Below are 72,089 nucleotides of genomic sequence, written 5' to 3'. Positions count from 1 at the left end.
TGGGCCACAAGGAATCACGCTCCAATAAAAGAGCCTCATACCGGTAATAAGGAACTGGATGCAATATAGACTGGAATGGGGCACTCGCAACTGAATGCCCAGTGGAATTTAAATCAGCTTGTGGGGGTCCTCTGATAGGTGGCCTCATGCCTGGGGGTGGAATAGCCTGCAGTGGTACGGACTGCAACACAGGTGGAGGTAGAATAGCCAACACTGGTGGAACAACAGGACGTGGATCTGAAGATGGTACTCCAACTGAAGGCTCTGAGTGATCAGCTGATACGGGGATGAAAGAGTCAGCCATTGCTGCTATCTGAAATCATATTGTAATATAAGAATCTCGAACCACAACATGAATCATACTAATACCTATTATATCGTATCACTCAACCTCTCGACGTTCTATCTTTCTATTCCTTAGTTCTAATCCTAACCCTCTACCCATTCCCGTCAACCTAGGCTTTTGTCAGTGACTTATAACCTGTAGCTCTGATACCAAACTTGTAGCGCCCTCCAAACCCGGGTCAGAAGTTTGGGGTCCACACACACACACACCTTATTTATATCCTGCTTAACAATAATAAAGATAATAATAATATGCAGTGACCCTACTTACCAACTACCACGGACCGCAACAGGTTAAAGTATGCACACAAGCCAAACACACACTTATATTACAAACCGTTCAAATCCCAACTATCCAAACTCAGAACTGAGTATTAAATATTATTACAAACTTTTACAAACTTAAATTACTCCAAAAGGTGCCTATTAGCTTAACTCGATCAACCTGAACCCCTAGCTCTTACGCTGGACTGGGGATCCTCGTTACCAACTGGTTCCTTCTTAACTGGAAAAGAACATAAACAATATGGCACAAAGAACATAAGCAAGTCACAATGACAAAACTGAGAATAATGATCATCAAATGAAAAGGGTTATGATATCAAGTGAACAACGAATTATGATTTAGAATTGGATATTACATTTTCATTTTAAAAACCAAGGTTAGGCTGCTGACCAGTCACGCACTAACCCCGAGCAAAGCACACAGCACTGCTCCAACTACTGGATCCAAGGCACACATTGGCCTAACTTGACCATTTATATGGTCTGACCACGAATCTGGTCCAAAATTTTATAAAACAATCCAATTCTAACATAACAACAGAATAAACAATTTAAAACAATAAACAGAATCATAAGCAACATTGGATATTTAATAAGGAAATGGTTTCAATCTTTACAAGGGATCAGTATGGCAATTTCAAAGCTTGACTGTTAAGTGATGAAAGAATTGGATAACAAAGGAATCAATGTTTTAGGGTTACAAGGATTTGGTATTCCAAAGCATAAGGTACAATAGGTTGAATATGTAAGTAATCCGGTTCAGTGCTGGGTATTCAGATTGTATGTATTTGTAGAGTAGTAATGTATATTTGTGGTTCGTATCCAGGTGTACAACAATAAATGGTTTAGAAAGAATAAGGTTTACGGCTCAAGATCAATAACTGGAATCAGGGTTTAGGGTTCAAGCTTCAAAGCACTTGCAATATAAAACAGGATTATCAATCAACTACGATATATCTCGAGAAAGTTCAGAACACTTGCCTGGTACTAGCTTGATATACTGTACTATCTTCCAATCACAACCGTCTTACTCCTCGACTATCTGTTTCCCTTTCCTACACCTTGCCTCTTCTGTTCATATATTATAAGCATCTATCAATATTTAACTCATACGATTTTATTCGAAACACACTTCTATCTACCCTTCGTTTCACCCAAATCCAATTAACGGATTGAAAGTTACGCTATAACCAAGTAAACACTGAACATATAGACCGACAGTTAACCAACAAGTCACATATAGCACATAACATGTCAAACAATCAATGATATATCATTTATAAAGAAGTCTCGAGTCATAAACAGGCTTTCGGGTATTTAAAATGATTTTTAAAATATTTTTCGGAATTAAAACGGGTCGTTGGATCAATTTCAAAATAATAAACAGGGTTCGGTTGGCCAAATCTGGCTTCAAAACAATTTTATAATAATTATCGAGCCTTGAAAATAATTTAAAAGAATATTTTAAAGCTCAAAACTATTTTTCGGAATTTTTAAATCATTTTTAAATAATTAAATCTAATTAAAAAATTAATTAAAATCAATTAATAATTAATTAAATCAATTAATCAATTAATTTTCGAATTAATTGACCAATTAATCAATTAAATATTAACTGAAATTAATTAACTAATTAATTCAGATTTATTTTTAAATTAAAAATATTTTTTGGAATTAAAATAATAATTTTTGGAATTTTCAGAAATTAAAAACGGATTTTTATAATTAAAATAAATAGAAAATATGATTTTTAAATAATTTTAAAACAGGAATCCAAAATATGCAAATTCTGGAAAGTTCAGGGACTGAACTTCACCATCTTCAAAAGTACAGGGACTTAACTGCAATTTTGCAGTTTAGTCGCCGGAAAATTTCGGGGATGGCCGGAGAACATGATTCCGGAATCTTCACCCCGCCATCTACTCCAGATATGATCTACACAACACCGGGAACACAACCATGCAATCAAATCACATCAATAACCCCTGACCTGACCGGAAAATGGCCAAGAACATCACCGGTTTCCGGTGAACCGACGAAAACTTCAAAACACAACTCCCTTCGATTCACTAATCCTTTGTTAACGAGCTATATACCAATCGATTGCAAATTTCATAAGGAACACAACCCACTATAATACAACAGCTAATAACCCCTAAATCAAAAAGCCCCAAATTCAATTGAAAACATTCATACGGGTTATAAACCCTAATTTTAAAATTCGAAGATTAAACTCAGTTTTGAACATGTTATTGAACTCCAAATCAGTCATATGGCATATAAAAATCATCAGGAAAACAAGCTCTACGACATGCAATCATCAAATCATTCAAACAATCATCCGAACAAAAATTCATATTTTTAATAAAAATAATTCAAAAATAAATAAATTTCCAGAAAATAAACCTTTGATTCTGCAGTTCTGGAACTTGTATAATCTGATAGTACTCTTCAAAACCTCCGTTTTGGTTACTAGAGCTTCCCGGGCAGATTTCAATAACACCTCCAAATAGTAGTTGGATTCTCAGAAAGGTTTATGAATATAGGTATTTTCTCTGGAAAATTATATAATTACTGTCTGCAAATGATTTTTGATACGGAATAAAATACGATAAAGGCTATTTATAATTACGGAAAATTAGTATCCCGTTGGATCATTCCAGATACAAAATGGTACGTTTATTTATAAAAACTGATCCAAATGGTATCGGTTTTCGGGATAATTATCCAAACCAGTACAATTTGTACTGCGGTCTTGGTCTCAGCGCCTGGTTACACATATTACGAGGTGATAATTGTGATAGTTTAATAAAAGATCCCGTTTATCAAAAATACGAGTTTTATTGATTTACTGAAACGAATAATGTATCAAAAATGTTGCGCCGGGACTCGCGTAGGACAATCGTACGCCGAATCGAAAAAGTCGAAACATGGAAAATGCTCGGAATATTGCAATTAGGTTAGGAAGGAGTTTTCGGAAGAGTTTCGGGTTATAAAAACGTAACAACGGATGACGTCGGTTGGTTCCCGATTGTATAGATCGACCCAATGAGGGCCGAGATTGGTGAAAACAAGAAGGACCCAAGATAAGAGACGTCCTAAGAATGATCGAGAGTCAGCCGTGACAATGTTCACATCTAAAGACTAAGGCAATGACTTATGGAAAAATGGTGATTTTTTTTCTCACCAGGACTTAAGAAAAGCATTTTCACATAAGAAGTGATTGAAATGAGGTAGAAAATTTAGTTGGAGGTGGTTAAAATGACATTGATTTTAAGGAAATTTTACTATCAGGAAAGGCCAAAGAGATGGCCGATACTTTAAGTGTAAGAGGACAATTATATGGTTAAAGTCGTGAAGGTTGTATTATGGTTTGGAAGATTGACATTACTTCTGATGAATGTGCAATACCAAACCGTAATAGTAGTTTGGTAAAGGTTTAATTCGTGTAATCGCCATGAGCGGGCTATCTATCTTAGAAGGTACTATCTTGAGATAAGCCAGGACCATGTTACGAAATGACTAAATGAACCTTTGAGATGCATGTCTCCCAATAAAAACATATAGTTAATTATGGTATTAACCTGCTATCGTTGCTTTAATTGAAACACTTCTGCAATTTTATTTGCTTCATATCATATGTATGTCAAGTTCGGGAATGTTCTTCATGAATCATGAATTGTGATTATGTTACTTCCTTAAAAGAATTTGATACGACAAGTATGGACTCCGTATGGTTAGCTATTAAGATTCCAAGGAAAATGAATAACTACAGTAGGTCAACGGTGGACCATAGTAATGCAACATTGATTCTGCGAGTAATGAGCCGATTACAACCGTAAGAGTTGGATTAGAATGGATGTTGAGATTCAGTACCACTAATCGGGTCGTGGTAATGTATAAGTTATTATTGATTGACCAACTAAGCCGAACATTTACCTATGATATAATTATTTCTTCTTATCGATAAAAAGTAGTATTACTATACGAGGAAGGTTTCATGCAAGCATAGAATTCTAGTAACAATGATGTCTAGAATGAAATCCCAGATTCGATTTTCGAAGTCGAGGGAGTTTTAAAGGTGATTGTTTATAAGCTCGCGCAAGAGCATGGGTCCATGGAATGATGGACGGAATAGTAAATATCCAGGCACGTGAATTGCGATGTTATAATACTTGATGTTGATACATATATATATATATGTTTTGTTCTCCTGTGATAAACCTCTATAGTTCAGAGGTAGATTCCAAGCCAGATATTTTGTGGCAGTATTTTTATATATATACAATTCTCTTCAATTCGTTCATTTCTCTCCTTTTCATTTCGTGTAAGCTGAGAAGAACAACCCTTCCAGAAGGGGAGGTATTGTCGAATGACTATCTATCTGTGTGATAGAAGCCTAGTAGGATACCACATGTTGTTTAAATTGCTTGTCAAGTACTAAAGGCTGGCCACCTTCTGTACTAACTATGCAATAGAACAAATATTCATGATCATAGTGATCTCTCAATAAATTCTTTACTTCTATATGATTGATCAAACTTTGGAAGATGGAAGCAGCTAGAGTTAAAGTGGTATTAGTACGGTGGTATTCCGAATCTAACGCGTTCGTGATACTAAGGTTGACGCGGTTATTAAAAGGTTATCGAACGCTAATGAGCAAAAGTGTAACCAGTATAATATTAGGTACGGAAGATATTAACAATTACAAACTATAAAAGAGTGGGTATTGAGAAGCAAAAGTTATAATGCTAGAAGCTATGATGAGAATCTGTGCAATAGACTTGAAAGAATTTGGAATGATCACTTAACGCGGATTGAGTTTTCTTACGATAATATATCTTATGTCAGTATCAAGATGTCGCCTTATGAGATCCGTGAGGGAAGACAATGTCGATCTCCCTTATGATAGGATGGAGTTGGAGAGCGCAAGATGCTCGGACCAGCAGTGGTCCAAAGGACCAAGGATATAATAGATCTAATCAGAGGACGACTGGTAGTAGCCCAAGATGGACATAAGAAGTAAGCTACTTTGACAATGAAAGGACAAAGAGTATGAAGTAGGGAACCTATTATTGTTAAAAGTATTCCCTTGGAGAGAATTGATGAGGTTCGGAAAGGAAGGAAAGCTAAGTCCACGATTTGTTGGACCCTTGGCTATATTAAGATGTATTGGGAAGCTGTCAAGTGAACTGGCCCTACCCCGGAACCTGCAGCAAGTCCATAACATGTTCCACATATCAATATTAAGGAAGGATAATCTGAATGTCAGACATATAAGGGAATACGAGCGCATAAGCATGCAACCAAACTTGACCTATATGGAGCAACCCGTAAGGGTTATGGATTGAAAGGAGCAAGTGCTTAGCAACAGGGTTATCAGGCTAGTTAGGGTTTTTTTGGTAAAACCACAATGTGGAAAGAATTGACTTGAGCTAAAAATGCAATGTTAGAAAAGTATCCCTATTCATTTTCTATCTGATTCCGGGACGGAATCCTTTTAAGGAGGGGAGACTGTAATAACCCCAAATTTTGAAATTTTTGAGACACTGATGAATAGTAACTTTTGCTAATTATGCTGATTAAGGAAATTTTTCATGCCACACTATGTAGGAGTTCTTTTATTGATATTCTGAGATCTTATTAGTACTCCATAAAGTATATGAGTGTATGTAAAGATCGTCAGAATCCAAATACGAACACTTTGATTTTTCCCGAAAATCCACCAGATACCGAAATGATTGAGTATAAGGTAACATGATTAAAAGGATTTTAATTCAAGGATTTTAAGCAATTATCATTAAAGGACTATAAAATATGAAGAGAGGGTTATGGAAGCCCAAGTAATAAGATCCCGGATATGATCCCTCAAACGATCACCGAGAACGAGAGTTAAGCGAATCGTAAAACAAATAAACGACCAAGGATCAAGCTTATACAAGTAACCAAAGGATTAACCATATAATTAATCACTAATCAAAGAGATTAGAGGAGGATGACATCATCAAACCATAAGGGAAGGACATGTGGCAAAGGAATGATGCAAGCAATGACATGAGCAAGTGATGTCATCACTTTATCAAGATATTTGTTCAAAAATCTCCTCCACCAAGCATTTCTTTCTCATTTCCAAAGGAAAACCAAGCAAGAAAAAGCTCTCCCCCATTTTATTCTTCTTCCATTCGGCCTTTTCATAAAAATGGTGAAATAGATTTTCAAAACTCAAGCTCTCGGCCATGGAAAATTGCAAGGTTTATTTCTTTGGATCCTATATTTCATAACTTAGTTATGCTATAAGTTTGGATCCAAGAATCCAAGGTTTACCTAGTTAAACAATTCCTAGAAGTTTAGGGTGAATAGTAACTTTCAAGAACAAATTTTTGATTCTTGATTTTATTTGTAAGGTCAAGGTAGCTTAAGCATAGATCAAGGCTTCCATGGGCATTCCAAGGATCTTTCATGGATTAAAAGCTTCAAGGAAGGTATAACTCTTCATGATCTTAGTATTAAGTTTTGTTTGTTTGGATTTCCTAATGTTTAGATGATGGGTTAGTGTAATGGGTGTGTAATCATGTTTAGAGCTTTGTTTAGTAAGTGGTTTTGTTGATTTTGGAGTTAGGAGTGATACTTGTTGGATTTGAAGTTCTTGGTCACATTTTGACTTGGTTTAGATGAATAAGTTGAGATCTTGAGTTATGGTTGAATGATCTTGTATTGTGGTTGAATGATGGTGGAATGGTGTTGATTGGTGGTGGTTTGATATTGAATTGATTTGGTAAAATTTAGAAATCGCTAAGTTATAGCGGTCGTAATGCCCAATTTTCCTTAGACTCTTTTGTGCATGACTTTTGCACCCGAAACTCACTTCCATGAACTTACCATTACCATGCTTAGAAATTTTATGATTCAAGCTTCATTTTGATATGTCGTTCGCTTAGATCTGATTTACGGTTTAGGAGAAACGACCATTTTAAGTAATGGTGTTTCGCAAACGAACCCCGAAACCTCGAGTAACTTTGAGACCATAGTTGAGACCCGTAAATGAGTAATCGAAACACGAAACAATTATGTAAGGTGGATTAGGCAGTTGGTAAAGTACTTGCAAAAGAGTCGCCTTAAAATTCATAATGGTTAATTTATTAAAATTGGTGGAGCCTAGGGTACACAAATGGTTAACGCAAATCGTTAAGCGTATAAGCGACCGTTAGCGTATGAGTGAGTTTTGACTAGTTTCTTAAGCGATCGTGGTCTAATTCCGGATTATGTTGTTGTTTATAGGTTACCGGACCCACTCTAAGCTTAAGTCTATCCCGGAACACTCAGGCAAGTTTTCTACCCGTTATATTGTTGTTGTGATGTAAATATATTGATGCATTATCTTGAAATAAGTGCATGACTGTTATTAGCAAATCTTGCGATATATTGGAGCATGTTGATATGGTATATATATGCATGTTGTGAAATCTTGATATTCTATTATCAATTCAAATGCTTATAAACTGCATAATACCTATGCTAGAAATAAACAGTAGCGTATACCCTTAGTATAGGGGACGCAAAGGTGAACATTTTTCTAAACCGGGAGTCGATGTTCCCGAGTATAATATATATATATATATAGTTTTCTATAACTACTAATCGAATAAGGTATATTCGATAGTTTTGAATAATAATCAAACTTATTTTCGATTATTCAAATAAAGATCATACTTTCGTATAAGTATATCTTTGTTATTATTATTCGTTTCAAGTATGAGTTTTTAAAACTTCTACTTCATTTATTTTTATAAAGATTATCCTTTATAGGATTATTATTTAAATAATAATATTCAGATATTTTTCCAACATATTGGGACTGATTTATTTTATTGAATCAGCATTACTCCAAACATTCTTAAAAATGTTTTCGAGTCTTCAAAATGATTTTAAAAGTTAGAGCGGATCCCAAAACTCGTTTTCAAATATAAGATCTTCCTTTTGAAGGGGACTTGAATACTCGCTCAAAAATCTGAGGGATCCGGCTATGTGGTGCATTTTATATTCGCAACGAGGTTGCTGTTTTGAGAAAACAATTTGATTACTTGCCCAACATTCGGGAAGTAAGTCCATCTAATTGAGTCGGTATAAGCGACAGGCTGGGGTACGGTCTATGAAGGTGTAAGAGGCTGGGTGACAGTCCATCCACGCGTGAGTGGCCGGGTAACAGTCTAGCGCGAGATCCTAATGCGGCTAGGGTGATGACCGGCGAGGAATTCATCCATCTACAGTAGAAAATGTTACTTATTGGTATCTTTTCCTGATTAGCAAGATATCGGGTTTATGCCAAAATTTTCTTCTTTCTAAATTCATTGGATATTAAAACTCTGTTTATAATTTTCATAACAAAGGTTTTCAAGGAGTGTATGAGATATATATATATAGGTGAATATATATATCGGGACTTAATGAAGTATTTCGTAACTTCGTTCTTTATAATGATATTTTAAAGATTGAATCTATTCAAGTCTTATCTTGTAGTCTCATCTATGTGATGAACTTTTGAAACTGATTATACCTTGAACGGTGGTAGTTCAAGTAGTATTCGGAAAAGATATAAGTATATTGGAGTATCTTGTAACTTCATCTTTTCAACTTATATATGGTTAATGATTATCTTATACATGACAAAGATTTTCAGAAAAATGTTGAGACAAGGTTATATATATGAGATCACCTTGCAACGATATTTTTCTACAGTTATAAAATGGAACTCTATATATATTATGCATGGAAGAGGACTTCCAAGATTTTGAAAAGTATATTTACATATATACTGAATATTTTGCGACTTGGTCGCGTTAAGTTATCAAACTTGGTTCATTTTTACTTGACCAAGACTTTCATCAGTAATATGAGAATACTCATATATTGTAAATTATTATACATATTATTTCGGTGGGCTTGTTGCTCACCCTTACTTTCTTCTTTCATCACACAACAACAGATAGACAAGATGAACAGGACCAAGCTCCTAGTTCGCGAGCGAATAGGAAATGTTCCGCAGTTTCCAGTAGACGTTGATGTCGTTGTAGCTGAGGTAGGAACTACCAATAGGCTAGGCTTTCAACTTTTGATGTACTAGACTTATCTATATTTATGAATTGTAATAATGGCAAAGAATATGTAAATCTATTTAGAAACCCTTTTGAGGTGTAATGACTTATAATTGTGGACTAAAATAACTTGTGTTATTTTTGGATATCCATCTCTGAGACTATAACTTGTGGTGTGTGTGTATATTGTGGCGTCACAGTACGCAGTATTTGTTTGATTATTAAGATTAAGTATTATTAAGAGAAATGGAACTCATGACAACCCGGATCCCCGACCCCGGATTTGGGGGTGTTACAGAACTTGAAGAGAAAGTCTATGTTGAACAGCCACCAGGTTTTGTGGATCCTAAACATCCTGATTATGTTTATAGACTTGACAAATCACTCTATGGACTAAAACTCTATAGATAAAAATTTATTTTATCTGAATCAAGGTAAAGATCTGCTTTTAGTTCATATTTATGTGGATGATATCATTTTTAGATCAACTAATCAAAAACTGTGTGATAAGTTCTCAAAGTTGATGCAATCAAGATATCAAATGAGCATCATGGGAGAGATGAGTTAATTCTTGGGATTGCAAATTAAACAAACTGATAATGGAATCTACTTTAATCTGTCAAAGTATACAAAGAATCTGCTGAAAAGGTTTAATATGCAAGATGGTGCAACAGCAACTACTCCAATGGCAACTGCTACAAAGCTTGATCCTTATGAAGGTACAGCAGTTGATGTCTCAACTTACAAAGGTATGATTGGTTCTCTTTTGTACCTAACAACTAGTAGGCCAGACATTATGTTTGCCACCTTTCTGTGTGCAACATTTCAGGCAAATCCAAGGGAGCCACATCTTATTGCAGTAAAGAGAATTTTCAGATACCTAAAGGGCACTGTATCACTTGGTCTCTAGTATGGAAGGGAAGCTGATTTTGAATTATGTGGTTATTCAGACGCTGACTTTGCTGGCTACAAAATAGACAGGAAGAGTACATCAGGGAGCTGTCAGTTTTTGGGAGGCATATTAGTCTCATGGTTCAGTAAGAAGCAGAAATCTATCTCTACTTCAACTGCTGAAGCTGAATATATTGCAGTTGGGAGTATATTGCAGCTGGGAGTTGCTGTACTCAGTTATTGTGGATGAGAAATCAACTCATGGACTATGGATTATCATTTTCTAAAATTCATATTTATTATGATAATCAAAGTGCTATTGCTATGTAAGGAAACCCAGTGCAACACTCTCTTACTAAACATATTGGCATCAGATATCATTTTATAAGAGAGCATGTCATGGAAGGAACAATTGAACTTCATTTTGTTCCCACTGAGCAGCAGCTGGCTGATATCTTCACGAAGCCATTACATGAAGCAACATTTACAAAGCTTGTCAATGAACTTGATATGGTTAGTTGAGACAGATAAATTCTTTTAAATTTATATTTAATCAAATCCTGATGTATATTGATCAAATCCTGATATGTCCTAATGTTGTTCAAGATATTAAACTGGAAATTTTTGATGTATTTTATTATATGCATGATGAATTAAGTGAATTTATTTGCTAAATGTGCATGCATGAATATATATCATTGTCATCATTGCAATCAGTCTAGGGAGATGTGCCTTAACAAGACATCTTTTGGTTAAATCATTAAGTTAACTCTACACTTACTAATCAATCAGTCTCCTAGTCCCTTGATATTCCCTTGGTTATTTAAACCGTCACTTCTGTTAAGTTCAATCATCTCGTCCAACACACAAAACACTCTCCCCACATGTACTTCTCATATCTCTATCTTCTCAAGCGATGGCGCATTTCAACTGGTTCTACAACCATTACACTAATATTATGACTATCTTTCAGGATGGAATGCAAACTCCGTACCATATCAATGCCATATCAAACGACATCTGGATTTAACTTCCAGAAGTCATCAAAAATGATCTTCTAGGATTCCAAAAAGATCTCCACCTCTACACTCTTCGACAGCAAGAGAGAGTCATTCGTCTTGTTGTTCTCTTTGTTGAAAGCAGGAAGAAGCACTGAACATCCTCCGATTGTTTCTCTTCACCATCAGCTTTGTCAGGCTTTTTAGACCAAGGTTGTTGATGTTCTTCTATTTAGACTAGGACTTTCTTGTAATCATCTTTTGCATGTAATCAAATTTTTTTCATGAAATGTACTTCTTTGATCTTTTAATGAAATTTCTTTTGTTTACAAGATTCATTCTATGATCTTGGCTGTTTATACATGTGAATGTTTTTTTGTAGCATGTTAATCTCAACATCACACTATTAACATATATTTTTATGATTCTTGAGATTAAAATTGTGTTCTTCTGATAAGCTTGAGTGTTTTTGGCAAACACTGATGAATTTGAATCGTCAAATCCTAAAAGATAAGAGGAACCCAATACTGATGACAGGTCAGCTTATTTTAATTTAGAATATTATTGACAAAATGATTTCTGAATTGTTTAATGCAGAAAAAATGATTGTCTTCTTAATTACTGTTTAAAAGTGGATAAACTGTTGAACAAAGTCACACAATGATTTACTACAAGAGCAGTGCATTCTTTGTTGCTGATTCCGTACATAACTCCACTTTCTACTCCAATTTTTCAGTAATTATCCTTTATCAGAAGTGTAATTCACCGAAGCTTCCTTCTCCAAGTGTGTTACATACAATTAAGCTTTGCAAACTTCTTTTTGCACAAGAAATTATGTGACACATATTATCATATACACAGCCTCAATGTTCACATCTAACAAACATCTTTCCTCAAAACCTACAAACATCATGTCATCTTCTGAGATTTCACCCCTCTTTAGTCAAACCACCATTATTCATGGCAATACTTTTGGAACCAACAACTACTTGGCTCCACTCACACATCAACAGTTTCCTCAATTTTTTCATGATATACAGGATTTTTTACTTCAATGTCCAATTGGATATGCTCTTACAAATCCTACTAAGGTATCATACAGGACTGTAATGCAGGTATGGGATAGAGCTCTAGTTAATGCAACAAATACTGGTTTCTCTTTTGAATTTAAGGGACACAGGTATGAGGTGGATGCTGATGTTCTTATTCAAACACTAAGATTGACTGCCTGTGATGGTGCTCCTGACAATTATACAACTGAGCAGCTGTTTGATATGCTCAGAACTCTGAACTACAAAGGTGACATTACAACAATTGGGAAATTGACAAGAACAAAGTTAAAGAGAGAATGGAATTTCTTTTTTGATTGCATCAGCAGATGTTTCTTGATTAAGACAACTAATTTTTATGCTCTTCCCTCCACTTCTCTGAAAATTGGGTATTCTCTTCTCCATTCTGGTAATTTTGACTATAATAACACAATTCTTCAATTCATAATTGCTAGGAGAATAGTTGCATCAGGTGTCATATGGTATACTAGATTTCTTCAACTGATTTTTAATTTTCTATGCCCTAATATTGAATTTGATAATGATGAATTGTTTCCTGTATTTCAAATTTCTGAGAAAGCTATTACAGATCATATCAAAAGAGATGAAAAGAATAAGTTTTCAGGACTTACCTTCCTGCCTCAGGAGGTCAGGCAATTTCTATTGAGAAATAGACCTACTCCTTCACAAGTGCCTGCAAATCCTAATGTTGGCACCTCTATTACAATTCCTGATGCTATGGAACAAGATACTACCCATCTTGTTTCTAACCCAAGCATTCCTTCTACCTAACAGAACTCCACTCCAGTTCCTAAATTAGCCTCCTCTGATGTCTCTCAAAAGACATCAGTTGTAATAAAGAAAAGGCTGGTTAAAAAATCTGTTAAATCTAAACAGAGAGCTCAACAAGCCTCACTGAGTGAGAGTGAGAAGAAAGAAGAATGTTTTCCAGTTCGAAAAAGAAGGCTGATTATGCAAGATGATTATAACTCTGATTATCATATGCCCATTGGGCCAAGAATGAAGACAAAGAAATCAACAGTAGCAATTCCTGATGACTCTGTTGACACAACTGGAACTAAAGAGCCAACTACTGGTGCTGGTGCTCTAATCAAAAAGGTTCAAATGAACAAAGAAACTGCTGAGTTCAAGAACACTTCCAAGAGTATGCAGAAAAGAAAAGCTAAAGATGTGGTTAGGTACATCAGACAGAAGAAAAAGACTCAGTCCTCTACTATGGATGTTAGTCCACAAGAACCTAAGTCTTAAAGGGACTTAGCAACTGAGGAACTGAAAGGAATATGTCCTAAGTCCAATCATGATTGAGGATTTAGGAATAACTTTTTATGTAATCTGTTTTGATTTCATTGATATTAATAAAAGACTTGTTTTGTTTTTATTACGGGCTCTATCTATTTAAGTGTTTAAATAAGATATACCATAGTTTAGAGTAAAACTTTTTATGGATTATGATGAGATCATAATAGTGAGACCTAAAAGATGATAACTCTAAACTTAAATAGTTCCTGGTCATAGGATTACTAACTGGTAATTAATAATCCGCAAAGATCGGTACATACTATGATTGCTTCATTATGAAGGATGTTTGTTCTCATAGACATTTGTGTGGTGACACTATAGCTAGTATGTAGGTGCTTATTATAGAATAAGTTCACTGAACATGACTCGCACAGCTGAACAACTGATAGAGTTCACTCACGTGTCAGCAGTTGTTCACATGGTGATAGTTGTACAAATATCCTTAGACTTGAGGTCATCATAGTCATCTTGTGTACACTGAACTATGCTTTGGTTTAGTTCTTAGTCTCCAGGGACAATTATAAGGGCTCTACTGGGTATAGGAATTTGTGCATGAAGATAGTGTATGATCAATAAAGGATCTACCCCTTCCAGTGAAGGAAGAGAATGTTCAATGCTGATCCACTTATGCTAGTTCAGGAATCTCTGTCCAGAGTGAATGAAATTAGAAAGGAGTTTCTAATTTACATTAAATAGAACTAAGCATAGTGAATAGGAAAGCAAATGATTAAATAAGATAGGCTTGACACAAGTTCCATGCCTTGTATTTAATCGTGACATTGCAGGGTAGAAGGAATTGATTGTACGGTAACTATTCACTGAATAGGTTCTTGGTATTCTAAGCAGTGAATTCGTATTATCCGGATAGTCGCGATATGCTGAGAAGTATCCCTCACGATGTAGAATAAATATGATTAATTGATTAATCATATTTAATAAATTAGAGAATTTATATAAATAATGATAAAATAGTTTTATTATTATTTATTTCTACTACCGGCTTAATATTGAACCTACAGGGTCACACCATAAAAGAGAATGATTTAATGGTGGAGGAATTAATTAATAATGGCTAATAATTATTTATTTATGAAATAAATAATTAATTGGCAAATTTAATAATTGATTAAATAAGATTTAATTGATTATAAATTAATTAAGAAAAGTTCTTAATATTATTAATTAAGAATTTAATTTTTGGAAATTAAATCAAGAGAGATAATTATTTCTAAAGTGTTTAGAAAAAGGATTAATAATTAAAAGATGTTTTAATTATTAATGTGAATAATAAAGGGTTAATAATAATAATATTTTATGGGAAAATTTCAGCTGAAAATTTTGCCTATAAATATACTATCATAAACCCTATTTTTATTCTAACCCAAAATTTTAGAAAAACCTAATTCTCTCCACCTCCTCCTCCTCCTTAGCATCGTTTTCTTGGTGGATACCGGTGGAGTGCTTCACGTTTGAGAAGCAGCTGCTAAGGATCTCCGATCATTGCTTTTGGATCGCTATTAAAGGTTAGTAATCGATTCATATATTTTAATCACGATCTATATGCTTTTATTTGGATTTTATATGTGTAAAAGTGTTTTTGCCATGCTTCCGCTGCGATTAAAATCCAACACTGGTATCAGAGCATAGGTTGTATGCATATAGATCTGTGGTAAAAATTTCAAAATTTTATGTGCTTGTATAAATTAATTATGATTTTTACAAGTTATATTATGGATTAATTATGACTGATGAGAAATCGTTTCTCAGAATAATTTTGAATGTTGATCTGGGTTCTACAAGTGTTGTAGATCGATTCATATATTTTAATCACGATTTATATGCTTTTATTTGGATTTTATATGTGTAAAAGTGTTTTTGCCATGCTTCCACTGTGATTAAAATCCAACAGGAACATCCAGTCCCACAAGAACCATCTTCTCAAAGGGAAGATGAAGACAAAGAGGCTGCACAAATAATTGTTGATTTTGCACAACGTGATATTCTTGTTGATTCTGAACAATTGTTGCAAGAAAAGAAGGCTCATCAGGATGTATTGTCAAAGGTGGATGCAGTTATTAATGATCTTTTTTTAGGAGAGTACACAAGAACCTTCACCAATGATTGCTGAAGCAGCTCAAATTCCTCCGGCCCCACAAGAACCATCAATTCAAAGTACTGATGCTAGTCTAGTGCATTCTCCTGACAAATTAAATCCTGATCCTACAACAAATCCTGATGCTGACCATCTTTCCATTCAAGAAGCTCATACTGATGACTCATTGTTGCTAGCTAGTTTATCAAAGCATCCTGATGTATTATTTGTCCCTCCACTGTCATCACTGCCACTTGAGGACGCACCTTCAGGTACTACTTATTTTCCTCTGTTGTTCTCAATGTTTGTATGTGTTAAGTGGCATTTATGACACTTTATAATGCTCTAATAAGCTTTGAATTGATGCATTTGTACTCAAGTTGTTAAGTATTTTGACGTGTTTTTTAGTGTTTTTGCATTTCAGGCATTATCTAGGTAGTCAGGTGAATTATCATTGTTTTGGTGGTAATTTAGTGTCAAGGTGATGTTGGAATAAAAGCTCGTGGAAAGCCGGATGAATTCTGAAAGAAAAAGAAGAAGTTAAGTTTCGGCACAAGCCCAGTGTGCCCGCGCTAATCAAGCGCGCGGCCACGCCCGAACTTCAGAGAGCCAGCGCGCCCGCGCTGATCAAGCGTGCGGCCGCGCCAGGTCGGGTTTCAAGAATCCCGTTTTGAATAGAAGATTGATTTCTGGACTTCTCTGCTGATTAGGGCTGCTATATCAATAACTTTAGGTCGTTTTTAATAATATATCAAGCCAGAGACTTATCAAGGAGAGCTGTAAGAAGACCGTTTTAGCACGATTCAACAAAGACGAAGAAGATCTTGTTTTTACTTGTGAATCTTTGTTCTAAGTTGTAACTTATATGCTAGTTTTCTTATTTGTGAACCTTACTCTTGTTTCGTACTTGGTTTTATTTATTTGTTATAAAGACTACATTTATTATACCATGCTTTCATCGGAACCCACGTTGATGATGAGTCCGATTATAGGCTAATCGTTATCGTGGGGTTCTAACAGATTTATTTATGGATGTCTTTGGTTAAATTGTTTCAATGCATTAGTAAATGGTGATTGTATGATAACCTAGTATTGGTTGTGCGCATTCGTCTTATGAGCGTCGCGAACTTATAAGATAGTGTGTTAATTCTTAATGAAGCGAAAGTGAATTTAAGGATTTAGAACTTGTCATGCTAGCATAGGTTCATGTATTTGTTATGCATGATTCGTAGGTAATTTTAACTGTGACGCCCTCCAGACCCGGGTCAGAAGTTTGGGGCACACAACACACATACCATAATATATAAACCTGTATATAAAATATTATATGCATTGACCCTTCTTTACACAACCACGGATCGCAACAGGTTAGTATGAAAACAAGCCACAACCTTACTTTTATTACATCGTACCAAATCCCAACTAGTTCAACTTACAATTGATAATGATATCGTTCTTACAAACTTGCATAACTCATCTACAATATAAAGCTCCTTCTAGTTCAGTCCAACTTAACCTGGAATCCTAGCTCGCACATCGAACTGGGAATCCTTGTTACCAACAATTCTCATTTTCACTGTTGAAAACATAAAAAGGTTTGCAAGAGTGAGCTAACTAGCTCAGCAACTCATAATAGCAACAACTGAGGTTAAACAATAATCAATTGATATGATTCAGAAGAATCAAGTTTCTGAATAAGCAATGATTAGAATTGGATATTCACTTTTCATTTTAAAAACCAAGGTTAGGTTGCTGATCAGTCACGCACTAACCCCGAGCAAGGCTACCAACTTTGCTCTATATACTGGATCCAAGGCACGCATTGGCCTACTATGACCACGAATCTGGTCCGACCATGAATCTGGTCCACATTTATAAAACCATCCAATTCTAAAACAATTCAAAATGATAACCAAGTTAAATCAATAAGCTGAATCATAAACAACATTTATCTAGAAGTATAGGGTGATTCACAATACCATGAAGGTATAACAAGGAATTCAAAAAGATTGACTTTCAATCAAGGAAAGAATCAAAAAGTAGAAGACCAAGGGTTCAAGGGTTACAAGGATTGGTCTTCTATTAAACAAGGAATAAGGGTTGGTATGTCAAGCAATTCAATATCAGAAATCATTATGTGGTAGATATGTATTTGTGGAGTAGTATTGTATATTTTTGGCTCGTATCTGAGAATTCAACAATCAGTGGTTTATAAAGAATAAGGCTTATGGATCAAGATCAATAAGAATCAGGGTCCAAGGTTGAATAGTTTAAAGCGCTTGCAATATAAAACAAGAGTTATTTTTAATAATAGCAACGTGTTATGAGAAAGTTTAAAAAAATTGCAATATATCTTGAAGAAAGGTTCAAAAGTACTTGCCTTATCACATATGATTTCCACTTTACTTGTACTCATCTAATAGTTTTACTAATCAACCACTTTCCTTCTCTTTCTATGCATTGCTTCTATTTGCCAATCACTCGCCTTCTCTGTCTACGCTTCAGTTCTATTTACTGATCATTGGCTTTCTTTTCTATGCCTCGTTAACTCTGATAGGCATCATAAGTATCTATCAATATTTAAACTCATATTATTCTAATCGTCACATAGACGTCATAAGCTTTTATCTACCCTTCGTTTCACCCAAATCCGATTTACAGATTGAAAGTTATGACTAAAACAGTCAAACCATAACCACATAGCCATATAACACATCAATCAGTTAACACGAAGCACATAACACGTAAGATATTCGATCAAACTAATTTTTCAAAGAAGATTCGTGGTTAAAATGATCTTCTAGGTATTTATTATGAATTTTTAAACATTTTTCGGGATTAAAACGGGACTTCGAATCATTTTATAATTAAATAATAGAGTTCGAATGCCCGAATCTGACCTTAAAATAATTTTATAATAATTATCGAGCCTTGAAAATAATTTAAAATAATATTTTAAAGCTCGAAACTATTTTTCAAAATTTTTAAATCAAAAATAAATAATTAAATCTAATTATTAAATTAATTAAAATCAATTAATAATTAGTTAGATTAATTAATCAATTAATATTTAATTTATCTATTAATTAAAATAATTAAAAACTAATTAAAATTAACTAATAAAATAAATCAGATTCATTTTCAATTAAATAAATAATTAAAAAGAATTTTCTGAATTTAAAATAAATAAATAAACATTTTTCTGAATTTTGAAATAACAAAATATCATTTTTAAAATATTTTTAAACAAAAATCCATTTTTATAAAATTTTAAAACAACAGTACGGTTTTTTGCAGACTTTGGAAGCGAGGGGGTGCAAACGGTAATTTTACCGTCTTCCCCGTCGTTCCGCCGCTACCGCCGACCAGTCGACATTAACGGCGACTGGAGCTTTTCCGGCCAACTCAAAATCAATTCAAAAACATGCCAGATTAATAGGAATTAATCCCCTTATACCTAGAAACGCATTTGCAGTAACAAAATTAGCAAACAACTCCTGAATCGACCGGATTTTTAATCGAAAAATCCCGCCGCCACTACAATCCATTTTCCGATGAACGCCTTCCAGGAATCCTTCGTTAACCACATATACATCAATCAATTCGGTTTTCAACGATCTACACGTTGGTATAGTCAATTTTAACTAATAACCCCGGAATCAAAAATGCCTAAAATTCAATTAAGAACATTCAAACACATAAACCCTAATTTTTAATTTCGAGAATCAAACTCAATTTTCTATATATTATTAAACTCTATTTTTGACATATAATATACCAAATTGAGCAGAAAAATATTATCTACACGATGGAATCATCAAATCATATCAACAACATCAAGAACAAATTTTCATAATTTAATATTTAATAAATTCGAAATAAAACAATTCAATAAGAAAAATACCTTGGTTTCTACACAAAAATAGATGGTTGATTCAGAAAGGTATTTTCGAGAGTTTGGTTTTGATATATTGCACGCTTGAGTCGGAGTTCGATAACGCCTTCGTTTGTGCGTTTGATTATCAAGAACGCGGTGTTTTTCGGGTTTCTCTGTATATTTTATCGGTTTTAACTGACTGATTATGATTATACGAATAAAATGAAATAATAAAAGGGCTATATATGTTTATGGAATATTGGTTCGTGTTGGATCATTTTGGATCGATAAATTACTTACTTAGCCGCTAAGTAACTGCAAAAATGATCCGATTTGGTACCCGTATTGGATAATTATCCCAACCGGGCTTCTTATAAAACACTTTATACGAACATAACATAATATTATCCCGTCCTTTGGGAATACGGGTTTTGTTGATTCATCGAAATGATTATCGTATCGAATTACATTAACCATCTTACTTGCCCTATGTAATCAAGATAGATAACTTGTGATTAAACCGTTATGTTGTCAAATTCTATAGACATGTAGGATCTCAATATAATTGGTGTCTTTTCAACTTCTATCTCTTTTTTGGATGTCTGGTAGTATGGTATTCGTGCAACGAAAGTTGGCGTTTATCAGTTTCATGTTATCTGATTAGTGTCATCACCTTGCATGCTAAGGTTAAGAACAATAAGGCTATTGAATGAAGTATCTAATGAAGTTAGAATCCCATGTTTGTCATATATAATAATTCAGTCAATCTTATTCTCTTAGTTATAATTATTAGTTTAATTCTTAGTTATAAATAATCTCAAATTGTTATCGTCTTAGCATTGAATAATAACCATACATTGTTGCTTAAGTGCGTGAATTAATTAGTTAACCAAGCCAGTCTCTGTGGGAACGAACTAGAAAAGATTCTATACTACTTATGAACTCGTATACTTGTGTGTATTATTAGCGCGTGTTTAGCGACTAACAGTATGATTATAAATAGTCTCTTAGTTGAGGTTACCTCTATTTATATGACAAGCATACTACTCCTCTCAGCCCTCTCTTATTTCTTTGCAAAATGTGTGACTCTGCTTTTCTGTGAGACTGTGCTTTTCTGTGAGACTGTGTGAAAATTACTATGTGAGAAAATCAAAATTCTGGGTGGCAGTCTCCTGTACTGGCAAAAGGAGAGGTAGTCATGAGAAAAGAATTTTATAAGTTTTTTTTTGCTTATAAACTTTCTTATGTGAGAAACATATTACTATTTGAAGTAATATATTGTGTGAGAAGTGATGAGATCACTTGAAAAGAAAAGAGAGATTTAGGTGGTACATTGTTTTCTATTTCAGGATCTCATCAGAACCAGATAATTATTGCTAAGGATTCTCTTAAAGGCAAAACAATTCTGCCAAGCTCTGCGAATTCTTCTGAGGATCTGTCTTGCTCTGATTCTGATGAAGGCAGTGATTCTGATGATCATGACACTGCTCAGCTGAAAACTGCTATTGATGCATCTAAGAAGTCCAATATTGGTTCTTCTTCACATTTTAATGTTGATCCCTCTTATTACAATGCTGATGCTGAGCATTTTCGAAAGGCTGAATGGGATTTTGCATGGAGAGATGCACATACTTCTATCTCCTCAGCTGTTGGTATGCAACATGTTCACAGGGTATATGATGGACTTCAAAACCCTGACCTCAAATTGCATCTCAAAGCTTCTACCATCTCAGTGAAATGAATTCTCTCTGAACTTGGTGCTATGAAGACAACTCATACCACTTTACAGAACAAAATTTATGCTTTTATGGTTAATCCACTTACTTCAGCAGAACTCGTTAGTGTGAAGAAAGCTGTTAAAGTTGTGGTTCAATCTCAACAAAACATGGATACTCGATTTTCTTCCTTGGAAGATAAAGTGTCTTCAATGGTTGATAAACTGGATGCTATGTTTTCTCTTCTTTCAAATCCTGATGCCAAAAAGGGGGAGAAGATAGCTGTCATAAAATATACACCTGACTCTATTCAGTTGAAAGATAAAAATAGTGATGATGATGGTGATAAGAATCCAGTTGCTAATGTTCAAATTGCTCCTGTTGCTCAGCAACCTCAACATTCTAGAAGCTCTGGTTCTAGACAAGGAAAGTCTACTGGTGCTCATGGAGTTAAGCACAAGACTAATGTTGATGCTCCTGAAACTGGTGATGTTACAATCTCTAACTTAGCAGATGCTAAATGATTATTATTTCCTTACAGACACAAGGAAACAGGTGAAGAGATATTTATGTATTACAAAGATAAGAGGTTTGAGCAAAAGAATGCCAGAAGTGCTCTTGGGTTGATAATTGAAGAATTTCCTGATTTAACAACTGTAGAAGCAGTTATGCAATAGAAGGAGTTATTGGCTCAAATTGAAGCTGAAGCAAACACCTCTAAAGGAAGAGGAAAAAGAGGCAGAAGAACTAAAAGAGCCAGAGGAAGAAGAGGAAGAGGAAGAATCTATAATTCAAGTCGAGGTTCTGCAATTGATTCTGCATTTCTGAATGTTCTATTCAGAGAAGGTTTTGTTCCTGTGCAAGGAAATGATGTAAAAGAAGAAGCTGAGGATACTAAAGATTTGATTGTCCCTAGAAAGAAGAAATCAACCGCTGACATTGCTCAAGTTGAAGTAACTAATGCAGGTGTGTCACTTGAAGCAGACACAAATCTTGAGAAAAAGGTAGATCCTGATGCTGTGAATTTGAAAGATGACTTTGATACTGATGAGAAGAAAATCAAAGAATTAGATGAGTCAATTCTTAATACGACAATTGTCTCTCACGATTCAGAGGCTGATGAAGAGAAAGAACTGACAGAAGAAGAGCTGATCAAGCATGTAATATCTATGTGCAAAGAATTCTGAATTCAAGGAGAGAACTATGGAAGAAATCAAAAGGGAAGATTCATGATTTATCTATGGGGAATGTTTCTCAGCAAGAAGGATAAAAGATGGAAATATATCTATTCATTCAGTTATCCCAGAGGATTCAAGCACATTGAATTTGTGTCAGCAGGACTTAGGGATTTTAATTCAGAACAGGAGGACATTGATAAGTCCATCAAGAAACCTTCTTGGGTGGAACATAATGAAAAGCTAAAGCTTATCAGAACTCATACTAGAGGAGGTATTGGTCATTATGAAATGGAAACTCTGAGATCTAATTTGCTTGACACAGATACTCTGACTGACAATCTTGGAGAGAGAATTACTCCTTCACATCTTGAGAAAGTTGAAGTTGTGAAGATTGTATATAGAAAGATAAATGATAATGATGTCAGAGAGGAGATTTTGTACTTCTTGAGAGATGGTAAGGTGAAAAGCTTTACATTGCAGCAACTCTTGTTGAAGTCTGTGACGGAGTTGAAATATATTCACTATCTTCTCAGAGTTGAGGACAAAGTCACCAGAAAATGGTCTTTTATGATACTTTAGAGTATTAGAAGAAGAGTCACGATCAAAGAAGATAAATACAATGGTGAGTATGTTCCTTTGTACAGAACTTACACTGGTCAAGAAATGAAGATGAAAAAGGGAGCTGCGGTTCTGAAAGATTTTCTCAATAATCCTCAGTTATCTTTCAGTCGTGATCATGAAGATGTCAATTTAAGCTTTATGTTAATTGGTGATCTTGAAATAACTAAGAGTTAAATTTCTAAATTAAGATCATCCATTTATCAGCTTGGGGAAGATACTGAAGAGAAGAACGAGTTGAAGAAAAAGCTTGTCAAAGTCCTTTAAGACAAGGAGGAAGAAAGGTTAAATAAATTTCTGGAAACAACTGTCAGTTATCTTAGGATACTAAAATAAACCTTATTCCTTGTACATTTTGTAACTTAGTTTTGGTATCATTGAGAATGGAATTTATGCTTCATTATAAGCATAAATTGGGGGAGATTGTTACGTGCTGATTCTCAATGATCAGGAGAAACTCAGGATCTGGCTGTTCAGGATGTCATCAGGATTTGATGTGCCATCAGGATTTGATGCCCATCAGTATCTGCAGAAGCATCAGTATTTGACGAACAGCCTGTTGTGAAGATTAGGTATGTTCCTTATTTTGAGGGATGGATATATGTTCGTTCTGAGTGATAGGACTTTGTATATTCAGTTAGAGATATGTATCATTTTCTGTTAGTAATTGATAATGCATATCCTAGACTGATTTGTAGCAGCTGTGTATTATATAAACACAATTTAGATCATCACATAGTGATTAACTCAAGCATTGTATGACCTAGCAGCTCTCAAGAACATCAGTATTTCTTGAGAGAGTTTGTAACAGTTTTTATCAGAAATATAAAGAACTGTTATATTTTTATACTTGTTCGAAACATTTATACAACTGTATCCAACCCCCCTTAAACAATTGTATCTTTACTGGGCAACAATTGTGAGCCATGGAGAACACCAGCTTTTGGACAACACTTAAAATATTGTCATACCATGTCTTCCTGCAGGTGAAGGCCCTCAAAATTGAGTCAAACAGCAAATACCATTCCCTCCTCAAATGTTTTTTGTTCAAGCTTTCCAAGTTGATATTTTCACTGTAGTTGATGAAGTCCATGAGCTCGGCTAGCTCTTCTTGAGTTGGGACCTCCATCAGGTTGTCAATAGGGATGCCCAATGCTAAACTGACACCATTCTACGAAAACTCCACCTATTGTCCTTGAATGGAGCAGTTAACCACCATGGATATAGCTTGATTCTCATGCACTACTGTCCTCATCACAGCTGAGTTCCAGAAATCACTGAGAACATCCAAAATACATAATTGGATTTGCAGTTAGGGCACCTGCAAAGTATGTTTCAGAAAGGAACTTCACAAAGCTCTTGAAGCTATTAGGAGCTTGGTTAACATCTGTAAATGCAAGGTAGTTTGTGCCCTCCTTTGGGATAAAAGCTTTAACTCTATTTGATGCCATTTTAAATGTTTGAATTTGAGTGTGAAAGAGATTTAAGAGATAAAGAGTTTGAAATAAGAGAAAACAGTTTGGATTTGCAGAGATTAGGTCACTTTGAGATCTCGAAGGCGTAAAGAGGTGTATGTCGAGATGTCTGGGTATTTATAATAAAAGATAAATAACTTGTCAAGAATTAGAAATAGACGGTTGGGATTTGCTTATTTAGAAGTCACATGTGAGAATAGATACACATCGATATATCACCTTCCTAACTCTTATTGAGAACTAAAAAGAGAGTTATCGAGATGTCAAATAAATACCCAGTTTGTTCTGAATGGACTAAATTTTTCCAATTTTTATTTGAATAAATCAAAGTAAAAGCAGAATGATTTTACATCAAAAGTATTTCACTAAAATAATTTATTGAATTGAATTATTTCAGTTCCAAGTTATCAGGAAGTTTGAGAATGATACTTATAGAGAAATCTATTGAGAAGTCTCATGTTGACTTATCGAGATCTCTATAATGACCTATCAAGAAGTCATAATGAGGCTTGTCGAGAATTTAATCGAGAAGTCTAGAAAAAGACTTATCGGGAACTCTATTGAGAAGTCTCAAAATGACTTGTCAAGAAGTCAATTAGACTTATCGAGAACTCAGTTCTCTATATACTTTTGTTGCTTTTTGATTCTATCATATGTTCTTTTTACATATTGAAAATGTAAATTAACAGTTAGATAGTTTTTTTAGAATTTGAAAAATGCCAAGCTAAATTTTGAATTTTGAAAAATAAATATACAGAGAATTCTGAAATATTTATAACTCATATTCCAATTAATTTCAGATTAAATCAAATTAATTTTGATTCACTAGAAATTAATCTGTTGCAACATATTAGCTGAGTTCTTGTCTTTAGGATGAAGGATTTAACATTCCAATTTCACCAACAAGTCTAGTGAAAGTTGCTTCATCCAAAGGTTTAGTAAAAATATCAGCTAATTGTTCTTCTGTTGGAACAAAAATAAGCTCAATAGTATCATTTGTAGCATGTTCTCTAATAAAATGGTACCTTACATCAATGTGCTTCATTCTAGAAGGATTAAATGGATTAGCCACATTAGAAATAGCACTAGTATTATCACACATAATTGGAATTTTGTGTAACACTAGGCCACAGTTCATTAGCTGATTTTTAATCCAAATTAGTTGAGCACAACAACTTCCAGCAGTTATGTATTCAGCCTCAGCTGTGGAAGTTGACACAGATTGTTGTTTCTTGCTATACCAGGATACAAGTCTTTGTCCAAGAAATTGACAGCTTTCACTAGTACTCTTCATGTCAACCCTGCATCCAGCAAAATCTGCATATGTGTATCCAACATCTTCAAATCCAGTTCCCTTAGGATACCATAATACCAAGTTTGGAGTCCCTTTTAAGTATCTGAAAATTCTCTACACAACCATCAAATGTGATTCCTTAGGATTGGCTTGAAATCTTGCACACGGACATGTTGCAAACATAATATCTGGTCTACTAGCAGTAAAATACACCAAAGATCCAATCATTCCTCTATAACCTGAAATGTCTACACTTTTTTCCTTTCTTATCTTCATCCAACTTTGTAGCGGTAGACATAGGTGTTAATGCAGGTGAACAATCAACCATTCCAAATTTCTTCAATAAATATTTAACATACTTTGTTTGGCTGATGAAGATTTCATTACTTCTTTGACTGACTTGAAGTCCAAGAAAGTAACTTAATTCTCCCATCATGCTCATTTCATATTCACTCTGCATGAGTTTTGAGAATATTTGACATAAATTTTCATTAGTAGAACCAAAAATGATATCATCCACATATATTTGAACTAGGATCATATCACCACCATGTAGCTTGTATAAGAGGGTCTTATCAATTGTACCTCTAGTGAGTCCATGTTTAAGAAAAAATTCTGACATGACACAAAGCTCTAGATGCTTGCTTTAATCCATAGAGAGCCTTGAGTAATTTGTATACAAAGTCTGGAAATTCTGGATCTTCAAAACCAGGTGGCTGTTGCACATAAACTTCTTCTTCCAACTCACTATTGAGGAATGCACTATTTACATCCATTTGATACACTTTAAAGTTTTATTGTGCAACAAATACAAGAAAGATCCTTATTGCTTCAAGTCTTACAACTGGAGCAAAAGTTTTAATATAATCAATTCCTTCCTCCTGTGAGTAGCCTTTTGCAACCAACCTTGTTTTGTTCCTTATTATAATTCCATTTTCATCCATCTTGTTCCTATATACCCACTTTATTCAAATTATACTTTTGTTCTTTGGTGCAGGAAACAACTTCCAAACTTTATTTCTTTAAAACTGATTTAGCTCTTCTGGCATAGCAGATATCCAGTTAGGATCAAGTAGAGCTTCTTCAGTTTTCTTGGGCTAAATTTGTGAAAGAAAGAATGCATGTAGACATTCATTAGCAGTTCCACTTCTAGTCCTTACACCAGCATTTGGATCATCAATAATTGCTTCTCTTATGTAACTCCTATCCTATATTCTGGTGTGAGTTTGTTGACTTGAATTTTCTGCATTTTTTCACCATTGGCATGACTTGTAGAACTTTCTCCTCTTTCTCCCCCTGAGTTTGTGCTATCAAATTCAGGTGTTTGAGATGAGCTTCCATTCTCATGATTCACTTATTTAGTTGACTCTTCATTCAATCTATTGCTTATGTTGACTTCAGCTTCATCTTCAGAATCACTATCAATGTTGAGATTTTCAAACTTTAGGGCTTCAGCTTCATTTTCATCAAGGCATTCCAAGCCTGGACACTTGTCATCATCAAAAGTTACATCTCTGCTTTCCATAATTTTCTTTTATTCAATCATATAGACTTTGTAGGTAGTTTTCTCCAATGAATATCCTAGAAAAAATTGCTTCAAAAACTTTAGAGTCAAATTTTTCCACATATTCAGAGTTGTCTTTTAGAATATAGCACTTGCTTCCAAACACATGAAGATGCTTCACAATAGGCTTTCTTTTTTATAATATTGAGTATGGTGATTTTCCATTATTTTTGTTTATGAGATATCTGTTTTGAGTATAGCATGCAATGTTTACAGCTTCTTCCCAAAAACTTGTTTGCAGATTGGCATCTTGCAACATTGTTCTGACAGCTTCAACCAAATTTCTGTTCAATCTTTCAAATACCCCATTTTTCTAAGATGTTCTAGCTACTGAGAATTCTTTAACAATGCCCATGTTCTTGCAGAATTCAGTTAATGTTGCATTTCTGAATTCTGTGCAATTGTCACTCCTCAATCTTTTTACATAATTCTGATCTTCAGGCTGCTTCTCAATCTTCTTGATGTGTTCAATGATGATGTGTGGAGTTTCATCCTTAGAATGCATAAACTCTACCCACGTGTACCTTGAGTAGTCATCCACCATCACAAGTGCATATTTTTTTCTTGAAATTGATAAGACATTAACTGGTCCAAACAGGTCCATGTGAATAATTTGCAAGAATGCACTTATAGAATTTATATTTTTGCTTTTGTGACTAGACCTTTTCATTTTGCCTTTTTGACAAGCCTCACAAACTTCATTTTGAGCAAACTCCAGATTTGGCATGTCTTTCACTAACTCCTTTTTCACCAGAGTATTGATAGCTTTGTAATTCTAGTGAGAGAGCTTTTTATGCCACAGCTTGCTTTGCTCAATAGATGCCTTGGTGTAGAAGCAACAAATTCCATCTTTATTTGTTGAGAATTAATCTGCAACAAATAATCTTCTTTTTCCTTCTCCTTTCAAAGCAACTTCACCAGTCTTTTTGCTAATAATTGAGCATTCTCTTTGTCAAATAATACATTGAATCCTCTATCTGTGAATTGACTAGCACTCAGGAGATTCACCTCAAGTTCAGCTACCAGTGCTACATCTTCAATGACAATATTTCCAGAAATCAAATTGCTATATCCCATAATGAATCCTTTGTTATTGTCTCCAAAAGTCACCAATGGGCCAGACATCTCCTCAAATTGTGATAACAGGGCTTTATCACCTGTCATATGCCTGGAACATCCACTGTCTATGATACATATGACCTTCTTCTCTTTTCCCCGCACACAATAACGATTAAGTGTATTTAGCTACCCAAACAGTGTTGGTTACTTTCTTCTTGTTAACAGAATGTGTAGAAGTAGATTTTGATGATTCAGAAAGAATAGTGTTAAAATTTTGCTTTGTAATTTCCTTCTTGGTCGTAGACTCAGTTTTTGCCTCTTTGAGATTCATTCTCAGTCTATAATGACTTGTCATTACTTTCATGTTGGAAGGAATGCAATCAAATTTATCACAGAAGGAATAGGTGTCTTCAGCCTTTGCTTCATTGTATTTACAGGCTCCCACTTTTGGCTCACTAACAGCCTTTTTGCAAATGTGAGTTAGATGACTTGTAGAGACACATTTTTGACATTGCTTTCTGGGAGCATCTACAATATATGCAAAGTTATTGCTCTTGTTCACTCCAATTTTCTCATTCCTATTCTTCTTTTTCTTTCCTAAATTTTTAGTCTTAATTTCCTTGATTGGCTTCTCAGAAACTTAATTTACCATGAGCTTCTTTTCATTTTTAGGAGTTGGAGTTGTTTCTGTGCATTTCTTCTCTTTGTCCTCATCTGCAAGCTATTGCTTGATCACCAACTCTTCTTCACTAAAATTGACATCACATGCCTTGAACAAAGGTGCATCAACTTTTCTTAGCATTGCTGGGACATCTTGATTTGCAATAGCCTTTCCTTTGTCAGTTTCATTTTTCTTGTTGTTGTTCAAGGCATCATAGTCCAAACCAATAACTATGTTATCACATGGTTTTTCCTTCTCATGGTATTGTCCAACCAACTCAGATGCATTCCTGAATGACTTCAATTTCACTTCATTTTTCTCTAGCTTTTCCCTCAACACTGCTTCAATTTCATTAGCACACTTCAGCTTGTTCTTTAGATATTCATTTTCTTGCTTAACAGGCTCAAGCTCAACAAGTTCCAGTTTCAAATCTTGCTTCTCGATCTCAAGCTTCTCATTTATCTTTGACAGCCTTCTCACTTCCTCAGTAGCTGCCACCATGCTTGTGTGTAAATGAAACATCTCTACACTCATCTTTTTAACAGTTTCTTTATATTGGCTTGTATTTAAATTAATGGTAGTTAGAGTTGGTACCTCTGATTTTGATGAGGATGATTCTCCTTGCTCAAGAGCCATTAGAGCATAGTTTCCAAATCATTTATTCTCATCTTCATCATCAGTATCATCCCAACTTTTGCCTTCGACAATGTAAGCTTTTCCAGACTGCTTCTTCAAGAGAGCTTCATCTTTGCCTTCAATTTCAAATAGGCTTATCTTTCTTCACCTTCTTAGGCTTCCTGCACTCAATAGCAAAGTGACCCAACTCATCACAGTTGAAGCACCTTATCTTTGATTTGTCAACAGATCCAGTTTTGTAGCCACCTTTGCTAGCTGAGTTATACTGAGCTTTTGGTTTCAAATTGTTGTTGTTGGAAGAATGTCCCTTGTTCTTAAAAAACCTTGACTTATTGACTCTAATGTTGGAGAATTTTCTAGCCAAGTAAGCCATGGATTGGTCCATCTCATCTAGTTCATCCAAGGTGTAGTATTCATCTTCCTCCAGTTCCAAAACAACTTACTTCTGAGGTCCTTTATTCTTTTGCTCCACATCTTGAATAACTGGAACTTGAGTATCTTGTTCATCTTCACTTGCTTCACTATCATTTACAACTAAGGCACTGAAACCATCAACCACATGTCCATGGTTTGCCTTTAATGAATTTCTTTGCAACATTTCAAGTTCATAAGTTCCCAAGATCCCATATAAAACTTCCAGTGTTATTATGCTCAAATCTCTTCCTTCTCTAATGGATAATATTTTTTGTTCAAGGTGGTCAAGAAGAGCTAGCAAGAACTTCAAGTTAACCTCCTCAGCTTCATGATATTTATAATATAGCTGCAAGTCATTTATCAATTTATTGAACCTCCCAAAAACTTCAATAATTCCTTCTTTAGGCTTTGCCATGAATCCCTCATAATGAGACACCAGTATTCTCCTTTGGTTGGATCTAACTTCCTCTGTAACTTCACACAAAATCTTTATTTTTTCATAGATCTGTTTGGTTGTGTCATAGTTGACAATGTCATGTATGTGTCATAGATATGTTGTTGTACATGACATTATCAAGTGACCCTATCAGAATTAATTGCATGCCACTATCTAGAGAGACTTTCTCCTTCTCAGATTCAGTGTATTTTGAAGGGTCCTTAGGTGCAAAATGAGCTGGGATGACCATCTATCCATCTGTAGATTCATCAACCCTTTTCATGGGGGTGAAAGGGCCATTCTTGAGAATCTGGATATATAATGGATTGGCCATCCTTATGAATAACATCATTTTCTTTTTCCAAAGTGTATAGTTGATTCCATCAAAGGCTGGTATCATGATATTGCGTATCTTTTGTGCACTCATACTTCCAAGATCTTTATCTTTTTTCTTTCAGATTGTGCTATGATACCACTTGTTAGATACTAAGTGTAACACATAGGGGTGGGGGTGAATGTATTTTCTTGATATTTAGCATTTTTCAAACTTGTTTGGATATGGTCAACAAATATAATTTGTAAAGATATTATGTTAGCTGAATAAAGACAACAAGCACAACAAACACAATATTTCAAAACTCACTTAATTTGTATTAATTAAGTTTCTCTTGCTACAAATTCAAGGTTCTTTGAAATACAAGAACTCGGTTTCTTTCTTGAGAGAGTAAAAGGAATTTTTTTGATCCATTTATTACACCTAAAAATAAAGAACCAATGTTTACGTTATAGATTAGTAAACACTGGTTTACACAACATGTAATAAGATGTACTAAACACTTTTCTAAGTAATCCCTGAATCTTTCTATTATAGGCTTAGTAAATCTTTGCACAATCTCGTAAGTCTGTGACTTTCCTTTGTCAGTTAATCTTGGTCCTTGATCTTGCACTCTTCAAGCTGCTTCCGTAGACTTTCCAATCTAAGTGAATAGATCGTTTGTGATTGATAATCTTGAATATTTAACTTGTCTGCATTATTGTATTTGAGCTTCATGTCAAGATCTTCAGTTTTTTCTATAGAGAAATGACATCTCGATAAGTATAATGACTTTTCGAGATCTCTGAATTCTCTATAGGTATAATTGACTTGTCGAGGTCTCTGAGTTCTCTATAAGTGAACTTGAGTTGTCGAGGTCTCTAGATATCTACATGTAGAATTTGACCTGTCGATATCTCTGAGATCTCTATATGCATTTTGACTTGTCGATATTTTTGAGATCTCTAATAAGAAATAGACTTGTCGATATCTCCATTCTTCACATCTTCATTTAACTTGTCGATATCTCCGAGTTCTCTACATGCAAAAATGACTTGTCGATATCTCCAATCTTCACATCTTCATTTGACTTGTCGATATCTCTGAGACTAGTCTATAGGACATTTTGGACTTCTCGATAAGTCATTCTGGAGTTCTCGAATGACTTCTTTATATGACTTGATCTGTTACTTGTCGATATCTTGACTTAGAACATTTTTTATAAAACAGATTTATTCAACTCCAAGCTTCTACACCTTTTCTCTGAGGCATGATCTTGCTTGATCTTCTTCCAGAGTTTATTCTTAGGCTTGAAACTGTTTACAGAAAAATACACCATTCCAATCTTCTAACCATTTTACAGACTCAAGAAATACAATACATAATACAAATCTAGACTAACATACAACTAAATCTCAAGATTGTCAATGTGACTTAGTCTTGTTATTACTTAGGCATGTCTTACACAACACCCTCAACACCATTCGTCTTGTCCAATGTCCTCATTACTCCCATCTTGTTAAAAAATTAATTTTTGTTAAACAATTTACACGTGAAAATCATTGTTTCATAGAATTTGATCCTAATAATTTTCTGTGAAGGATCTACAAACTCGGGCCGAGATACTCTGGAGTGACAGTGAAGGTGATTTATACCCCCTCACAGCCGTCTAATCACTTCCAAGCCTGCCATCTACCTATGTTACCTCTATTGCTGCTTCCTCCACTCTATCTGAAACCAAAGATTAGGCCACCCAGGACATCCTATATTAGAAATGTTAATTTCTAGTAATTATATTCCGTGTAACTCCAGTAAAACCGACCCTCTTTGTCAAGCCTGTCAATTAGGAAAACATTATCGTTTACCATTTTCAATTTTTGATTCTCGTTGTCATGTTCCACTTGAAATTATTCATGTCGATATTTGGACCTCTCCGATAATTCGTCCTTCAGGGTTTAAATATTATTTAATTTTACTTGATGATTTTTTGCACTTTATATAGACTTTTCCTCTTCGACTTAAATTTGATGTTTTTGACATTTTCACAATATTTCACAAAATAATATAACTCAATTCAACCTTAATATCAAACATTTGCAGTGCGATAAACTGATCTCCCATTTGAACCACATGAGGATTCTATATTACCTACTTCGTGCCTCTCTTATCCTTCTAAAGCCCAACCTTTAGGCCCAACTCCTCCCTCGTATCCAACCCAATCTTTACCTTCCATGTCAACAACTTCATATCTTTATCCATCTTTACCTCACTCTAATCCACCTTCGTGCATATTACCTACTACCTCATCCCCATGATCCCCTTTCACCTCCTCTTCCAACTCACTCCATCCACCCTATGACTACACATAGTAAGACGGGTTGCTTAAAACTAAAACTACCTTTATCTCTCAATACCACAAACATTAAATCATCGATATCTCCCATTCCAAAAACCTATCGTCAAGCCTTACAGGTGAAAGGAATATGTCCTAAATCCAATCATGTATTAGGATTTAGGAATAACTTTTATGTAATCTGTTTTGATTTCATTGATATTAATAAAGACTTGTTTTATTTTTATTACGGACTTTATCTATTTAAGTATTTAAATAAGATATACCATAGTTTAGAGTAAAGCTTTTTATGGATTATGATGAGATCATAATAGTGAGACCTAAAAAGATGATAACTCTGAACTTAAATAGTTCCTGGTCATAGGATTACTAACTGGTAATTAATAATCCGCAAAGATCGGTACATACTATGCTTGCTTCATTATGAAGGATGTCTGTTCTCATAGACATTTGTGTGGTGACACTATAGCTAGTATGTAGGTGCTTATTATGGAATAAGTTCACCGAACATGACTCGCACAGCTGAAAAACTGATGGAGTTCACTCACGTGTCAGCAGTTGTTCACTTAGTGATAGTTGTACAAGTATCCTTAGACTTGAGGTCATCATAGTCATCTTGTGTACACTGAACTATGCTTTGGTTTAGTTCTTAGTCTCCAGGGACAATTATTAGGGCTCTTCTGGGTATAGGAATTTGTACACGAAGATAGTGTATGATCAATAAAGGATCTACCCCTTCCAGTGAAGGAAGCGAATGTTCAAAGCTGATCCACTTATGCTAGTTCAAGAATCTCTGGCCAGAGTGAATGAAATTAGAAAGGAGTTTCTAATTTGCATAGAACTACGCATAGTAAATGGTAAGCAAGTGATTGAATTAGATAGGCTTGACACGAGATCCATGCCTTGTATTTAATCGGGACATTGTAGGATAGAAGGAGTTTATTGTACGGTAACTATTCACTGACAGGTTCTTGGTATTCTAAGCAGTGAATTCATATTATTCGGATAGTCGCGATATGTTGAGAAGCATCCCTCACGATGTAGAATAAATGTGATTAATTAATTAATCATATTTAATAAATTAGAGAATTTATATAAATAATGATAAAATAGTTTTATTATTATTTATTTCTACTACCGACTTAATATTGAACCTACAGGGTCACACCATAAAAGAGAATGATTTTATGGTGGAGGAATTAATTAATAATGGCTAATAATTATTTATTTGTGAAATAAATAATTAATTGGCAAATTTAATAATTGATTAAATGAGATTTAATTGATTATAAATTAATTAAGAAAAGTTCTTAATATTATTAATTAAGGATTTAATTTTTGGAAATTAAATCAAGAGAGAGAATTATTTCTAAAGTGTTTAGAAAAAGGATTAATAATTAAAAGGTGTTTTAATTATTAATGAGAATAATAAATGGGATAATAATAATAATATTTATGGGAAAATTTCAGCTGAAAATTTTGCCTATAAATACACTATTATAGACCCTATTTTATTCTAACCCCAGAAACACAAAAGTTTCAGAAAACCAAATTCTCTCCACCTCCTCCTCCTCCTAAAAGTCGTTCTCTTGGTGGATACCGGTGGAGTGCTTCAAACTTGAGGAGCAACTGCTAAGGATCTCTGATCGTTGTCTCCGAATTATTTTTAAAGGTTAGATTCGATCCCTCGAATTTTTATTCATGATTTATATGCTTTTATTTGGATTTTGTATGTGTAAAAGTGTTTTTACCACGCCCCGCTGCGTTTAAAAATCCAACAATGGCATCAGAGCATAGGTTGTATGCATATAGATCTGTGGTAAAAATTTCAGAATTTTATGTGCTTGTATGAATTTATTATGATTTTTACAAGTTATATTATGGATTAATTTTGTCTGATAAGAAATCGTTTCTCAAAATAATTTTGAATGTTGATCTGGGTTCTACAAGTGTTGTAGATCGTCTGGGTATTTTTTTCATAATTTTAGGATGTATAGATTTTTTATTATGAATTTTTGAAGTTCTTACAATTAAATTCGTAATTAAATAATTATATATATATATGAATTGTTTGTATGTATATATTATGTATTTGTACTGCTGCTGTCTTCTGTGTGATGGCACGGGAAGGAAAGAAAAGCAGACAGGGAACAGGTTCTATCAGGTGGCTGCACGGTTTTCGAGGAGAAAAGAAGTCGGCTGCTGAATATTAAAAAAAAATAAAAAAATAATAGGGGTGTAACGCATTCCGGGAATGCGTTACACACCTGTGGCGCATTCACGGAATGCGTTACACCCTTTAATGGCTAAAAAGGGGTGTAACGCATCACCAGAATGCGTTACAGGGCCTGTAACGCGTTCCCGTAATGCGTTACAGCCCTTCTGTTGATTTTAAAATTGATTTTCTGGGAGTTTCGTAACTCCGTTTTGGGCGTGTAATATACCGTTGGATTCGTTTTTCTGAGACGGATCTAATGGAGTGATCAATTTTAGTTTATATAAAAGTTTTGAACTTTTTATATTTCCATGAAGTGTTTTAAAGCTATTTTTGACTGTTTTTAATTGCTTTTAAATGCTTCATGTGATACATAGAGATGTATAATGCTTAGTTCTATGTGCTAGATGATATAACATGCCTACCTTGATGTTTATTCATGTTCATATATGTGATATATGCTTAGTTTATCATGCGATGATAGATTTAGGTGAACTTAAATGAACATAAGGCGTTTGTTAGACAACCTAGTATAGTGAAATTGTTTCATAACCTTAAGAATAATATTATGAATACAATCATGAGATTCTTGTGTTTGTGAAACACGTAATTGAATATGAATTTTCGATATGAGAGAAAGGATGATTCTGTCAACAACAGATTTCTATCTGTAAGAAAGGGTTATTAAGTGACGCCTCTTGACAATGCTCCACCCGATCTGGGAATCGTCTGATTATTGATTATTGATTTGAAATATTTAATTCAAAAGAAAGAATCTCTTTATAATATGATTATGATTGTAACGTATATAATCCCTCTAAAATTAAATAATATCAAGTAGTAATTGGCCAATGACACAACGGGCTTGTGTCGGTCATAGCCTTCCAACATGGTAGAAAGTAGTTCTTATTTTTGAATCATTGTCGTTTCGTGCCACAGCCGAGGGCTTTGATTTCGAAATAAGAAATACTTGTCTATTACATAGAGATGTGTACATTGAATAAGAATCTAAAGGTCGTTACGTGCCACAGCCGTGGGCCTTTGGGGACTGATTCAATAGTACGGAATGTTGGGTTAGACTTGACTTAGAATATTGAGTTTGTCGTGCCACAGCCGTGACTCAATTATTCAAGAGGCTAAAGTTTGATTAGGGAATAACATGAGATGTAATTGACAAGAGTTGTCTGCCTATTGAATATTACATGGCGTTTCGTGCCACAGCCGGGGTTGTGTAATGGAATGTAGGATCCCTATTCCCACTAGCATTATGAATGCTTAATTTTTCACGTAGGGGGTTGAATAAATTAGGAAAACTAGTGGGAGCCACTTATGAATAAAGACCCGATTCATATAGTGTTTTGAAATGAAATCGAATATTTGCTAAGTGTTGTTATGTGTTTATCATTTACAGATTTACTTTGTACGTTATGTCTTCTGCACTATCACTCAGGAGCATACTGGATGCTCACAAATTGACTGGTCCTAATTATGCTGACTGGCTTCGAAACTTGAGAATTGTTCTCAGGATTGAGAAGCTGGAATACGTGATTGACTCACCTAAGCCTACTGAACCTGCTAGCGATGCACATAATGATGAACATGTTGTGTATCGTAAGTGGATAGATGATGCAAATGTTGCTCAGTGCATCATGCTAGCTTCCATGAACATTGAGCTACAGAAGCAACATGAGCATATGGATGCTCACACTATCCTCATGCATCTACAAGAGTTGTATGATGTGGCGGGGAGGACAGCTCGATATGAGATATCGAAGGAGCTGTTCAGTTGTAGGATGTCTGAGGGATCATCTGTGAATGACCATGTACTTAAGATGATCAATTTGATTGAACGTCTTGGACAACTTGGTTTTGCCATGGATGGGGAGCTGAGCCAAGACTTGGTCTTGCAATCGCTTCCGAGTTCGTTCTCGCAGTTTGTTGTGAACTTTCACATGAATAAGTTGGATGTCAGCTTGCCTGAACTCCACAACATGTTGAAGACTGCGGAATCGAATTTTCCCCCTAAGAAGAGTTCTGTTCTTCTAATTGGTGAAGGTTCCAATCCTAAGAAAAGGAAGAGGAACTCTTCCAAGAAGAAGAAAGTAGGTGAGAAAATGCCGGTTCCACCAAAAGCTGAAGACCCCAAGAGCAAAGTTGTTTGCTTTCACTGTAACAAGGTGGGGCACTGGAAGAGGAACTGCAAGGTTTACCTTGCAGAATTGAAGAAGAAGGGTAGTGAGACTACCGCTTCTGATTCAGGTATGTTCATGATAGAAGTGAATATGTCATTTCTACTTGGGTATTAGATACCGCCTGTGGTTCTCATATCTGCAATTTGTTGCAGGGACCAAGGAGAAGTAGGACTCTTGAGGAAGAGGAGGTGATTCTACTGATGGGAAATGGAGCAAGAGTTGCTGTTGTAGATGTAGAATCATTTCATTTACATATGCCTACGGGCAAGACTATTATTTTGAAATAATTGTTATTTTGTTCCCTCGATTGTGAGGAATATTATTCCCATGTTAGACTTGGCTGGATTTTCATTTATTATTGAGAATAATGAATGTTCTATTCTTAGAGATAATATTCTTTATGGACGTGGTACTTTAAATAATGGTCTGTATATATGTGACATAATTTACTTCAGATTGAACAAACTAGTAAAAGAAAAGGGATGATGAAAATCTCAGTTTATAGTGGCATTGCAGTCTCCATTTAGTAGACATGGAGAGAGGGCTGCAAATTTGCTAAGAATGGTACACACAGATGTATGTGCACCAATGTCTAAGCATGCCATAGGTGGATTTTCATACTTCATTACTTTCATAGATGATAGATCTAGATTCGGATATGTGTTTGATGAAACACAAGTCTGAGGCCTTTGAAAAGTTCAAAGAGTAATAAGTATGAAGTGGAGAAACAACCAAACATAGTATCATAACTCTTCGATCAGATCGAGGTGGTAAATACTTTAATGGAGTGTTTCTAGATTATCTCTAAGTAAATGGTATAGTCTCCCACTGGACTCCTCCAGATTGGTATCTGAAAGGAGAAATCGAACTTTGTTAGACATAGTTCGGTCCATGATGAGCTATGCAAATCTTCCAGTATTCCTATGGGGTTATGCATTGGAAACCTCAGCATATTTACTGAAAAGGTGCCTTCCAAAATCTTTTCCTCAAACTTCGTATGAGATATGGAAAGAAAGGAAACTGAGTCTTAAACACGTTAAGATTTGGGGATGTCCAGCTTATGTCAAGAAAGTTGACCCAGATAAGCTGGAATATCGATCCGTAAAATGTAGTATTGTGGTATATCCTAAAGAGACTTTAGGGTATTACTTTTGCACCGATCATCGGGTGTTTGTCTCCAGACATGCTACCTTCTTGGAAAAGGAGTTTATCCTTGAAGGAAACAGTGGGAGCAAAATTGAACTTAATGAAGTTCAAGAAGCACAAACTACTACAGATCGAGTGGAAACACCTGTTCTGACTGAACAACCTTTTGTGGAACAGCCCATTCATAGGTCAGGGAGAGTGTCTCGCCAACCTGAGAGGTAATATGGCCTTGTCATTGAGAATGACAATGAGTTGTCAATCATTTGATGATGACGACCCTGTGACCTATAATGAGGCTATGAGTAGTGTTGACTCAGAGAAATGGTATAGTGCCATGAAATCCAGAATGGAATCTATGTATACGGTATACAAAAGATAGATTATAGCAGATGGCCAGGTGGAGACCTATAAGGTCAGGCTTGTGGCAAAAGAATTCAAACAAAGGCAATGGATTGACTTTGATGAAACCTTTTACCTGTAGCCCTGTTAAAATCAGTTCGGATTTTGCTTGCGATTAATGTGGTTTAAAGCAAGCTTCTCATAGATGGAACATCCGTTTTGATGAGACAATCAAAGAGTTTGATTTTATCAAAAACGTGGATGAACCATGCCTCTACAAAAGGGTTAGTGGGAGCGCGATAACATTTCTTGTATTGTATTGAATTAGAGATGACACACATAACAACATAGCAGACCCACTCACAAAGCTACTTTTTGAAAGTCACTTTGATCGTCATAAAGATGAGATGGGTATTAGATACCAGAGTGAATGGCTTTAGTACAAGTGGGAGATTGAAAGGAATATGTCCTAAGTCCAATCATGTATTAGGATTTAGGAATAACTTTTATGTAATCTGTTTTGATTTCATTGATATTAATAAAGACTTGTTTTGTTTTTATTACGGGCTTTATCTATTTAAGTATTTAAATAAGATATACCATAGTTTAGAGTAAAGCTTTTTATGGATTATAATGAGATCATAATAGTGAGACCTAAAAAGATGATAACTCTGAACTTAAATAGTTCCTGGTCGTAGGATTACTAACTGGTAATTAATAATCCGCAAAGATCGGTACATACTATGCTTGCTTCATTATGAAGGATGTCTGTTCTCATAGACATTTGTGTGGTGACACTATAGCTAGTATGTAGGTGCTTATTATGGAATAAGTTCACTGAACATGACTCGCACAGCTGAACAACTAATGGAGTTCACTCACGTGTCAGCAGTTGTTCACTTAGTGATAGTTGTACAAGTATCCTTAGACTTGAGGTCATCATAGTCATCTTGTGTACACTGAACTATGCTTTGGTTTAGTTCTTAGTCTCCAGGGACAATTATTAGGGCTCTTCTGGGTATAGGAATTTGTACACGAAGATAGTGTATGATCAATAAAGGATCTACCCCTTCCAGTGAAGGAAGCGAATGTTCAAAGCTGATCCACTTATGCTAGTTCAGGAATCTCTGGCCAGAGTGAATGAAATTAGAAAGGAGTTTCTAATTTGCATAGAACTACACATAGTAAATGGTAAGCAAGTGATTGAATTAGATAGGCTTGACACGAGATCCATGCCTTATATTTAATCGGGACATTGTAGGGTAGAAGGAGTTTATTGTACGGTAACTATACACTGACAGGTTCTTGGTATTCTAAGCAGTGAATTCATATTATCCGAATAGTCGCGATATGTTGAGAAGCATCCCTCACGATGTAGAATAAATGTGATTAATTAATTAATCATATTTAATAAATTAGAGAATTTATATAAATAATGATAAAATAGTTTTATTATTATTTATTTCTACTACCGGCTTAATATTGAACCTACAGGGTCACACCATAAAAGAGAATGATTTTATGGTGGAGGAATTAATTAATAATGGCTAATAATTATTTATTTGTGAAATAAATAATTAATTGGCAAATTTAATAATTGATTAAATGAGATTTAATTGATTATAAATTAATTAAGAAAAGTTCTTAATATTATTAATTAAGGATTTAATTTTTGGAAATTAAATCAAGAGAGAGAATTATTTCTAAAGTGTTTAGAAAAAGGATTAATAATTAAAAGGTGTTTTAATTATTAATGAGAATAATAAATGGGATAATAATAATAATATTTATGGGAAAATTTCAGCTGAAAATTTTGCCTATAAATACACTATTATAGACCCTATTTTATTCTAACCCCAGAAACCCAAAAGTTTCAGAAAACCAAATTCTCTCCACCTCCTCCTCCTCCTAAAAGTCGTTCTCTTGGTGGATACCGGTGGAGTGCTTCACACTTGAGGAGCAACTGCTAAGGATCTCTGATCGTTGTCTCCGAATTATTTTTAAAGGTTAGATTCGATCCCTCGAATTTTTATTCATGATTTATATGCTTTTATTTGGATTTTGTATGTGTAAAAGTGTTTTTTCCACGCCCCGCTGCGTTTAAAAATCCAACAACAGGATCCTAACTGGTACTCTGGTATGTTGAAAGAATACAATGCTCTAGTTTAGCATGATACTTGGGACATTGTACCTTGTCTTCCTTCTACCAATGTTGTTAGTGAAAAATGGATCTTTAAGCATAAATTTAAAGCTGACGTTTTATTGGAACGATACAAAGCCCGTTAGGTTGTTCGGGGTTTTACTTAGAGACTTAAAATTGATTTCGACGAGACATTTAGTCCGGTTGTTAAGCCAACCACAATTCGGACAGTCTTCAGTCTTGCATTGTCTTGTTCTTGGCCTATTTATCAACTTGATGTCAAAAATGTATTTCTTCATGGGCTCCTTCATGAAGCTTTGTACTGTGCGCAACCTCTCAGCTTTATTGATCCATCTCATCCTAATGGTGTTTTTCTTCTGAAAAAGGCATTATATGGCCTTAAACAGGCTCTTCGTGCTTGGTATCGACGATTTGTCACTCATCTGACAATCATGGGCTTTATTAGTAGCAGTTCAGACACCACTATGTTTGTGTACCATTAAGGTTCCTCACTCGTGTATCTCCTGTTTTATGTTGATGATATTGTTCTTACTGCTTCTTCTCCTGATATTATGCAGCAAATTATCACACATCTCAGTCGTTCTATGAAAGATCTTGGCGATCTACACTATTTTCTTGGGATTTCCGTTTCCCGCACCCTTGAAGGTTTATTTTTACATCAACGTAACGTTGCCATAGAAATTTTGCGGCGTGCAAATATGGCATCATGTAAGCCTTATAATACTCCTGCTTATAACTCCTGCTAACACTCAGTGTAAACTTTCCCTCGCGTCTGGTCCATGTATTCCCGATCTCACGCTTTATCGCAGCCTTGACGGGGCCTTACAATATCTCACTTTCACCTGTCCAGAATCTCCTATGCGGTTTAACAAACCTATTTGTTCATGCATGACCCAAGATAGTCCCACAAGTCCTCCCTTAAACTCATTTTACGCTACCTCCAAGGCACACTAATTCATGGAATTTATCTTTATGCATCACCAAGCACATCATTGATGGCCTATTCTGACGCTGATTGGGGAGGCTGCCCCGACACACGCCGCTTCACCTCTGGATATTGTGTCTTCCTAGGTCCTAACCTTCCTGGTCTTTAAAACGTCAAACTACAGTCCCGTTCTAGTTCCAAGGCGGAATACCGTGCTATTGCAAATGCAGTTGCAGAAATAACATGGCTCCGCTCCTTATTATCTAAACTACACTGTCCACCTCGCCAAGCTACCCTATCAGCTCCATCTATCTTACTAGTAATCCCATCCAACACCGGCAAACAAAGCATGTTGAGATCGAAATTCACTTTGTTCGTGACAGGGTACAACTTGGTCATGTTTGTGTCTTGCACGTCCTCTCCTCGCAGCAATTTGCTGGCATTTTTGCCAAAGGCCTTCCACCACTCTTCAAAGAATTTGTCTCCGGTCTCAACGTTTGTTCACCTCCCGTATCGACTGCGGGGGCGTATTAGACTATACCAATAATATACATCATGTTTTGTAAATAGTGGGTAGTTTATAATTACATGCCTCTTTCAGTTACAAGCATTTTACATTCATGTATATATATTGTCCACCATCTCAATAGAACCATGACTATTCTGATCAATTAACTCTCACTTAAATTTATTTAATATTTAATTATTTTCGAAACATTTAAGCTGTAAATGTATGAGGTGAACGGACAAATTCGTTGCGCGACTTCGTTAAATTGCAAAATGTAATCGTTTAAATATGTATTTCGTCAAGTCTGCATTCTTTGTTTATGATCATTTGTACTTTATCAGAAATTCAACCATATCAGAAATCAAAAAGTCGAAGGTATTAAAAAACAAACATAATAAAATTGTGTTAATTATCGTTACACATGTCCTTAACAAAATTCGCTTCAGTTGTATTTGATTATATTCTAAATGCAGTTAAAGTTTTTCTTTCTTGACGAAACTGTACCATTTATGTTGCTTAATACTCCCTCAGTTTCACTGAGTTATTTACATTGGGGACGGAGAATCGACACGCATTATAAGGCTCCCGTAAAACATGGTTTCCTAAATAATTTTAAATATTTTTTTCTTTTAAATAAAAATATAATGTTTAAACTTTTGTATAGATAAAGAAAATTCTAAAAATAAATTGTAGAATTATATTTTATAATAACCTTCAAATACGTGTTAAAAATGAGAAAAAAGTACTTAAGGAATCTGATGGGACGAAGAAAGTAAGTAATAGGTTAATAGCCACCCACTACCGAGCATAGGTAATTAGGTATTATTAACCATATCTTTTGTTTTACAATAATTTAATTCCCATAATCCATCTAAAACACTAGTTTACTATGTGAAACTCGGTACAAAACTCAATTTTTGTCCTTTGTACTTTAAATATCAACTCACATTTTGTTTTGTCCATATGAATGTGAAAAAGTTAGAAGTATATTTGGTCCCAAGAGTTTTAATATGATATTTTATATAAATATTAAATTTTATAAACTAAATGCGTTATTTGTTGAAAACAAGACAAGTTTCTTGCAAAAGATATTGAATTAATATTTGTATAGTTTATTTGAAGGGGGAGTGTGGGACTATTTCTTAAACAAATATTACGTGTAAAATTGTTTTAATTTGTTGTAAGTTGGTTTTGCCCTAAAGAAACAAAAAAAATGCGTAATGTGTTGCATGTCTTCAGTTTAAGCAAGTTTCAAACGCTTTTAATACAAGTATTCAAGTTGTAATTTTCCATTAAAGAAAAACAATACCTAACATTATTTCTAGACCATTTTTTGAATACAGAATCATCCATCTATTTATAGGCTAATCCAGAATATGGTATGAATAAGATTGTTTGTTAATTTTTATATAATCTGAATGAAAGGAAAAAACTTCTGAACTACCAACTCATCAGTTTCTCACCTCTGTCCCTCAAATACTCGTTTACTTATTATATTCCAAAATATTATGCTGCTCTATTGGTATTCAAGCAAAACAAATGATTTGTATTCACTTCTTGGTCTTTTTTCTTGACTTTTTTTGGGTGTAAGTGAAGTTATTGTAACATGTATTTAATTGTATTTATTTTATTAAAATTAATTTTTTATAGGTAAATCGAATGACAAAAATAATAATATAGTTTCTCTTGTTAGCATATATAATAATATTATATTATTGGATAGTTTTACTATTATAATATCTTTTTATTAGAATATATAATGATATTATATATAATGATTATAGTACTTGTTAAGATTGACATGTGTTAAAATTGATTATAGTACATAGTACATGTGTTATTCCTGTACTCGTTTAATTTAATATATTGATTCTAATCTTAATATTAATATAGATATCAATTTCAAAAAAAAATTCTTAAATAAAATCAATATTAAAAGAAATTATCATCATCCAGATAATGTATAATTTTTTTTTAACAAACAACATCATTCATTCAAATTTTTACAAATCTCATCATCCAGAACTTTTAATAATCCAGAAATGATTATTCAGATTTAAGAAATGAATCCTAAGCCTTCACTATTTGTTTTTTTGTTACTAAAATAGTAACGCACCCTTTCCAACCTAACAAACAAGCCCAAAACAATTGGGCCACAATCCACTACAACAGCAGGCTGAATATACAAATTGGGCCATGTGGCATAGAAGCAGAGTTTCGGCTTTGGTCGGCGGAGTTTCCTTGTACTCATTGTCTTGTTCACGATTCTAAAAATGCAGAAATACATACACCATTTTGTATCTATCATTTTGGGTCTTCAAGAAACTCATTAATTTCATCTGGGCTTTTCTCGAATCATGGGTTTGTGGGATTCTCTTCTCAACTGGCTGAGAAGGTATTATTTTTCTTCTTTTTATTGTCTTTTTACTCTCTTTTTTCTTACTTAATTATGTTTTTTGCTCTTTATTTGTGTTTGTTTATTGTGTTGTTGTGTGCAAGCTCAAGATTCTAGCTTTTGAAGTTGTTAAAAATTGGAAATTGTGAATTTTAAGAGTGGTATTTTGTAAGAATTAATGAAAAAGAAAGGATAGTAAGAGAATATTGATATTGATTAATTTGAGTTTGTGTGTATATACTATATTGTGTATTTGTGGGGAAGCTAAAGAATCTAACTTTATTGGATAATTGAATATTGCGAATTTGTAAAAGGTAATTCATGAGAATCGAGGGAAAACAAGATGTAAGTGGATATCGAAATATTTTATTTACAATTTGATTTGTGTGCGAGTGTAAAACTATATATGGTGTAGTTGTTGTGCGGTTGTGGGGAGGTTAAACTTTAAAGAATCTAGTTTTTTTAACTTATTGATGAATGAAAATTTGAAGTAGTAGTTAATAGGAATTAGGGGAAAATTAAGGATGATAAGAGGATATTGATTAGTGTATTTTAACTTTTGAAAAACTTTGATGCTGAATAGTAAGTAACTAATTTGTTAAGTATTTTATAATGCCATTTGTTATAATTGTATTTATAATTTGAAATTTGTATTATTAAATCAGGTTATTATAGGAGTTAAAGACTTATGGTTATAGTTTTTCATTAGGATTTTTTTAAAGAAGTACAAGGTTTGTGATAGGACTAGCCCGATAAAGGTCGGGCCGGACATCGGGCCGGACAAACCTCACATATCTCAAACCAAGCCGATTTTACATATCTACATATGTTTAACAACAGGGTGCCACCCGCATAGGATTTACAAAGATAAATCACCCTCCTCTAAATCCGAGCCTCTCCCGACAAAGTCAGTGGGCACTGCCCATTAAATGGCAAATCCCACTCCCTAAAATTTATGTGTTGGGCAAGCTAGAGCCAATTAGTTCTACTTCTATATGGTTTTTAGACTTTTGGTGATAGTTATCTTTTTAGAAATGTAGATAATCGGTAGGAATTAGGATTAGTTTATTTTCTTAATCAAGATAGAATATAACTCCTATATAGATATCCAATTAGTTCTACTTCTATATGGTATTTAGACATTTGGTAATAGTTATCTTGTTAGGAATGTAGATAATCGGTAGGAGTTAGGATTTGTTTATTTTTTTAATCAAGATAGAATATAACTCCTATATAGATGTAATTAGCCAAGATTAATGAGTATTGTGTGTGGATTTGAGATTTTTTTTGTGCCTTTACCGTATCTATTTGCCTTGACCCGCAACTCTTTTTTAGAGTGGGTTCTCTTTTTACTTGATTAACCATTAAAGAATTCATAACCTGATGCTCTTTTGGCTGCATAGAAGTATTTCTTACGACTTACGAGTAACAAGAGCACTCTAAGCACATAGGCTATGTTTGGTATATTGATTCTGTCCTTGTAATTACTCCTTAAACTATCCTGTGGCTAAATTTCAATAACTTTTTGTTAAATTTTTTATGTTGTTAATATTAGATGGCCACAAATTGAATTAACAATAATTTAGAAGATGGTTGATGGGATTGAGATGGGAGGAATTGGTGTAAGGGACCCGATATGGTGCACATCCCTCGTCTCTTTTTGTTCAGGTGTCAGCTTTAGTGAGGCGTGTGCATCGGATGGGGGTCATATTTTTCTAGGAAAACATTTTTCCTCTTTTCTGGTGTTTGTTTAGTTTTTACATTTTTTTTCATTATTTTCTGATTTTCTTCTGTTGCTCTTATTTAGTTTAGGGAATATAAAATGTTTACCAGAGAAGAAAAGCCTGTTTGAAAAATGAAATGATTCTGCTGAATATAAACCTTTGGTTTTTCAGAACAGGAATAACATTTACTCATAGTTGTCGTGGTACAAGTGAAACGGAAAAAACAATAAATTTGTAGGTCTTGTTTTCCGGAGAAGTATATACGAATAATCATTTTTAAAATGAAGTTATTTTTTGGGCAAATGAACGGACTTTGGAGGCGTTAAAAATATTTTAAAACATAAAAGAAAGACGAATATCTTTTTCTGTTTTACTTTATAAAAGATCTTTTTGTTAGTTAAAAAAATAGATATTCTTGTCAGTTTAATTTGGTTATCTAATATATCACTTCATGCCTTACCTTTTCTAATTTTACAACTATTAGGACTCAAACACATAGTATATGAATAAGTGATTATTGTTTTTTCTGAAATCCTTCCATACATATAAGATATATCTAAACATAAGTATAAGTATAAATATTTTATTTAATCTTAATAAAACACAACTTACTTGAATGTTAATCAATAAAATATTCAAATCATATATGATGAAGTTTTTAGAATCAATTTTAGTTTAAATCTTCACAAGATATATTTTAGATTTAAAATTTTAGAATAATTTTTCCATTTATATCTTCACAAAATAAATTTCAGATTTAGGTGTATGCTTATTAGTAGTCTAGGTTCACTTTAACCGGGCCTGATTCTGTTGATTATGCACTAGTAAGCTAGGTTGATCTTATCATGGACTGATCACCCCCCCCCCCCAATTGAGAAATGTGAATAGACTTTGTCACTAGTATTTACTAGTTTGATCTTCTTTATTGAAAAGGTAGTTTTATTTCATGATGTCTTGGCGTCAAGGGTCTGGGCGTCAAGGCATCATGATGAATGTTTTAGTTAAGTTCCTTTGTATTGTAAAAGAGCCATGCCATTTGTTTTGAAGGATTGGGTGCTGGGGAGGATTATGGCCGGTTTACTTTCATTTAAGTTTTATCTTAAAGTTTAAAGTGAGAGGAGACCAAAAAACGGACCCTAATAGATTATAATGAAGGATTGACCATATTCTAGACATTGACCGTATTATTACTTTTTCAATTTACTAACAATCTATCCCGTGCCTTCAGGGCACATGTTAAGCATGTATTTATTGCAACTTGTTTTTTGTTATTGTTAGAGTGTTTACCTGTCCTTGTCACGTTTATCAAGATAATTTTTATTTTACTTTGCTGATTACATCTCCTTATCTCCCTGACTTTTGTAATAAGAACTAAGAACTTGTCTTATGTTATATTTTTAAAAATGAATTTATGTACATTCTTGTTCCCATATTTTCTATGTTTTGAAAGCCATATAATTTATAGAGTAAATTGCAATTGAACTTTACCTCTTTTAACATTTTGGTGTCCAGAATTTCATATTAAAAATTTAGTGATATTGCTTTTATTCTTCGAAATGATGGCTAAGGGCCATTTTTTAAGAACAAATAGTAGTATTTCTTTCTCAGAAAAGTGGTCCTTAACCACCCTTTTGAAAAGTTAAAGTAATGTGCCACTTAACTGCAAATTCGGAACTCCGGCCACTAAACTGCTAACCAATGTTAAGTTCAGTTACAACTCTGTAATTTACTCTAAATTATATTTTATATTAAATGATTTTTTTTTAATTATTTTTTAAATAAATTAATAGCTTTTAGTATTCAAGGTATATTTTATTTACCGTATGTATTTGAGAAGTTATTTAACTCATGCCATAGAGGGTTTATAATTAAAAAAAACTTCTATCATTACTATGCTTTCAGATAGTCCAGTTATCACTTGTAAATAATAGCTTCACTTTGTAGTCACTATTTCCAAATTTTGTAATTTATACATTAAAAATTATTAAGAATTACCTATATGTGTTAAAAAGGAATCATAAATTTTTAATCTTTGTATTAAAAAACTATAGCACATACGAATTTCTTTTAATTTTTTCTCTATGTAAGTGACCCTAAATTTTATTTTAATCAAATGTTTTATTATATACAATATTTTGGATTTATTATTACAAATATAAATTGTATATAATGGTTTTTTAACAAAATAATATGGCTTTCTTAAGAAAATTGCTACAAAATATGATAGGCGATTGAAGAGGCACATATTGGGAAAAAATTAAAAAGAACATACAAAAACTTAATTATTCATCCGTTAATCAGAAAACTAAGTACATTAAATATACTCTTAACATATGCCTCGAGGCGCGGGATAGCCAAGCCCTTTTACTAATTTTGTCCCGTATTTTATTTCGTAACTTCACAACTTTTGCAGCTATGGACGTGTACAGATGGGATAACTTGTTTATACAATAATACTCCTATCATTATCATTAACAAGACCTTATTTTTACATTCTCCTGGTAATGATTATCATTCGTAATTGTTATATGTTCAATTGTTGGAGGAGGCTAATTGTGAAAATGCGAAATGATTTATGCAGTTAAATATATCTCCCTCTTACAATGTTTGTATTATTCAACAAACATATTATGTGTGGTAAATTATAATCTAGTTCTAGTCAAATGCTTAATGTTTTTGCAACATTTATTGTCCCATATGTGACAGTTGTGTATAAAAAACTTGCATAGCAACAATGTATCCAACACTACACCAAATTAGCTGAATAAAGTCCCTCTTTCACACTAAATCAGTTGAATAATTTTTTTTTTTAATTTACTTCTTGTCTTAGATATTGGACAGTTGCACATTAAATTCAGTTTTCTTACAATGGTGGGTTGCTATTTGTTGTGACAGCTGTAGTTTTCTGTTTGTAATTTTTAGGTTTAGGTTATAATTGTAGTAATGCGATTATAAATGTTAGCTTATGCTGATTCCTTGTTTACTACTCCCTCTGTTTTTTAATATTTGTCGTTTGACTTTTCTACACGTAATTTAAGGTATTTTGACAGCATATTTAAAATAATTATTTTTAAAAATTCTTTTTTTTTGAATTTTAGTATAAGTTATATATTTTTATACATAAAAGAAAATTTTAAAAATAATTATTTTAATTAGCCAGTCAAAGCACTTCGAGAAGTGTGCAGAAAAGTCAAATATCAAATATTAAAAAAAAGGGAGTATTGCTTGTCTCTATTGTGCAAGTTGTGTTGGATATTCTATAATATTTGTAAGTTTTATAATAATAGATTTCCATAGCTTTTGATCTAGTGAGATAGAAACAAAGATCTTATGAATTTCAGTCATGTTATATAAGCCCGAGTTGGACATCCAATTGCATCGATTTGAATTATCTATATTGTAGAGACTGGTGTTTTTAGGGATTGGTTATTCTGGTTTGATACATAAATTTGACCAAGTTTTAAACACCTTATAACTTAAATGTTAATAACTAAACAACATATTAATTAAATAAACATATCTATATATATGTTACTTTACTAACTCCAAAATAGGCGCAATTTCCGACTCTTTTCTGAAGACGCCATTTGATATTTAGTCCATCATGGTGTGACCACCTGTCCATCGCAACATTCTCATTTCTGCCGCCTCCAACTTTCGCTACTTCAGAACTTAACCGTCAGAGCTATCTTTGCAGTTGTCAAACAGCACCCAAGCCTCCGCCTTACTCACCCTGTGTAGTGTAGTGATGCATTGTGACATTATCCTCAATTTCTCCTTCCTTTTGAATGATGGATACCGAATACTTGAAGCTTTCGTATCGGAGTATCATTTGCTAGGGATTACGAAATTTACCCCCCCCCCATTTCTCCTCTCCCGACCCTGTATTCATTAGGAATGAAATGCGGTCAAGTATGTTGCACTTTGTGAATTTTTTCAATGGGTGCTTTCCGGAGGGAGTAAGTATTATAAAAATTTACGTAGGAATAGGAGAACTCCACTGTTTCATATATTTTAAATTTCAGTAGAGATTTCTTTTTCCTCATCTGATCAAGTTTCAAAATTCATATATTCCTTTTATGCTTGAAAGAATTCTCCAAGTTCTTGACTCACTCTTTGGATGAAGTTGAACAACCACTCTCTCTACATGTAGGGATAAATCTATGGTTTTGTCGCTTTGGATTGATTAGAACTTGCTTGAAATATGTGCGGGAGGGTTATCAAAAACTGTAAAAGTTTTCAATTAGGTGTGTGTTCATTATCTTTTTATTTTCTTCAAAACTTTATGTATAACTATTTAATGTATCTTAATTTTTTCACAACATATGTAAGTTCCACATTTACACAAGGGGATTGTCAAAGCGTATTTTTTATTGTTGTCTCATCCTTGTATTAATTAATTTTCAGACATTGATACCTTTAGTCTATTGCCATTTCAATTTTCAACTATTATAAACCTTAAGACGAGACTTGCCAATAGAGATGGAAATAGTCATATATATTGCAATTTTTACAACTTACTAGTTACAAATTGGTGGTTAACAGTGACGGAAAGCTGTTGGTTACTGCCTTTTGATTTAAAGGGGTTGGGCTGCCATCAGGTGTTAAGATTCGGGTAACTGTTCAGGAAAGGGAATAACTCTTTGTTTGAAGTATGGCACATCGGAACAGTACTTCAATAAAAATCTGATTGGACCTATTTAAAATTTGCTAAGAAGTATGTAAGAGCTAATACTTTATTAGGTTTCAGAGGTTTAAGTTTGCATCATTTATTTGCAAGATCTATATTAAAATAGCCTCTGTTAAATAAGAACATACCTGAGCTGCCTAGTGTTGTGAATTGACTCCAGAAATGAGAACTCAAACGTAAAATATTGAACACCGGCTTAATTACTGCAGTTTTAAATAAGCTTAATTAAAGAATTCTGAAAGTAGGGTTACAAGTTGCCCCAATTCGAGGTGAGGCAGCCTCCCAAAATAAACGCCAACTTTTAGATAAATATTCTCATGTCTTACAAACCCTATCTCTTTCTATTTAAATACCCCCTTCCCTTGCTTCTATTCTTTTCTTTATTTATTTTCCTTTGCCTGTTTTATACTTTCCTCGACTCTTTTTCCCATTCTGCCCTTTCTTTGATAAGTCAACACTGGCTTCGACCTTTGTGAATTCCTTACATTACCTCAGACCCAAACTGCCTACTTGTCCTCAAGGTGAAAATCGGGGAACATTCCTTGTATCTGATCAAAGCTTTCCAACATGGCCTCCCATTCCGGCAACCCTGTCCACTGCATAAGCACTTCAGTATTATTAGTATTCTGACTCCCAACACTGCTGCTGGTTGCACATCGAGCACCAATTCTTCTGTCAGCTGCGGCGGTAAAGTTGCAGACACCGGTTGGGACCCTGCAGGAAACATGAAAAACCGGATGGATGTGTGAAGTGGGTGGTAATTCCAAACGATAGGCCACCTTGCCAATTTTTTTGGTAATTGCAAATGGGCCATAAAAACGGGATGCCAATATCTCCCATTGCCTGTGAGCCAATGATTTTTATCTGTATGGTTGAAGCTTCAGATAAATAAAATCTCCCACTTGAAAATCCACCACTTTAAACGGAGAACAATTAATTGATACTTGAAAGGAAGTATTGTACCAAAATTCCAACCATGGCAACCATTTTGCCCAAGAACGTGGCTGGCCATTAATAAAACACCGCAAAAATGTTTCCATGACTTTTTTCACCACTTCCGTTTGTCCGTCGAACTGTGGGTGGTAGGCTGTGCTTCTATGTAATGTCGATCCTTGAGTTTTGAAAAGTTCTTTCCAAAATAGGCTGAAAAAACTCAATCCCTATCAAATACGATGGTGGAAGGAAACCAATGGTGACGGACTACCTCTCGAATGAAAACCTGGGCAACTGACTGAGCCATGAATGGGTGTTTTGTTAGGGTGAACACACACAAGTATAGAACCAAACAAACAATGCAAAACACACACTCAATATATGACGCGGAAAAACCCACGTCCCAACTTGTATTATTAATCAAAACAATTAATAATAATACAATCAATCTCACCAAACGGTATTCACTCAAGCGATACTTAAGTCAAACAATACTCAAGCATACATCAAAACAAATACATGACTGTGTATATATAGTCATCACAAACTTAGCCAACAAGACATACATAATCTGATTACAATTATAATTGTCTACCCATACAATTATTACTCATTCCCATTATAATAATAATTGTCAACACATACAATTATTACCCAACTCAATTATGATAATAATTGTCTACCCATACAATTATTACCCAATTCAATTATGTTTTCTATCACCAAGCCCATACTACCTATTGGGTTTAACCCCAACATGTTTAATGCCAATAAAATGCCCATACTTAGATAATCGATCCACGACTACCAAGACTCTGTCAACGCCATTGTAACGGGGTAAGCCCTCAATAAAATCCATCGATATATTCTCCCATATCCTACTGGGAACGGGTAGGGGCTGCAAAAGGCCTGCGGGACTTGGTGATGATGCTTTATTTTGCTGGCATATTGCACTCTTGAACATATTGTTGAACTCTTTTACGCATCCCTGGCCAATACCACTCTTGAGCCAATCGTTGATAAGTTTTAAAGTCGCCCGGATGCCCACCAGTAGGTGTATCATGATATTTTTGTAAGAGTTGTGCCACCAGAGTTGATTTAGGAGGAAGTACTAGCCGTCCTTTGTATTTTAGGTTGCCCTGATCAAGGCTATAACCCTTTACCAGCTGCCCAGCTTCAATGTCCTTTGTGACTTGACGAATAAAAAAATCATTTTTAACCTGTGGTAGCATTTCAGCCCATTGCATACCACATGAGGTGGTTAAAGTGGATAACTCAACTGAGCCTGCAAATTCCCTTGATAAAGCGTTCGCAATTTTGTTAACGGCCCCTTTTTGTATTGAATCTCGAAGGTGAAACCCATCAATTTTCCAACCCATCTCTGATACTCCATACCAATCTCACGTTTCTCGAATAGAAATCTTAAACTTTGTTGGTCCGTTCGGACAATAAACTTTCTCTCCATTAGGTAATGTCGCCATTTCAAAACTTCAAATACTATCGCCATAAGTTCCTTTTCATAAATCGGTTTCAGTCGAGAGCGTAGGCCCAACAATTTGATGTAGTAGGCCATAGGATGATTCTCTTGTAATAAAAGCGCCCCCACTCCAAAGCCAGACGAATCCGTTTCGATCACGAACATTTTCTCGAAATCTTGTAAGGCTAAGATGGGGGCTGTGACCATTGCTTCTTTAAGTGCTTTGGAAGTATCAGTGACTGTTCTTGAGTAGTGGTACTGGTCTTTCTTTAATTGTTCCGTTAGAGGAGCTGCAATCTTTGCATACCCGGCTATGAATTTCTTGTAATAGCCCGTGAGTCGAGGAATCCCGCAGTTCTTTTACCGTACTCGGAATGGGCCAATCTAACATTGCCTGTACCTTGGACCGATCAACAGAGACCCCTGCTCCTGATATTACATGGCCCAGATATGCCACCTCGGGTTTACCGAAATCACACTTTTTCTTGTTGACCAACAATTGATGATCTCTTAACAGCTGAAGTACTAATTGTACGTGTTTCATATTTTCTTCAGTACTACCACTGTACACCAATTTATCTTCGAAAAATACTAAGACGAATTTTCGTAGATATGGGCGAAAGACCTCATTCATAATTGCTTGGAAAGTCACTGGCCCAATGGTTAATCCGAATGGCAGAACAAGAAATTCATAATGCCCTTCGTGCATGCGGAACGCTGTTTTAGGCATGTCTCCCGTCTTCATTCTAACTTGGTGGTACCCGGACTTTAAGTCCTATTTGGTGAAAATGGTGGCTCCTTGGAGTTCATCCAGAATTCATCAATCACCGGTATGGGGTATTTGTCCGGAACGGTGACTTTATTTAGTGCCCGGTAGTCTACGCAGAATCGCCAAGACCCTTTTTTTTACGAGTAATACCGGGCTAGAAAATGGGCTAGTTAACTGGATGATGCTCGTTGCTAACATGTCCTTGATCAAATTTTCTATCTCCTTTTTTTGCAGTTGTGGATATCGGTATGGTATCACATTGACTGGGCTGGTACCATCTTGTAACACAATGGCGTGATCGTGACTCCGTTTTGGAGGTAAACCCTTTGGCAGTTCAAATACGTCCCCATATTCATCCAATAATTGCGATAGAAATGATGGTCCTGCTGGGTCTCCTAGTATAACTTCTGTGTCCCCTTGTGGTGCTTGTAAGAAGTTAAATTCGACCAAGTATCCACCCCTTTCCTTCTTTAGATTCCTCTACATTGCTTTAATAGAAATACCGCTCCTACCCAACGGTGGATCTCCCCTCAATGTCACCACTTCCACTGCCCAGTTGGAAACGCAGGGTTTGCTTCTTCCAGTTAGTTGTCATAGTCCCCGGTGTTTCGAGCGATTTGATGCCCATAATTAAATCTGAATTCCCTAGTTCCAGAGGTAGGAAATTTTGGACAATCACCATGTCTTGCAATTCCAAAACTACTGACTTACATATCCCTTCTCCCATCACAGAATCTCCAGTCCCCAATGATACACGAAATTCTTTGGATGGTAACACCGGTATGCCTAATTTCTGTAAGGTCTCCTTCGATATGAAATTATGTGTGGCCCCTGGATCCACCATTACTACTACCTCCTGTCCTTTTATAATTCCAAACAACTTCAGGATGTGCGGACTAGTTATACCCATAACAGAATTCAAAGAAATTTCTGGTTGAGGGGAGATAGGTTGTACCTCAGTTGTCTCTTTGGAATGTGCACTGTGAGGACTTAATCCGGGCTCTTCTTCCTCTCCTTCACATGTTACCAGCACACTGAGCTCACGGCGATTGCAGTGATGTCCTACTGACCATTTGTCATCACATTTGTAACACAGTCCCTTTTCCCTTTAGCTTTGTAACTTGGCATCAGTGAGCCTCCGCACTTCCCCTATCCGGGCACTCGAGAATCCCCCTGAAACTCCTGATTCTGGTGTATGGCCTGATGCATATGTTCGAGGAGATGAAGTTCCTGTTGAATAACTTGAAGCACTCCCCTTCTGCGAATACGTTGTTGTTGAGGGTTGATAGGAATTTTTGTTGGTTGCAAACCCCCCTGTCTTTTGCTTCCATTTCCTGTTAGACCCAACCCTCAATTTGTCTTCTACCATCAATGCCAAATCCATGGCATTATCCAGATTTTTCGATCCAAACAATCTCACCTCCACTTTAATTTCCTCCTTTAAACCATTCAAGAATTGACCCTTTGCAATCTCCTCGGGCACTCGTTCCAAGGGTGCCAACAATTCGATGAATTTCCTCCTATATTCCACCACACTTCCATTCTGCTTATGACCCAACCATTGTTCGTGCAGGGTGCCTGACGCTTTGGATCGAAACTGTTTTCGTAACATCATTTTTATCTCATCCCATGTCTGAATCGGTCGCCAACGATGTTCCTGTCAAGGAACCAGTTACTCTAAAACCTCAAGGTGTTAGAGAATGGCCCTTTCCAGGATCTTATATTATTCTAACACTCCCCCTCACTCGAAAGCCCATTTATGGGTCGAAGAGCGGATCACGGGCGCCCATTTTTGGGGCATAATTTTGCCTTTCGTGTCCCTCATAAATTGTGAGAAATATTGGGGGTGGCAGGGATCGAATCTGAGTCCTCTGACAGTCTGTGCTCTGATACCATGTCAAGAAACCAGTTACTCTAAAACCTCAAGGTGTTAGAGAATGGCCCTTTCCAGGATCTTATATTATTCTAACATCAAGGTGTTAAAGAATGGCCCTTTCCAGGATCTTATATTATTCTAGCACTCCCCCTCACTCGAAAGCCCATTTATGGGTCGAAGAGTGGATCATGGGCGCCTATCTTTGGGGCATAAATTTGTCTTTCGTGTCCTTCATAAATTGTGAGAAATGTTGGGGGTGGCAGGGATCGAACCTGAGTCATCTGCCAGCCTGAGCTCTGATACCATGTTGAGTAGGTGTTAGATGAGCTGGTTACTCAACATGGTATCAGAGCTCAGGCTGGCGGGAGAACTAAGGTTCGATTCCCCCCAATATTCTCACAATTTATTGTGGACACTAAAGGCAATTATGTCCCAAAGATGGGCGCCGGTGTTCTACTCTTCGACCCATAAATGGGCTTTCGAGTGACGGGGAGTGTTAAATATATGATCCTATTGGGGCCTTCCTCTAACACCTTAAGGTTTTAGATGAGTTGGTTACTTGACATGGTATCAGAGCTCAGACTGACAGAGGACTCAGGTTCGATCCCTGGCACCCCCAACATTTCTCACAATTTATGAAGGACATGAAAGGCAAATTTATGCCCCAAAGATGGGCGCCCGTGATCCACTCTTCGACCCATAGTGTTAGAATAATATAAGATCCTGTAAAGGGCCATTCTCTAACACCTTGAGGTTTTAGAGTAACCAGTTCCTTGACAGTTCCCACTGAAACCATATTACCATAATAAAGCGTCCCCCTCAAGTGCGACCACTGCTGCTTCTAATTTATCCTCCTCCGTCAATCTGTAAAAGTTATGATACCTCTCAGCTCTTAAAATCCACCCATCTGGGTTGTTCCCATCAAACCCAGGCATGTCAAGTTTTTTGAATCTCCAATTAGCTCCTCCTCCCGAGATTGGATGCCCAAAACTAACCCCTCCTCCTGGAATTGGTTGTCCAAAACTCACTCCTCCCCAGGACCTCCACCGGAACCCCTTCTTACGTGACTATTATCCCCAAACAACGCTCCTTTCCCATGGTTGCTTTTCTCCCCCATCATCATTTTCCCAGACCGACCCATGTTTGTAACCTCTCCACTAGTACTGACTATCATCTCTGTTGATTTGCCTTGGCCTTTGTTTACACCCAACACTTCGCATAAGGCTGTTCTTACTTCTACCTGAAACTTGACTTGTTCGTCTTTAATCGAAGAGATTAATGATTCTTGGTATTCTCTCGATCTGCTAATTCTCCCTTCTAAAACGTTTGGTCGTCTCTTCGATCTGTTTCTCCTGTTTTGTAAACATCTCTTCAAAACTATTCACAAATCGATTGGTCAACGCCGTCTCCATCGCTACTACAGCCCCCTTTATGGCCGCTGACACTTCTTCGATTACTGTATTCCTTATTGTAGCCTGAATCGACGCGATCTGTTCTTCCTGACCCATGATCTCAACAGCTCTGATACCACTTTGTTGTGAATTGACTCCAGAAATGAGAACTCAAACGTAAAATATTGAACACCGGCTTAATTACTACAATTTTAAATAACCTTAGTTAAGGAATTCTGAAAGTAGGGTTGCAAGTTGCCCCAATTCGAGGTGAGGCGGCCTCCCAAAATAAATGACGACTTTTAGATAAATATTCTCATGCCTTACAAACCCTATCTCTTTCTATTTAAATACCCCCTTCCCTTGCTTCTATTCTTCTTTTCTTTATTTATTTTCCTTTGCCTGTTTTATCCTTTCCTTGACTCTTTTTTACCCATTCTGCCCTTTCTTTGATAATCAACACTGGCTTCGACCCTTGTGAATTCCTTACACTGAGCAACATAAATATGTTTACAGAAGTCAGCAGGATGTCTGATAGGGTGCATTTTACTCGATCATATAGTAATGGACTATAGAAATGTGATAATATATACTTTGTCTCTATATGCTTGAAATTATGTAAAATTGTAATAAAACTACTCCCAAGTCAAATTATGCCAAATTCTTGTCTTAAATAAAGATGAAGACAAAACTTTAAAAAATGGTCTAACATGCAAGTAAACCACTCTTTGCACTTTTAGCAAATTCATTTTTTTTTGCTTCTTTAATATATGTTCTTGTGACATAATCACCTTTGCCTTTTTACTTTGGGAAATTATATATCGTGGTGATGGAAATAATGCTTCTACCTGTTCTTTTCTAATGCTAGTAATTTAGTAATTTGCTATTAACATAAAAAAGCTATTGGCATTGTCAAATTGTATGTCATTCACTCTTCTCACGTTCCTGTATACCAGTTTATTTTACAAACAGGAAATGGAACTTTCTTTGGTAGGTCTTCAGAATGCAGGAAAGACATCTCTTGTTAATGCTATTGCTGTAAGTGAAGTTCAAGCTTTAAATATTTGTTCATATTTTCACATAACTCAGTCCTAGTTAAACCCAAGATTACTTATATGTTCTACTAAATATTCTGTTTTTTGTGATTCATCAGACAGGTGGTTACAGCGAAGACATGATTCCAACTGTAGGTCTCTATCTGGCCAAATGATTCATTTTGGAGATCTTATCCTTCACATTTTTGTAATAATTACAATTTCTGAGCAGGTTGGCTTTAACATGCGGAAAGTAACAAAAGGCAATGTAACTATCAAGCTTTGGGATCTTGGAGGTCAACGGAGGTTTCGCACCATGTGGGAGCGTTATTGTCGGGGCGTTTCCTCGATTCTGTAATTTCTATATCTTGTCCTTTCATCTTTGTTGCATCTTTTAGATTATTTTATGAATATTCAGTGACAAAATGCATTTGCAGTGCCAGAAACTATTTTGTCTATCCTTAAATTTTTCTTGTTGGCGACTGGGTTTGATGTATGTGGTTTTCTAGAACAAGAATTAGTTGACATTTGTGAGAAACTGTATTTTCTTACATTCGGTTGCTTTAATTTTTTCTTTTCTGTATCACCTGAATGTTTGTTAATATTAACAAGAAGTTGGCTGAAGCAACATATGTGGGTTTGCATTAATTCAAGTTTGTAAACTTTATAAATTAATTTGAGTAATGATTTGATAATTAAGTCTCTCCTTTTCTATAAGTTCTGATCATTTGTAAAAAGAGCAGGTACGTAGTTGATGCTGCTGACAGAGACAGCGTTCCAATATCACGGACAGAGCTGCATGAGCTCTTGAGTAAACCTTCGCTAAGTGGAATCCCATTGCTTGTTCTTGGAAACAAAATAGACAAGTCAGAAGCTCTCTCAAAGCAAGTATTGATGGATCAACTGTACGTTTTCACTAACCAAGCAAATTTGCATACAAAAATATTTGAATTTCATACATTTACAATTCATAATTGTCATTTCGTCGATTCTCTCTATTGTATCAGAGGTCTAGATACAATCACAGACAGAGAAGTCAGTTGCTACATGATCTCTTGCAAGGACTCCGTGAACATTGATATTGTTTTGGACTGGCTTATCAAACACTCTAAAACAGCAAAGTGACAACTTTCGCAACTAGATCTGCGTGATTTGTAAATTTGTTTGAAATTGTGCAATGTCAAAATATTTCTCGAGAATCCCTGTAATAAGTGAGTGATATTTCTGCAAATTTGTTTTGAGAATATACTCCTAACGTTGGGCGTGGATTATCTTGATAGTCTGATTTTTCCACAATCCAGTTCTAGTGCACGCTTCTAAATTTACTTTTCATGTGAGTATGAGACTTGCTTATGCAACACTAAAGAAGAATTCTTTTTTAATTTGTCGTTATGTGTGTTTCTGGTGTTAAAATTGTTGTCATAGTCAATTGCTAGTGTTCCGTATTGACCATAAAACTTACAGTCCGCTCGGGAAAAAATGCGCCTCAAGAGCGCAGAAGCTAGGAGTAAGGTTAAGAATGCTACATATGTGCATCATGCAAATAATATATGTTGAATTTCTGAGAAAATTGTCTATCGAATTTAATTTTGCTGAACCTCTCCTTGGGGTGCATTATGGAAGTCACTTTGACTTGTTTGCGTAGATTAAGGTGTTAAAGTCATAGTTGTAAAAATCGGTAATCGGTACTAATCGGTTTAGGTACTGATTAGGGATTAATCGGCAAATTGGGGATTAGTCGGAGGGATTAATCGGAACAAAAATCGAATATATTTAAATATTTTAATAAGATTTAATATATTTATCTATTTATTATGAAATATATAATTCAAAAATAATTTATAAATATTATTCGGATTTCAAAAAATAGATCGGTCAAATATTTTTTAAGAATTAATTTGGGATATTTTTAAAAATCAGGGATTTTTAGAAGGTAACTTACAGTTGTTCATCCAAGAGCACAACAAATGATAAATTAGCACAGAATAATATGGCGACACTGGAAACATTTGGCAGAACTTTTTCTCTTAGCATAGCTCTGTTGGAAGTCTGTGTTCAAAGACAAATCTAACAACTATTTACAAAAAAAAACTCTAGCATACCAGTGGAAACAAAACATAATGTGATGGTTTAATTTCACCATGCAACTTGTGTATGCACTAGTATATAAAAAGAGTTGCCCTCACATGGGTTGCTGTTCGTTGGCATTACATTTAACATTGTAACTATTTCAATGTCACAGGACATACTAACGTGCAGGCACAATATCACACATTAAAAGCTCAGATCTTGTTTAATTAGTTAAGAATTGTGTCTTGCTAATTAACAAAGAATTTACAGCCAAGTCAAATACTGGATAGAAAGCAAAAAATAAAGTTGGAATATCAAGAAAAGAAGGAATAAAGTACTTACAGGGCTCTCCAACCAAGCATAAGAACGGTAAAAGTTATACACACTTCAATAAACCAAGAAAGAATACTATGCTACTTTAGAAATTACAATGTAAAATACAAATATTGCCAATGGAGAACAATGTATGCTAGAAAAAAAAGATTCACAGTTGAAACAATGAAACAATCCTCACTTCAGAACAAATATCTCCAAAAATAATCAAATAAAAACATTTAAAGAATGCTAATTGTCTTTTAGACTGCACCGGAAGATGGTGGTGCATTGGAATCCGTATCGATAATGTCATTTTGTGGATCATGTTGTGAGCCTGAGACACAAAGCTCTTGAATTCTCTGTGATACCTCGTTCATTGAAGGACGTTTATCAGGATACTGGGCAGAACAGTCGATAGCAAGTTGTAAAAGCTGAACCATATCCTCTTCGACATTTTGATACCTAAGGAGCTCAAGATCAAAAACCTCAGCTGTCCATTCTTCCCTGACGACAGATTGTACCCACCTTGGGAGGTCTACACCTTCTTCGTTCAGGAGGGCGTGAGTGGGAGCCTTACCTGTTAGGAGCTCCAATAGCAATACACCGAAACTGTAGACATCTGCCTTCTGAGAGACTTTGCGATGATCTGTCACCTCTGGTGCCCGATAGCCATCAAGCCGGTTGGGACTGTTATTACGTCCGACCAATTGAGCAAGGCCAAAGTCAGATACACGAGCCTCATATGACGTAGTGAGGAGGACATTTGATGATTTAATATTTCCATGGGAAACTGTAGAGCCTTGGGAGTGGATATATGCTATACCACGGGCAGCACCAAGTGCAATTGCTGACCGTGTTTCCCAGTTTAAGGGAGTCCTGCCTGCACCTCTGTTTCCTGTAAACATGAAAATAAATATACAACAGGATTACAAGGAAAGCCAGATCAATAATTCCACTAAATAACAGAAAAGGATCAGTGCTTGCTAATTAGAAATTTCTTCACTACACAAGGACAACAGATGCTGCAATCCATCATATCTGACATCCTCACCTGTAATACCTAAATTATGTATCCTTCTTAATGGAAACTACAAAAATCCCCATCATATACTAAGAAGACATTATTTATGTCACAACATCTAAAGATGGAGTCCAAGCAAACGATATACAGATTTTATTCAAAATACTATTGTACCACCATATTAGGCTAATTTTCACAATTTGTGCAAACAACAAAATGTATCAGTGTGACCTCTGTGTATGAACTTAGATGGAAATATCTAGCACTTCAATCAAATAATGCAAGAGAAACAAATAGAACAAAAGCCATGTGACCTCAATCTCATCTCTAATCTTTCAAACTTGCAAGAGTGACCCACACTTGGCCCATTCCAAATCATGTCATAGTCACATTCATATTGTGCATATGTGCTTGAAAGAGATGTATCAATGACAGGAATTTCATAGCACATTACATGTACAATGAGTTATAGTTAACTATAAGTTTTGTGTTAAGCATATACCAAAATAACAAAAGATGAAGCAATTCATACTTCAAAATGTTCATAGGGGAAAATATTATGACATCAAAAATCACTACATGATCAGAAAAAATTAAATCATAATATAAACAAATAACAAAAACAATACTTGATTGCAAGAATTTTGGCTCACCATGCAAAAGTGCAGATAAACTTCCCATTCTCATGTAATCATAAACAAGTAGATTCTCCTCCACACTGTAAAAGTAAGCTCTCAAACGCACCAAATTCTCATGATCCATTTTCCCAACACCTTCAATTTTCTCCCGATATTCTTTCTCCGACACGGCCACCTCTCTCAACCTTTTCACAGCCACCACCACTCCTGTCTCCAAAACCGCCTTATATGCTGTCCCGAATGTTCCCTTCCCCAACACCTCGGCAGAAGCCCTCAAAAGTCCTTCCAAGTCAAAACCCTTCTCCTGTACTCCGAAAAACACCAGTTTCTTTGCCCCACCCCCACTAATCTTAGCTTCTCCTTTATCCTTCAAATCAACAGCTTGACCCAAATTACCTTCACTCTCAACCGGTTTCTCAGTCCGAATTTCAACAGCTTCACTTTCTTTAACTGCCCTAACATCTTGTTTAACTTCTTCTTCCTTACCACGCTTTCTACAACATACAAAAAACAAGATCAACAAAATCACCAAAAGCGCTACAACACATCCAATTACAATCCCTGCAATCGCACCACCAGAAAGCTTATCACTCTTCTTTCCCCCACTCCCCTCACTCCCATCACAAGACTCAAGAGGCCCTCCACACAATGCAGCATTCCCAACAAACGCACTCCTCGGCTTACCCCTAAGCTTATCAGGAATCTCACCACTCAACAAATTATCCGAAACATTAAATTGAACTAAAGCAGGCAAATCAAGATTAGGAATTTCCCCACTAAGCCTATTTTCCTCCAAGTACAATGTACCTAACCTATTCAAATTATTAAAATCACTCGAAATTTCCCCCGAAAAATTATTCAAAGCCAAATTAAGCCTAACCAGATTCTTCATACTAAAAATAAAACTAGGAATCTCCCCCGAAAAAAGATTCGATTGCAAATAAAGATTTCGAAGATTACTCAAACTTGATAAATCTGAAGGAAGTGAACCCGAAAGTGCATTATACCTAAGACTCAGTGTGTTCAACTGAGTCAAGTTGCCGAGTGTATTCTCCGGTAACTTGCCGGAAAGACCCATTCCGGGTATATGGAGCTCCACAACCTGATCCGACTGGCAATAAACTCCGACCCATTTACAAGGAGATGGTTCTGAGGTATTCCAAAGAAGGGTTCTGCCACCAACGGCTGAGCGAAGCGCTAGAAGCACTGTTTTATCGGTGGCAAGGTCGGAATAGCCGGCGGCGAAGAGAGATACAAGAAAAAACACGCCGGCGGCGCCGGAAAAGTAGCGAGAATGCGACATTGGTATACGAAGAATTGGAGGAGTACCCAGATGGAGTTGTGGAGAGTTATTAAGTGGGTTGCATTTGGTTTTGAGTGATTTGATTGTGATTGGGAGATTTTAAGATTTGAGAAGAAGATGAGTAGAGTATTTTTTTTAAAGGAGAAGATTGATTTTAATAGGTTAAATATATGAAATATGAGTGATGTAAGTAGACAAGTAGTTGGTAGTAGTAAAAGTTGAGATTCTATTGGGGGAGGGAGGATGTTTTTGGAAATGTGTTGTGATTTGTGGAAGATGATTGGGAAACTTCTATATCAAATTTTGGACATTGTGTTAATTTATGTTCATTGCTATTGTAATTTAAGAGACAACAAAAGTACAGCTAAAGTTTGTTATAAGATGGTCATTTTCTTTGTGTATTAACCTAGCACGCGCTTTCACAATTTAATTTTGGCATTGATTGATTTTATTTTATACGAGATTACCTTAGGTGCGTAACAAGTACTGTGACCATGAAAGAAGAAGCAAACCACAAAACATGAAAAAAAATATCATTTATCAGCAAAGAAGATAAAATGTAATTAAATGAAAAAACATTTCAAAAAATTTGACTCCTAATTCAATGTGATATCCCGTTAGCAAGACGAGGGACGGGACGAAGGATAACGAGATATTTATAGGAAGTAGGAACTACCATTGACTTGATATCCTCAACAAGAGCTATACAATTTCAAGAAATAGATATATCCACTTGCGAGAGCTGAATAGATCATATTTAATGAAGTCAATGAGATACACGATATACGTCCCTAAGGCGTTTAACAAGTCAATTTATTTGTGAGTTACGGTGATTTGATTTATGTAAATTTCTGATCGAATAATTTAGTTTTTTTTAACAAATCGAATAAATTAGCCAATTGATTATAATATTGTGCTGAATTTCAGTTTGGGTCACTCGTAAATTTCATTCAACTTGCAATTATAACTAGTTAAAAAGTCAGTGTTTTACGGCGGCTTTTTTATTTTTTTATAAATTTTAATATGAATTAATATTATAATTTAGATTAAAAATAAATTGAACAATCGTCATGGCAAATAAAATACTGATAAAAAATTGTAATTTCTAATATATAATATTGCGTACTTCAAATATCCTTATATACTATCTAGTATTATATCACCAGCTTTATTTTATACTAATTTGAACCGTCATCTCGATAAATACAATATTGATCGGAAATTATATGCTTCGAATATATAATTTTGCCTAGTTCAAATATTCTTGTCTAATATTATATCAAAAACTTAATTTTATATTAATAAGCATGTATTTTCTAGTTCGAATAGAATAACACTTAATCTCTCGCATTTCATCCTTCTTAAATAATAATATATTTTTTCTTTAAAAATCTAAACTACTCTTATTTGATTAATTAGGTGTTTTTGAATTTATAATTTGTTAAAAATTGATCTGAACTCTATTATTTATAAATAATGATATCTTTTGTTTAAAATCCGAATTATTCTACTTTATAAATTAGGTCACGTATGAATTTTACTTAAAACATGAATTTTATAATAAGAGCGATCCAGGACTTGTACATGAATTTCACCTTGTACATGGTATTTGTAAGTCACTATCTCTAATCTATTCACATATGAGGATCTTCCATATCTCATGATTATTTATAAATTGTGATATGAATTATATTAGAATTTAGATTAAAATTAATTTGAGTCGCTCTTCCTTCAAATACAATACTGATAAGAAATTGTCTACTTAAAATATATAACCTTGTTTACATCAAATTGCCTTGTATAAAATTGAAAAACCTAATTTTATCTAAATATGAATGTATTTTCTAGTTCGAACAGGATGCCCCCTAACCGATCACATCTCATCCTTATTAAATAATAATATTTTTTTTATAAATCCAAACTACTCTCCTTTGATTATACGAGTAGTTTTAGACTTATAATTTGTTAAAAAAAATCCGAACCCCTCTTATTTATAAATAATGATACATTTTTTATAAATCCTAAATCTTTACCTTTATAAATTAAGATACATGTGTGAATTTTACTTGAATACATGATTTTTATAAAAAGAGCGATCAATGGCTTGTACATTAATTTCAACTCGTGCATGGTATTTATAAGCCACTAACTCTAATTTATTCACTCACAGTTTTTCACAGATCCAGATCTTTCCTATCTCGTGATTTTTTATAAATTTTGATATGAATTAATATTACAATTTAGATAAAACTTAATTAATTCTCCCTCCCATCAAATACAATACTGATCATAAATTTCGAATATATATTCGTGTTACTTCGAATATCCTTGTCCAGTATAAAATCGAAAACCTAATTTTAAATTAATTTGAATGTGTTTTCTAATTTGAATATGATGTCACATACCTTCTCCCATATTTTCCTTGTTAAATAATAATACATTTTTCGTTATAAATTCAAACTACCCTCTTTTGATTATATTGGTATTTTTAGACTTAAAAAATGATCTGAAACCCTCTTATTTATAAATAATGATATATTTTCTTTAGAATTTGAAATCTTCTCCTTTATAAATTAGGATACATGTTATTTTTACTTGAATACATCAATTTTATAAAAAGAGTAATTCAAGACTTGTACATTAATTTCAGCTTGTGTCTGGTATTTGTAAGTCACTTACTTTAACCTATTCACTGGCCTTCACATTTTCACAGATGAAGATCTTCCATATCTCATGAATTTTTTTTTAAAATTCTAATGTGACTTAATATTACAATTTAGATAAAAATTAATTTGAGTCGGCCTCCCATTAGATATAATACTTATTATAAATTGTCTGCTTCGAATATATAAACTTATCCACTTCGAATATCATTTTCTATTACAAAATTGAAAGCCTAATTTTATGTAAATATGAATATATTTTTTAGTTCGAATATGATGCCACATAATCTCTCGAATCTCATCCCTGTTAAATAATAATACATTTTTCCTTATAAATTCAAACTAATGTCCTTTTATTAAACAATTATTTTTAGACTTATAATTTGTTAAAAATGATCGAAACCCCTCTTGTTTATAAATAATGATACATTTTCTTTAATATCCAACCTCTCCTCCTTTATAAATTAGGATACATATAAATTTAATTTGAATAAATATTTTTTTAAAAAAAGAGTGATCCGGGATTTGTACATGTGTTAGGCCTTTAATTAACTGTAGAGGAGGGTGAATACAGTTTAAACAATCAAATCGAAATAACAAACTCAACAGGAAGAACAGTTTTTATATTAATGGATAAAAACTGATTACAATACTTTCTCAAAGGATAAACAAATATCCTTGAGAGCTGCTAGGTTATGTGAATGATATATCAATGCACGACACATAAAGTGTAAAGCTAACATGTGCTTATATACTGCACAGCTACGCAATCAATCTAGAATATGTGTTACAATAGAATAAGAAATCCCAATACATATCAATCTATTGATTGCTACAATAAGTAAAGTCCTCCTCCTTTGATATCTCATAATTTTCAGCTTGACAAATACTAATGTGAGTAAATACCGATGACAAAAGCTGATTATCAAATACTTATGGTAAATGCTGATGACGTCATCTCTGTCAAACTCTGATATCAAATACTGATTGAAAAAATCTGATAATTGAATACCGATATCATCAATTTCTTCTAACAATCTCCCGCAACTTGTGCATTATGTAAATATGTTAGGTAATGAATTACACACAGAGGGGGTTGAATGTGTTTTAGTATTTTTATGCTTTTCTTGATCTATTTTGGTTTTGAACAAAGTCAAGCAAATATTGTATTAAGATGTATTATAACAGAAGTTAAACATGCAGTTATGAATAATACAGATCTTTCAAAACTTACTTAATTTTATATTAAAATTAAGAATATTTTGCTACAAAATTTCTAGGCTCTTTGTTGATAAAAAGCTTAGCTTCTACTTGAGAGAAATACAAGAATTCCTGATATAGTTGTTTTAACTAACAAAGGACCAGTGTTAACTTTATATCACAGTTAACTTCTGGTTTACACAGTGTATAATAAGACATGTTTTTTTACTTTAGTAACTGTCACTTATCATTTTCATTTTAGGAAAAGTATATCTTCCATTTCTGGCTTAGCATATCTTTGCATACTGTGTTAAATTTGATCTTCCTTTGTCAGTTAATCTTCACCCTTGATCTTGCACACTCTTCAAGCTTCTTTTTGTAGACTTGTCAATCCAACTAGTTGAATTGTTTGTTGATTGTTAATCTTAGATATTGAACTGATCTGCAATTTGTACTTTGAGATTTTACCTCGAGATCTCCAGTTAGGCATATAGAGATCTTGACATCTCGATAAGTATCTTGGCTTATCGAGATCTCTAATACTCCATAGTTGATTTGACTTGTAGAGGTCTCTGAGTTCCCTATAAGAGAATTTGGCTTATCGAGATCTCTAATCTTCATATCTTCACCTTGACTTATCGATATCTCTGAGTTCTCTAGTGACATATTGACTTGTCGATAACTCAGAGTTCTCTAGTCAAATTTGACTTGTCGATAACTCAAAGTTCTCTAGTGAACTTTGGCTTATCGATATCTCTGAGTTCTATAGTGAAATTTGACTTATCGATAACTCAGAGTTCTCTAATGAATGTTGACTTGTCGATAACTCTGAGTTCTCTAGTAAATACTTGACTTGTCGATATCTCCAATCTTCATGTCTTCAATTTGACTTGTCGATATTTCTGAGTTCTCTAGTAGCTTTTATGAGTTCTCTATAAGTCATTTGGAGTTCTCGAGTGACTTCTCTATTAAAAACTAAATCTGTGACTTGTAGAGATCGTGACTTAGAATATTTTTCTCAAAATAGATTTATTCAACTTCAAGCTTCTTCATAATTCTTATGAGGCATGATCTTCTTGATCTTCTTCCAGATAGAATTCTTAGGCTTGACACTGTTTACAGAAAAAGACTTCAGTCTGCTCTTTTGACCTTTTTACAGACTTTAAATGTTACAAGTACAAAATATAAATTAAGATTACAATACAACTTACTTAGGGTTGTCAATTTGACTTAATCTTGTTGAAGTACAGACATGTCTTGCACAAAAAAATATGTACAGGTTTTTTTACTGATGATGTCAAAACTATCTAAATACAGAGATAATAACAAATGTACAATCTTACAGTCAGTGTTTCAGACATTAACTTTAATCTTCAACCTTGGCAAATCCAGTAGCATCGTCAAAGAATTTCTTGAGTAGATTCTCTTCAAGAACATTCAAATACATCTCCATTCTCTGTTTGATATTATTGAGCTCTTCTGTAGATTCATCATTTTGATAGATAGCAGCTCTGGGTCATCTAGACTTGATCTTCCAAGTGATAGATCATCCAGTTTCAAGAAACCAACCTTCTCTCAATTTGGATTGCAAGTAAGAACTTTTATATCAAGGGATGTAGTCACTCTGGCTCCTCCAATAGGCATATCAACATTGTTTCCAGAATCATTAATGTATTTTGGAGTGTATTTTGACTTGTAAGCCATTCCTCTCTAATTTCTGTATATCAGGTTCTTCAAATAACTAGACCATCTGGCAGTAGTAGAGTTGATTACCTTTAGTAATGTTATGACATACTCCCACTCCTGTCATGGTTTGTCTCTCATTTGCTCTTGCGAAATCTTCAACCTTTTCCCAGATTCAAGAAAATACATCATATTTTCTTTGATCTTATTTGTGTCATACGAATCAAGTACTATTTGAATTGAAAGAATCTTCTGTAAGTCTTCAAGCTTCATATTTTCTCCCACTCCTGGCAGATTCCCAGGCTCTCTGAGAATTAAAGCATTACTAGTGTAATTATTAGCATTTGGAAGTCCCAGGCCACCTCTTCTGCCAGCCATTCTTGATTGTGAATTACCACTATAGATCTTGTTAATGGTCTCAAAAGAGTCTCTTTTTGGTGCAGGTATCTTGTTTTCCCATAGTAGCTTTTTCTTCTCTCCAAAAGTCAATTTTGGTTTATCAGAGCGTGAGCCTTCTGAATCAGAGTTTAAGTCTCTTTTTGGAATAAAGTGATCAGCTTTTGTTTCTTGAACTGTACTGTCAACAACATGAGTAGTATCAGTGATTGTGACCGGTTGAATTTCAGCAATTATTTCTCCAACTTGAGTTGTGTCAGTGGTTTGTATAATTTGTAATTTCTCAGCCCAATCAGATCCATGAATCACCTTTCTTATTTTATGAACCTGATTGGCTTCTTCCTCAAGTATCTTTCCTTCATCAGCATCATCATGAGCTTGGCTTACTGAATAGACTGGATCTATCAGTGTTTGAGTTTTAGTAGATGTTGATTTCTTCTTGAACTTTGGTTGAGCCTTGGATTTTGTCTTTTCACCAACCTTCTCCTTTCCCTTATACCTCATATCAGCATTTAATATTGCTTGAGACCTTAGAACATGTCCTTCAGCTTCAGTTTGGTTGACTTCTTTGATCACTACTCCTTTTGTTGGTCTTTGTCCATGGATATCTTCATAAGGTGAGACAATATCAGTGTTTACTGGTCTCAGAGATTTGAATTCCTCTTCTATCAGCCTTAGTTTCTCAAAATCAACTCCTGGATTTTCCCTTTCAAAAATCCTTCTACTCACCTCTGAATCATAAGCTGCTATTTTAGGATCCTAGTAGAATAGAGTTATCTTCTTTCCTTTAAACTTCATTATTTGTAAAAACTGAATTGCCTCAACACCAGCTTCTATCTCCAGAATATCTTGGCCTTCATCAGCATTTGTGACTGTCAGAGTTTCTTAGTAGTCACAGTCAGTTCTTTTGAAATAATTTGTTATTTTCTACTTTTCACTCTCTCTCCACTTTTCCTAGATTGACTAGTGGTTTTAAAAGTACCACTAGATCCAACTAGATCTTCACCTTTCTTCCTAAGTGTCTTTTTTCCTCCTTTACTCCCACCATCTGGAGCATCATCTTTTTCATCAACTTTTAGCTGGAACTGCTTGATTTTAGATTTAGATATTATCTCCCTTTTTTTGGCAACATTACCAAGCAGGAGGCAAACAATCAGCTCTGTAGATTGCTGGACCTCATCCAATTTCCCAGGCATCTTTTTTTGAGCAGCTTCCAATTAACCAGATTGACTTCAATTTTGTCTTGTCTGGCAAGCATAGGCTTCAATTGCTTTTGCATTTCAAGCTCAGATTTGAATTTAGCTTCAAATAATGTATCCTTGAGTTGGTCCATTTGGTAGTTGGCTTTTGTTTGAGTATA

The 72,089-nt window shown here is 34.7% G+C and overlaps 2 protein-coding genes across 3 annotated transcripts; one reads left to right on the top strand and one right to left on the bottom strand.

The window, feature by feature from the left end:
• The first annotated feature begins 45,379 nt into the window (after positions 1-45,379).
• LOC141675300 (ADP-ribosylation factor-like protein 8c) lies at positions 45,380-60,822 on the top strand. The gene is made up of 6 exons (XM_074482019.1): positions 45,380-45,546; positions 59,363-59,444; positions 59,560-59,592; positions 59,673-59,794; positions 60,184-60,345; positions 60,448-60,822. The coding sequence occupies exons 1-6, from the start codon at positions 45,509-45,511 to the stop codon at positions 60,563-60,565; spliced, it is 555 nt and encodes a 184-aa protein (XP_074338120.1). The 5' UTR covers positions 45,380-45,508; the 3' UTR covers positions 60,566-60,822.
• A 1,051-nt stretch (positions 60,823-61,873) lies between these two features.
• Positions 61,874-65,102, bottom strand: LOC141671362 (putative inactive receptor kinase At1g48480). Of its 2 annotated transcripts, XM_074477583.1 has the most exons (3): positions 64,492-65,098; positions 63,500-63,978; positions 61,874-62,720 (listed from the first exon to the last, which is right to left on the bottom strand). In XM_074477583.1, the coding sequence occupies exons 1-3, from the start codon at positions 64,785-64,787 to the stop codon at positions 62,086-62,088; spliced, it is 1,410 nt and encodes a 469-aa protein (XP_074333684.1). In that variant the 5' UTR covers positions 64,788-65,098; the 3' UTR covers positions 61,874-62,085. The 2 variants fall into 2 exon arrangements, with proteins under 2 accessions (XP_074333684.1, XP_074333683.1); XM_074477582.1 differs by having other exon boundaries at positions 63,500-65,102.
• Positions 65,103-72,089: the final 6,987 nt, after the last annotated feature.

The sequence above is a fragment of the Apium graveolens genome, chromosome 7 (genome assembly GCF_009905375.1).
Source record: "Apium graveolens cultivar Ventura chromosome 7, ASM990537v1, whole genome shotgun sequence".
In the NCBI taxonomy this organism is placed as follows: Eukaryota; Viridiplantae; Streptophyta; class Magnoliopsida; order Apiales; family Apiaceae; genus Apium; species Apium graveolens.
Note: the sequence above shows the minus strand (reverse complement) of the source record. Positions and strands in the feature narration are given on the sequence as shown.

Coding starts and splice junctions, on each gene's coding strand:
- LOC141675300 (XM_074482019.1), top strand. CDS start 45,509: ATGGGTTTGTGGGATTCTCTTCTCAACTGGCTGAGAAG. Junction 45,547..59,362: donor CTTCTCAACTGGCTGAGAAG/GTATTATTTTTC, acceptor CCTGTATACCAG/TTTATTTTACAAACAGGAAA. Junction 59,593..59,672: donor GCGAAGACATGATTCCAACT/GTAGGTCTCTAT, acceptor ATTTCTGAGCAG/GTTGGCTTTAACATGCGGAA.
- LOC141671362 (XM_074477582.1), bottom strand. CDS start 64,787: ATGTCGCATTCTCGCTACTTTTCCGGCGCCGCCGGCGTGTTTTTTCTT. Junction 62,721..63,499: donor TTTATCTGCACTTTTGCATG/GTGAGCCAAAAT, acceptor TCATGTTTACAG/GAAACAGAGGTGCAGGCAGG.